The 72,089-nt window shown below is 42.6% G+C and overlaps 2 protein-coding genes and 3 pseudogenes across 7 annotated transcripts; 4 read left to right on the forward strand and 1 right to left on the reverse strand.

The window, feature by feature from the left end:
• The first annotated feature begins 3,538 nt into the window (after nucleotides 1–3,538).
• Nucleotides 3,539–6,036, forward strand: LOC133716104 (putative disease resistance RPP13-like protein 1; annotated as a pseudogene).
• An 8,178-nt stretch (nucleotides 6,037–14,214) lies between these two features.
• LOC133718912 (putative disease resistance RPP13-like protein 1) lies at nucleotides 14,215–19,807 on the forward strand. 2 transcript variants are annotated; one of them, XR_009850651.1, is made up of 3 exons: nucleotides 14,215–18,804; nucleotides 18,903–18,990; nucleotides 19,079–19,807. XR_009850651.1 is itself a non-coding variant. In XM_062145787.1 (2 exons), the coding sequence occupies exon 1, from the start codon at nucleotides 14,462–14,464 to the stop codon at nucleotides 18,764–18,766; it is 4,305 nt and encodes a 1,434-aa protein (XP_062001771.1). In that variant the 5' UTR covers nucleotides 14,216–14,461; the 3' UTR covers nucleotides 18,767–18,804; nucleotides 18,903–19,806. The 2 variants fall into 2 exon arrangements, 1 of the variants encoding a protein (XP_062001771.1); XM_062145787.1 differs by having other exon boundaries at nucleotides 14,216–18,804; nucleotides 18,903–19,806.
• A 1,708-nt stretch (nucleotides 19,808–21,515) lies between these two features.
• On the reverse strand, nucleotides 21,516–26,805 carry LOC133717070 (putative disease resistance RPP13-like protein 1; annotated as a pseudogene).
• Nucleotides 21,543–22,316, forward strand: LOC133716105 (basic leucine zipper 24-like; annotated as a pseudogene).
• A 13,963-nt stretch (nucleotides 26,806–40,768) lies between the features above and the next one.
• Nucleotides 40,769–47,138, forward strand: LOC133718916 (putative disease resistance protein At3g14460). 5 transcript variants are annotated; one of them, XM_062145794.1, is made up of 6 exons: nucleotides 40,769–45,061; nucleotides 45,501–45,584; nucleotides 45,667–45,772; nucleotides 46,363–46,430; nucleotides 46,537–46,623; nucleotides 46,725–47,138. In XM_062145794.1, the coding sequence occupies exon 1, from the start codon at nucleotides 41,654–41,656 to the stop codon at nucleotides 45,002–45,004; it is 3,351 nt and encodes a 1,116-aa protein (XP_062001778.1). In that variant the 5' UTR covers nucleotides 40,769–41,653; the 3' UTR covers nucleotides 45,005–45,061; nucleotides 45,501–45,584; nucleotides 45,667–45,772; nucleotides 46,363–46,430; nucleotides 46,537–46,623; nucleotides 46,725–47,138. The 5 variants fall into 5 exon arrangements, with proteins under 5 accessions (XP_062001778.1, XP_062001775.1, XP_062001774.1 ...); XM_062145791.1 differs by having other exon boundaries at nucleotides 45,698–45,772; nucleotides 46,522–46,623; XM_062145790.1 differs by having other exon boundaries at nucleotides 45,698–45,772.
• Nucleotides 47,139–72,089: the final 24,951 nt, after the last annotated feature.

The raw sequence follows: 72,089 nt of genomic DNA on the forward strand, positions 1-72,089 counted from the left end.
TTGGCCTATACCCATTTTCTTCCTAAAGTTGTATGACTTATACATTGCATTTAAATTGTTGAGGTCCATTCTAAAACAACCATGAAGTGGAAGATGAATTTGGAGAAACCAACCGCTCGATTGAGAGATTGTAATATTTTATGGTGGTTGTAAAAAATATAGCCAATTTGGTTTTCGTTTCGAATTCGATCAACTAGGTCAAACCTAGTTACTCTTCTAAACCTATATTTATATATCACACGCTCCAAAGAGCAACCCCTATCAATTCAAAGAAAATGGGAAAACCGAACGTTGGGTGTGATTATTACAATAAATTATGAGTGTGGTTAAAAATTTAGTCAATTTCACCATAGTTTCGAACTCGATCGGATTAGTCAACTGTAGTCACTTGCAGGTTTTCTTGGTTGACCGATGGCATGATGAATGCAAAACTTGTTTATTTTTTTACATCACGCTTGTAAATAATTCATCGATGGATGTGTGTGGACATAAGATAAAAATTTCAATTTTTAATTACAAATACGTTGGCCTATACTAATTTGTCTCCTAAAGTTGTATGACTTATACATTGCATTTAAATTGTTGAGGTCCATTCTAAAACAACCAAGAAGTGGAAAATGAATTTGGAGAAACCAACTGCTCGATTGAGATATTGTAATATTTTATGGTGGTTGTAAAAAATCTAGCAAATTTGGTTATCGTTTCGAATTCGATCAACTAGGTCAAACGTAGTTACTCTTATAAACCTATATTTATATATCATACACTCCTAAGAGCAACCCCTATCAATTCAAAGAAAATGGAAAAACCGACCGTTGGATGAGTTTATTACAATAAATTATGAGTGTGGTAAAAAATTTAGCCAATTTCACCATATTTTCGAATCCGATCGAATTGGTCAACCGATATTTAGAATATATATATATATATATATATATATATATATATATATATATATATATATATATATATATATGCACATATTTTATATAGAAGTATAAGAACTTCCACACACACACACACACACACACACACATATATATATATATATATATACATATCTCTATATATATATAAACACACACACACACATACATGATATATTGATATATATATATATATATATATATATATATATATATATATATATATATATATATATATATATATATATATATATTTATAAACACACACATATATAGATATATCTATATATAACACACACACACACACACACACACATATATATATATATAAAATATTTTACGGGCTTTTACGGGCCTGGCCTAGCGGGCTTTTACGGGCCGGGCCTAGCGGGCCTTTGGCGGGCCGGGCTTTTGCGGGCTTTTTGCGGGCCGGCCCACTACCCACCCGAGGCGGGCTTTGCGGGCTTTTTAACGGGCCGGGCCGGGCTTTTAGCCCTCAGGGCCGGCGGGCCTCCATCGGCCCACTTGATCCGCGGGCTTTTTGATGAGGCCTAGGTAAAAGGAAAAGTAAAACTTTATTTATAATTATTTACTTATTTATTTTTAATAAATAAGAAATAATAGTAAATAAAGGAATATTTAGTCAAAAGTCAGAAGTCAAAGTCAAAGGTCAAAAGTCAACTCCGAGAGCTGACCAGGGTTGACCGACCTCATAAAACGTGAGGATCGACTCGACTTTGGTCGCTCGGATTGACGATAGTTTAGCGGAGCGATAAGGACGTTTTTCCTTTTTAAGAAAGAAGTTAGTTTCCCAAATTGGTAAAGGTTGAAAGAAATAATTAATGACCTCATTGAAATAAAAAGGATTAGTATGCGCGATTACTTAAAGTTGATCATGATGTTTATCTGGATAATTACTTACAAACTAAGTAATGGTTTAGGAAACACGATCGTTAAGGAAGCTTAAGCGGGAAGCATCAGAGTGTGGAATACGCCGGCATATTCCAGGTAGGGTGAGTTGTCCCTTCCTTGTTAGAGGCTTTTCGATATATGTGGAATGCTCTAGTATAATATTATGTTGCCTGCAAGTATGTTTTTGGTTGTTCATTAGTCGATGCCTCGTGATACATGTGTTTTCAGAACTGATAATTGTTGATTGCAAAAACCGAGGCTAGACTTGCATGTTTAGATACTGTACCCTTGTATGTTTGTGTTTGTGACCTGAAAGTGAATGAGACCTAGACGTGTAGATTCCTAGGGATCCCACGGTGTCGATAACCGTGAACCTCCGGAGGGGGCTGTGCTCCTATGTTTGTCAAGGAAAGGTAAATACAAACAGTGAACCAGTCATAGGAGACTCAGAGCCAGGAAATGGACACTTTCGCTACTTGTAGTCACAAGGACTACAGAGTAGTTGGCTGGTTCTCGAATTCAGGACGAACCAGGTCGGTCACCGATTTATTTTGGTTTAGTCGGCAGGTAAGTATCTCGGAGCTCCAAATTGTGTGAAGCATGCTGCATATGATTTCCTGAAACGAAACAACTATGATTGTTTTTGTTTGCATTTGTTTTACTTGATTTTACAAATGCGCGCAACCTATATTCTAGTAGCTATGTTTTACCTATTAGATTTCAAACCTAACTAAGGTTGGGTCGGCCCCTATTGGGCTAGCGAGGACGAAATGCTCACCCCTACATTTCAGGTTACAACGATGTCATTCCGGACGATTTGGATTAGAAGTGGGTCGTTGGCCGAGTCCGTGTGTTGCTGTTCCTGTTGCTTGAAGTTCTTCCCATTTGGTACTCTATCGATCTACTAGCTTCTCTTTCCATGTTGAACTCTGTGAGGTCCACCTACCTGGGAGCGCGCCTCACCCCTTTGTTTTATTGTTATTGTTGAACTCCTTTCATTTCGGTTATGATGTAAGCCCTAAGGCATCACAGTGCACTTGCCCACTTTATTTTGTTGCATTCCAGACTTGTTGATTTAAATGTTGGGTTGTTGATTTAAAGTCTTTTCTTAAAAAATTTTCTTGGTCTCCATTTTCCCAAAATTTTCTTTTTCAACAGGCCTTGTAGTATTAAGTTGGTAGGTCTACGGTACGTCTACGACGTATCGAGCTCCTATTGGCTTAATATTACGGCGCTGTGGTATACCCATTCGGGTCGCCACAATTATGATGCTTGTTGAAATGTATAATGAATGATTTTTTTTAACTTATAAAGAAAATTTCTCATTACCACGCGCATAGTGTAGGGGCCCCAAGTATATGTCATATCAGCGAGCAAAGATGCTTTTTTTTGTGACTCAGGAGTCAGGATGCTTGGTAAAGTTGGGACAAGGACAGCTTACATGCATGGCTATACCGACTAATCAATAAAAAAAGACGCAACAACAAAATGGCAAACAATTTTTTCGTACTGTGAGACAATTTCACATGAGCAGCTTCAGAGTGAAGATAACGCGACAAAGCCGAAAAGAAAATGGAAAAATTATAATGGCAAAAAAAAAAAAAGATGAATTGTCCAAAAAAAAAAAGGAGTTTCTGAAAACGTAGCATATGAAGTTTCTTCTCATGAGTTTTACTGTCTTGTTTAACGAAGAATTGATCATGGCTCTGGCAGTAGTGGGTGGAGCTTTTCTCTCTTCGTTTCTCAATGTTTTGTTCGATCAGATGGCTTCCCATCAGTTCGTCGATTTCTTCCGCCGGGAAAAGCGCACCGAGAGTATTGAACTGTTTGAGAAGTTGACTTCAAAAAGTTGCAGTTGGTCAATTCAGTGCTCGACGATGCTGAGGAGAAGCAAATTAGAAACCCTGCAGTGAAGAAGTGGCTTGACGAGCTTAAAGATGCTATCTATGCTGTGGGGGATGTGCTGGATGAAGTCAACATCGAAGCTCTGCGGCTCAAACTAGAAGGTGAAGCGGGAAAGAAAAACTTCAGTTGGTGGGAGCTTGTCAATTCCAATTCAATCGATAAATTCGACAAAAGTTTTGAACCCAAGATAGAAGACATTCTCCATAGGTTAGAACTTGTTGCATACAAGAAAGAAGCACTTGATTTGAAAGAAGGTGTTGTTGCAAGACCACAAGTAAGATTACCTGCTACATCTCGGGGTGTACTGTAGGGATGATGACAAAGAGAAGATTATATGACTTTTGCTATCACAGGATGTGAGTGGCAGTAAGGTAAATGTTATTCCTATTGTGAGCATGGGTGGGATCGGGAAGACCACCCTTGCTCAGCTTGTCTACAATGATGATCGATAGAGTAAAGAAGACCATCCTTGATGATACAGTACAGGCTGCCCCGGCTTCCAACTTTGACATCCAAGCATGGGTTTGTGTTTCAGAAGAATTTGACATGGTTAGAATATCCCAAACAATTCATCAGACTTGTGGTGTTATAGATTTGAATTTACTTCAAGTTCAATTGAAGAATGCTTTGGCGGGGAAAATTTTTCTCATTGTTCTTAATGATGTTTGGAACGAGGATTATGCTCTGTGGGATGTCTTGAGGGGGCCATTCCAGTCTGGAGCACAAGGAAGTAAGATCATGATCACAACACGCAATCAAGGTGTTACATCTGTGATGGGTACTCGTTCTGAACATCTGTGATGGGTACTCGTTCTAAAAATACTAGGATGAAACATGTTTTCTGGGTATCGGGGATTGATAGGTATGTTGCAATTCTTACTGGACAAAAACCAAAAATAACACATAACACATAACACACAACTTTTGGTTACGCAGTGAAAACCTCAAATTTGAGATTAAAAACACTGTGAGGCTCTTACTCTTGAGAACCCAAAATCAAATCAATTCACTAATGATGAAGGATACGTTCATTTACAAACACAATTAGCACTGTCCTCGGCTACAATCACTAGACTAACTAATGAGGTGTTTGTCTTGAACCTTAACTGCCTTCTTCACTTGAATGATCTGCAACTATCGCTTTTCATGCATCAACACCTTCTTTACTGAACTCAAGAGAACCAATGCACATGTATGAATAATCAATGAAACACTTTGACACGGAACAAGTGTTTCAAGGCTCCTATGCGACTCTTACTCAACAAACAAGAAGCAACAACAATTCTTGCGTTTAAGTAGTGCACAGATGAACGCTCACTTTTTGAATATATTAAGAAGACCACAAATCCTTGATAATCATGACTTAACCCTAATTGGACTCCTAATAGGAAAGATTTTTTTAATAAAAGATATCTAATTAAAAATAAACAAATCCTAAAACCTTTAGGACTTCAATGGCATGATTTTACCAGTTGGAATATCTTTGGAAATATCTTTGTAAAGCAATATCTAAAAACTGAAAGATACTTTCCCAAATCAAACTCCCTAAAACGTAGGACTAACTCGGACTGACTCGGGGATTGCAACACATGTTGCGTGTTGCAATCCCATGCTTTTGCATGAGATGCATTTACCTGAAATTCTCCAAGATTAGTTTTGATGAACTTTGTTGGCTTCTTCAGTGCTTTGTATATGGATGCCAACATATCATGTGTAAACCTTATACCTACACGTTCAGCTCACCAACTAAGCACATTATCTGAGCAAGATTGCTAGAAACTGTTTGCTGAACATGCCTTTGAAAATGCAAAAGTTGGTGAACATCCACATCTTGAAGTAATGGGAAGAGATTGTGGGGAAGTGTAAAGATTTTCCTTTGGCTGCAAAATCACTTGGAGGTCTTTTATGCTCTGAACTGAATTTGAAACAATGGGAGATGATATTGAACAGTGACATATGGGAGTTATCAGCAAAGGAGAACAACATTATGCCTGCTCTATGGTTGAGCTATCAATATCTATTTTCAGATCTCAAGCGGTGCTTTGCCTTTTGTTCGATATTCCCCAAAGGTCACGAATTTACTAAATCGGAATTAGTATCGTTGTGGATGGCTGAAGATCTCTTACAACCTGAAAGGAGGAAAACAATGGAACAAGTTGGAGATGACTACTTCAACATTCTAATCTCAAGGTCATTTTTTCAACATTCAACTGCTTCTAATCAATCAGTTTTCACCATGCATGACCTCATCAATGATTTAGCCAAATTTGTTTTGGAAGGAAGTCATTGCTAGCTAGTAGTAACGACTTGTCACGATCCATTGGTTCATATAGAATCCATGTCCTAGGTGTATCAAAAAACAATTTTGTGTTAGTTTGGAGGATTATGACTCCCTTGAGTTTCCAAACAAAATTTGTTATTTGTCATATCTGAAAACCGGTGTTCATGAATTTGAATATCTTGGGTATTTACTTGGTACTAAGACTAAGAATCTGCACTCCTTACTAGCATTACCACTAGTCCACTACAGCTGCCGTCTCATGGAGTTTGTTATAAGACGAGCAAGTTACATCTTCTGGCATTGGGAAAGCTAAAATACTTGAGAGTGCTCAACTTATCGAATTGTGAGATCGGGCAATTTCTTCATTCAATCGACTTACTGAAACATCTAAGGTACTTGGACTTGTCTCGCACTCAAATCTCACAGCGACCCATCGACGAGCTACCCGAGACAGTGTGCAATAATTTGCAGACATTGTTGTTGTTGGATTGCAAATATCCCACTCAGTTACCAGCAAATTAATTAGGAAGTCTAATCAACTTGCGTCGTCTTGATATCAGAGGTTCAAAGATAAAGAAGATGCACACTGGTATGGGTAAATTGAAAGATCTCCAACTACTAAGTGACTTTGTCCTGGTGATAGACGATTCTGGAAAAAACATTAAAAAGTTAAAGGAGCTTTATTTGGGAAAATCACTTTGTATCTCGAATCTCACTAAAACTGCCCTTGATGGGAATGCTTTGGAGGACAATATGATCAGTGACAAGGAGTCTCTTACTCAGCTAGCTTTGACATGCAGAGGTAATACTGGTGGTTCAGGGAAAGATGAAGAAGTACTCAAGAAGCTCCAACCTCATCCAAATCTGGAGGAGCTCACAATTGAATCTTATGGGCATACAAATTTTTCAGATTGGTTAGGAAGTAATTCTTTCTTGAATCTAACTTCTATTACAGTAGCATATTGCAAATTTTGTCTCCACTTGCCACCATTTGGGCAGCTTCCCTCCCTCATACAGCTCTGTCTTACGGGGTTAGATGCAGTGGAGTCGATTGGTGCCGAGTTTTTTGGTTCTGTAACTGAGCCATTTAGATCCCTGAAAGTTCTGAGTTTCATACAGCATTATCACAAAACTCTGAAGGCCTAGACTTGCTGTCCCTCTGTACCTTGAAGATACGTGAATGCCCAAATTTTTAGTGCTTTCCCAATGAAGGGATGCATGTAAGAAACTAAAGTCATTGCCAGATGAGATGCACACCTCTCTTCCTTCTCTTCAGAATATGATCCTAGAAGATTGTCCAGAGCTAGAATCATTTCCTATAGGGGGTTTGCCGTCAAAGTTAAAAACACTTGAGTTTGATTGTAGCAAAAAGCTCTTGGAAAAGAAGCAATGGGGTCTACCAAGACTCGAACATCCTCAGAAGCTTAAAACTCAGCTTCAACGGATATGAAGGGACTTCATTTCCACTGGAGGTGGGACTGTTCCCAACCCGGCTCACTTCTCTCTCTTTCTTCAATCTAAAGAATGTCACGACGATCAAAATCAAGGAGTTTCAAAACCTCAACTCTCTTGAAAAGCTGTTTATTGGGGAATGCCCCAAGTTGAGGAACTTACCTCCAGATGGGTTACCTGCTTCTCTTTATCATCTGGGAATCGAGAATTGTCCTTTGCGAAATGGAGGGCACATGAGAATGACACGGGAGAGTTGCCCCGAGGTGATTGCTCGCATTCCACTCGTAACAAATGATGGAACAGAGATCTAATGAAAGATGCTGATATATGGCTCCCATTTCTTGTATCTGGAATTATCAAATTGTCTCGGAGGTACTTGTTAACAATATTATGCAGTCTGCTTGTGTCCGTTTCCATACTATAGTAGATTTGATAAAGGGCCTACTTGCTTTGTTCTCTGATCCATGATGTAATTGCTGCAGTATGCTTCTTTTCTTGCTTTGGCACATTGGTGTTACATGTCTATCCTTTTGTTAGCCAGGAAAAATATTTTCCCCACAATACTCCTCCCCTTTATTTATCCTTTTGGAAACGATGTCTATACCTATCCATTCTTGCTTGATTTACATTTAATATTAAACGTGCTAAGAAACTAATATTATAGTTTACTCCCGAAATAATACATGTTAAAAAGTTATGTGCACTGTTTTCTATCAGCTGCATTATTTGAAGTAGAGTAGTTTGACATTGGTAAGTTACTTGTCCTTCAATTTTGAGTTGTGACCTCTTGCTCTTTTTCTGTTTTTACAGGCTCCTCTAGTTCACTATGATTTTGGACCAAATGGCAAGTTGATGAAACTCTGCTGATTTCATTAACCAGCGGTGCTCTTGAGGTATGTTTTTTCGTCTCTCCAGTATTTCATATTTTCCTTGTCACAAATTTACTCACTTGGTTATGTTTAAAATATGTGACAGGATTTTGTTTGTTTAATTTGTTAGGAAATTCGGGTCACCTTCCGAATTCCCTAGCCCAAGACCGAAACCAAATCAAGACAATAATCACAAACTATGCAAGCAAACACAAGATTGTTGACGAGGTTCGGTCAAACAGTTGACCTACGTCCCCGGGTGATGATGATGGTGGATCCACTAAACGAGAAGAAGATTACAAACTTTTGAAGAACGTTTTGGTTCTTCCACTCAAATAACCTCTCTCCTCACGACCCAAATTCTCAATAGAGAATTCTCAAATACACCCGATCTCTCAAAGCTTGCAACTCTCTAAAATCTCTCAAATTATCAGAACTCTCAATTGATCCACACCTAAAGCTATGCCTCTAAGGTCCTATTTATTGGCTCACAATTAGTCAGACTTACAATAGGATTCAGAATCATAGAAGGTAATCCTAAACCTTTACTTCCAAGGAAAAACTCCATAAATCCTAGATACACTAGAATAGCTTACCTAAAGCCTTCCGAAGTAAAGAATCCAAAACAGACAAGGAATTTAGATATTGAGCCGCAATCCTAACAATTTCCACCTCGGCTCAAAATCTCTGAACTTTCACTGAACGCAAGCTTCCTTGGGTCTTCTCAACGAACCACGATCACCACCACACCTCAGTGCGCCTCTTGGCGCGCTTAACATTAAGATGAGTTAGTCAAGTTTGAGAAGCACTCAAACTTGACCCTTGGACAACAACTCTTTCCCTCAAACATGCACTGTGCAGCCGCTTGCATGCAATCCAAGTCTCCATCAAAGTTGCCAAACCTAATAGGAGCGATCTTTAATGGTTTGCACAGCTCACCTCGAGCAACATCCCCTTGAACGAATTCTCCACCATAAATGGTACCTTCTCTTGACGCATCATTCTCATAACACCAAGTTTGCTTCTCATTGTCCTTACTAAATCTACTCTCCAAAGTAGGTGACACCTTAATTGTGGAATATGCATGAGCTAGCATATCTCCACCACAAACTTGTGTTGGGATCCTTATGGATCTGCCTCCCTTTAAGGACTGCTGCAATGTTGGTTGCTCTTGAAATTTTACCTTCTTAGAAGCAAATTTCGTTCCTCCACATTTACTATTGCTCATCTTCCCCGAATGCCTATAGGAACCAAGATTGCCAATCTTTCCACCTTGAACAAAACTTTCAACAGAATCAACTATTCCACCTTGAACAAAGCTCCCTTCCAAACGATAGAGACCATTTACCTTCTTACCCTTTATCACTACGAGTGCTCCCTTCAAAACCTTCATATTTCCATCTTGACCCACAATCTTGTGGCCCTCCGAATCCAAAGTGCCAAGAGATATCAAATTCCTATCCAACTTAGGAACATGGCGACCATTCTCTAAAGTCCTCACCGATCCATCATGTACCTTCAATTTGATTGTTCCAACACCAGCAACTTTGTAGGTATGTGTGCACCCACCGACTTTACTAGACCTTCCTTCACATACTTGTAGGAAGAAAACCAATCCCTATTGGGACACTTGTGTTCAGAACAACCTGTATCCAAAATCCATTCATCTTGTGGCTTTCCTAAACATGATGTGACCATGAGTGCATCTCTATAAAATTCCCCATCATCTTCACTCGCCACCGTTGCAGTAGTAGCTCTCTTTGACTTCAATTTTGGAAAATTATATTTGATATGCCCAAAATCATGACAGTAATAGCACTCATTATCTTTGTCTCTATCTTGATCTCTAAAATTTCTTGACTTTGATCTACCACGACTCAAACCCTCTTTCACATTAGATCTCCCCCTTACAACCAAAGCAGATGTATTTGTAGATGTCTCTTCTTCATTTTTCTTTCTCCTAGATTCCTCACTCAAAAGGGTATCCCGAACTTCGTTGTAGACCAACTTATTTTTCCCAGCTGAACTGCAAATAGAGTTGACGGTAACATCCCAAGTATCTGGCATGGAGGTCAATAGTACCAATGCCTTGAGGTGCTATCCAATTATGATATCTACCGTGGCCAATTGTTCGACAATATCGCAAACCGCTGCTTGTTGTTTTCGCACAGTACCACCTTTGCTCATCTTCATTGAAAATAACTTCTCAATAAGTGAACTTGCTCCACGGCGCTTGGTTTCTCAAACATCTCAGACAAAGTATCCATTAACCCCTTAGTAGTTTTCTCATTAATCACATCGCGCCGAACTTCGTTTGATAGCGATAGTCGAACAGCTCCTAAAGCTTGAGTGTCAAGCTCCTCCCAATCCACCTTTTTCATGCCCTCCGGCTTAACTCCTAGCAAAGGTTGGACAGTTTCTTCAGATTCAAATAGTCAGTTATTTGAGACCTCCACATAACAAAATCATGCCCATCAAATTTATCAACTCTTGTCTCGACGTCTTCAATCCCCATCTTTCTTCTAGCTCTTGAAACCTGGCTTTGATACCACTTGTTAGGAAATTCGGGTCACCTTCCGAATTCCCTAGCCCAAGACCGAAACCGAATCAAGACAATAATCACAAACTATGCAAGCAAACATAAGATTGTTGACGAGGTTCGGTCAAAAAGTTGACCTACGTCCTCGGGTGATGATGATGGTGGATCCACTAAACGAGAAGAAGATTACAAACTTTTGAAGAACGTTTTGGTTCTTCCACTCAAATAACCTCTCTCCTCACAACCCAAATTCTCAATAGAGAATTCCCAAATACACCCGATCTCTCAAAACTTGCAACTCTCTAAAATCTCTCAAATTATCAGAACTCTCAATTGATCCACACCTAAAGCTATGCCTCTAAGGTCTTATTTATAGGCTCACAATTAGTCAGACTTACAATAGGATTCAGAATCATAGAAGGTAATCCTAAACCTTTACTTCCAAGGAAAAACTCCATAAATCCTAGATACACTAGAATAGCTTACCTAAAGCCTTCCGAAGTAAAGAATCCAAAACAGACAAGGAATTTAGATATTGAGCCGCAATCCTAACATAATTCAACATGTTACAGGTTTCTCTAAAGTTTTCCTACACAGATGTAACTGAGAAATTGTACTTGCTGATGGATTAGCTCAGCAAGCACTCCAGGTATACTGACTGGGTTTGAAATCTATTGTTTTATCAAATTTGATGCTTTTCTATGCCCCTTTCATAATTAAGTCAGGCTTTACATGATAACAGTTTGCTTCCATCCCTTTTTGATGCAATGGGATTGTTTTCTACTTATATATAGCTTCTTACTCTTGGTTCTTTCCTATGTTTCATTTTCTTTCTTGCTTGTTACCATCAGTAAATTATCAAGTTGCTGATCCTTAGCATTTTGGGTTCCTGCAAATTGTTATGGCTAACTATATATGAGAACTATCCCGCAGAAGTTAAAATTTGTGGCATTTTCTCAATAGTTTTCACATGATAAGCAGAATACTCTTTTTTCTCTTCAGACACTAGTGTCAAGTCTGAAAAAGAAAAGCAAGATGGCATCATGAACAAAGTTATAATTCGTGTCTTTTTCTGAAATTGTTTGCAGTTAAAATGGTCTCGTCACTCTGGCTTGCAGATTTAGTTACTCTTTTAACCTTCCAGATACCTGGTTATTTTCCAAATTCTAGAGAGTATTCAAGAGGTTTAATTGCTAAATGTTTCAGTTTTCAACCACATTATAAGTCTAATTGCTTAAACTTGTGTTTTGGTCCTTAAGGAGGGAGAGGAATAGTTGGATGTATTAGAAATGAATCCTTGTATCCTTCTGGTGACCGAAAAATTGTAATTGGTAATAGGTACTCTGTTGGCATTGTAAACCTCAATCTGCCTCTAAGTATCAGATATGTGTATCTAGTATGAAGTAATTCATTTTTTCCTCTATCCCCCATTTTTATGTGAAGTTGATTGGTCTTTGTTTTATAATTTCGTTAAATGAGAATTTATGCAGGTTTCTTGTGATTTCTTGTGCAGTAATCAACTATCTGCAATGCTTCTCGATGTACTTATGACGCGTTGACCTCAACAAGTTGTACAGGTATCTCAGCCTCTAGCTCATATCTCTTGCTTTTTTTTTCTTTTTTTTTTCCTTCCTGGTTTTCTGCTAGCTACTTGTTATAGCTAACATTAGAATTTGTCTTCTATTTTCAGATCCAATTGAGGTCAACACAAAAATCAGACCTACTGTTATGGTTGCCAATTGAAGTGAAATAAGCTGCTTTGTCTCCAGTTTGAACACTTATTGTTTAGGTAGCAGATATCCTCATGTTCATGCGGTGACCACCCGTCCCTTGATCTTGTTTTCGTAACAATGATGTTGACATTTATCAACTAAAAGAATTCGACATTCATGATTCATCCATCCTGCAGCTGAGCAATGTTCTTATATCTGTCTCACAAGTTTACTTAAAAAGGAAGCAATGTCCTATGTAATTTTCTTCAGTCCATTATTATGTGCTGTTTATAATGGAAAGCAGACAATGTTCCAGTCTTCGTGTATTTTGCCAAATGCATTGCAGGGGGTAACTGTTACCGTGTATACGATTGGATTTAGTGAAAGGTTTCAAATTTGCAGGAGGTACAGTATTAACAAACGAAGACTTTAAAATGAGAACTTAATGAGATTATTAATTCGCGATTGGATGAGTTGTCCAATTTTATTTTATTTTTAATATATATATATATATATATTACACATAAATATCCAACCATTGATTTTTGAGGGGAAGATAGGGGATAAATCCCTAAGTATTATTATTCAAATGAGCAGAAACATTAGACCTAAGACCTTCACTCCAGGTTACACATAAAAGCTTTAGCAACATCCTCTACAAGAATATCCTAAATAATAGAGGACTCTCGTCAGCTCAATACTCATCAACATAAAAATAATTAGCTACATGCGCTAACCTATTGGCTACACCGTTTGCTTCTCTGAAAATATAACGCAATTGAAAAGAATTGAAAACTTGAATGTATGACTCACAATCCTCTACAATGCGACCAACGTCTTCTGACAAATCGTCACTTGAACGTGCAATAGCCGCTGCAAGCACCGAGCAATCACATGAGAGAGAGAGGCCGTGCTAGGACTGCCAAGCATAATTAGTTAATTACCATAATTGCGGTCTCAGTGTCTCACTCATAATCACCAAGTAAATTGTGAGAAATTGGAGTGGATTTTGAAAGAAAAGCCCAAGGTGCAGGAAAGGAAAGAAAGATTGGCCCAAAAGTGCTCACTACAGAAAATAAAAACAGGAGGTCCAAGGCTGATCGCCAGTTTGTGTGTGCTCGCAGAGATGTGGGGGCGCCAAAAATGCCGCCGGCCACCCGAAGGAACCCCCGAAACGCCGCCGTGAATCTTCTCCAAAAAGTTAAGTGGTTTATGGGTTCCGCTTGCATGTGTTTTTGGCTTTCAATGGTTTCTCAAAAGTAGCAACCTTTCATTTCATGTTTGTGTTTGCAAATGAATTTTCTTTGTTCAGCATTAGTAGGTTGAGTTTTCTAATCTTTTGTCAGTTAAACACAGTGATATTTAGAACATGGACTCTGCAACTACTACTGCCATTGGAGAACTTGATGAGGTAGGTACATCCAATCATTTATTCATTGAAACCCACCTGAAGACAAACATTTACTTGTCTTATTTGTTAATTATTGGATTAATTTTAGGATGAAAGTTGACACATTTACTCAGAAAATACTTGACTTGCAACTTAAAGACCTGGTAACTCTGGTGAGCTAAGCTTGAGTTAGTTTTAATAGCTTGCTTTTGTCCTTAGTAATGGATGGGGTCATCAATTGTTTTCAACCCACATTTAGCACTAATATATTGAATCAAAGTTGTTAGACCTGGTCGACGATACATATTTAATCACAAGTTGAATTAATACATAAGAACCACTTGACAAACATGGTAGCTTTTGAAAGTTGAAACATTTGCCTAGTTGCTTTCTCCATTTCTGTCTCTAGCATATTATCTGATCATCTTGTCTCTTTCTCCTTATTTCCTCAGAATCAGAAACCAAGTCTTCAGCTATGCCTATTGTTCGAGCACTTGAATCTGCTTCTGTAAGCATCCTCCTTAACAAGTTGGCCACTCGAGATGTCATAGATTTCTTCCTCAAGTGGGAAATCGATGACTCCCTGCTAGTAAAGCTCAAGAGAAACCTGCTTGTCATTCATGCAGTTCTCAATCATGCTGAGGAGAAGCAAGTTCAGGACTCAAATGTCAAAGCTTGGCTCGAGGACGTCAGAGTTGCAGCTTATGATGCCGAGGACATATTGGATGAAATCGCCAATGATGCTCTGGAATCACAAAACAGCAAACATGAGGTATGGAATTCTAAGATCAAAGAAGGGATAGACTTTAAGATCAAAGACATTGCTAATACTCTTAATCCTTTTAGAGAACGTGTACAGTCGAAAATGATAAAGATTATAGATATAATGGAAGAGATTGCAAAACAGAAAGATATTCTTCATTTGAGAGGAGATTCTGGCAGTATAGAATCAGGTTTTAACAGATTGCCCACGACTCCAATGTTGGGTGATGAATCTCATGTTTATGGTAGAGAATCTGATAAGGAGGAGATAATTACTTTGCTGAATTTGGGTGGAAATGATGATGGGGTTTCTATAATCCCAATTGTAGGCATGGGAGGTATTGGGAAGACTACACTTGCTCAGCTTGTGTATAATGATGCTAATGTGAGTAGCCATTTTGATTTGAAAGCCTGGGCTTGTGTCTCTGATGTATTTGATGTGCAGAGGATAACAAAAACACTTGTTGAGTCTGCGACTAAATCAAGTTGTAGCACAAACAATTTGGAGTTACTTCAAGAACAACTGAAAATACGGTTGAAGGATAAGAAATTTCTTTTTGTTCTGGATGATGTCTGGAACGAGAAGTATGAAAGCTGGGATAAGTTAAGAGTCCCCTTCACAGTTGGTGCACCAGGAAGTAAAATCATAATCACGACACGAAACAAAACAGTTGCATCACTTATGGGGACTGTTCCTACTTACTGTTTGGAGGGGCTTTCAGACAGTGATTGTTGGTTATTATTCGAACAAATTGTGTTTCAGAACAGGAATCTAGATGCCTATCCAAAGTTGAAAGTGATTGGCAAGAAAATAGTGGACAAGTGTAAAGGGTTGCCCTTGGCTGCAAAGGCACTAGGAGGTCTCCTGCGTGCTGAACCGGAACTAGATGAGAATTACTGGAATGATATCTTGAATAGCAAACTTTGGAAACTGGCAGACAACACTATTCTACCAGCTCTAAGATTAAGCTACCATCACCTCCCTGGGCATTTGAAGCGCTGCTTTGCTTATTGCTCGATGTTTCCTAAGGACTATGAATATGAAAGAGAGATATTAATCTTGTTATGGATGGCAGAGGGTTTTGTGCCAGAGCCAGAAGGAAATCAACGAATCGAAGATGTAGCTGGAAGATATGTTTCAGATTTTTTATCAAGGTCCTTCTTCCAACACACCAGTGACAAGTCACGACTGGTAATGCATGACCTCATACATGATCTTGCACAATCTGTTTCTGGCAAAACATTTGTTAGGTTGGAGGAAAATTCAGAGAACCATAAAAAGTCTACAAAAGCTCGGCACTTGTCATATACCCGTGGATCTGAAGATGTATTTCAGAAATTTGAGGCATTCAGTGAGGTGGATTGTTTAAGAACCTTTCTACCACTAGACCCGTTGCAAGGATTCAATATGAGTAGCTTAACTGACAAGGTTCCTTGTGATATGATGCCAAAATTAAGATTCCTGCGGGTGCTATCCTTTAGCGGTTATCTCATAGAAAAGTTGCCAGATTCAATTGGCAACTTGAAGCATCTGCGATACCTCAATCTTTCTCATTGTCAAATAGAAGAGCTACCTGAGCCAACAAGCAGTCTATACAATCTGCAGACATTAATTTTATTCAGATGTCGATCACTTACCATGCTGCCTGCAGACATAGGAAACCTAAGGAATTTACGGCATCTCAATATTCAGGGAACTAGGCTGAAAAGTATGCCTTTGGGAATGGGAAGATTGGTTAACCTTCAAATACTGTCAGATTTTATTGTGGGGAAAGCCATGGGAAAAGGGATTGCAGAATTGAAGGACTTGTCACATCTTCGAGGATCAGTTTCTATTTTGTGTTTGCATGATGTCGGCAGTGTTAGGGATGCAATTGAGGCCAGATTAGAGGTTAAGAAGCACCTGGATGATTTAGTTTTGGAATGGAGCAGCAGTACTGATGGTTCGCGAAATGAAGGGATCGAGACAGAGGTACTTGATGCACTGCAGCCTCATGAAAACCTGAAGAAACTCACCATTAAGTATTATGGAGGTACAGAATTTCCATATTGGATGGGGAATCCTTTGTTCACTAACATGGCGTACTTGCATCTCTATGGTTGCATAAAATGCCCATCTTTACCACCCCTTGGCCAACTACCTTCTCTTAAAGATCTCATAATTGAAGCAATGCATGGAATACAGCGTGTAGGAATGGATTTTTTTGGGGATGATGATGGTTCCACAATTTTTTTCCCCTCTTTGGAGACTTTGAAATTTGAGGACATGAAAGAATGGGAGAAGTGGTCATCTTCAGAAGATGAAAGGCTTAAAGGATTTCCCAGCCTTCGGGAGCTTTCCATATTTAGATGTCCCAAGTTAACAAAGTTTACACATGGATTTGCTTCTCTAGAAAAGCTGCGCATCAAGAACTGCGGAGCAATAACTACCTTCTCACAGAATCCTGCACTTGGGAATTTGGAACCTGTAGAATTCCCTAGCCTGCAACTGCTTGTTCTTGTTGGTTGCAGTGAGCTTGAAAACCTTCCTTTTTCCCTCCCTTCGTTGAAAGTTCTTGAGATAGATGGTTGTGAAAAATTGGCTGCACTTCCAAGGATGGTGGAACTTAGTACATTGTACCTGATCGATTCAAATGCTGAATTACTTGAATGGATTATGGAATTTAGCTCACTGACCTCTTTGCACCTAACTCATATTCCACATGTGAAGCATCTACCTGAAGGCTTTATCCAACAGTCTGCAAAACTTGAAGAATTGAGTCTTGCAGGCTTTCCTGACCTTGAATATTTGGCAGATGACCGAGTTGGACTAGCACACCTTGTATCCCTTCAACGCTTGACAATATCCCATTGTCCTGAGTTTGTTGCTTTGCCTGATGAAGATGATCAGCTCCCACCTGTACTTAAATATTTGGATTTGAAACATTGTCCTAGCCTGATGAAGCTGCCGGGTAAACTTCACAACCTTGAGTGTCTTGCAGAGCTGCAGATTGAATGGTGTTCAAAGATTGAAGCATTTCCAGATGTGGGGTTGCCTGACAAACTGAAGCGTCTTGTAGTCCGCGAATGTGGGGCTCTGAAGACCCTTCCTCAGGAGCTTCTCTGCAATAACAATTTTCTCGAGTATTTAGAAGTTCATAAATGTCCTTCTCTTGTGTCAGTTCTTGAAGAAGGAAACTTGCCATCAACTCTAACACATATGAAATTTTACTATTGCAAAATTCTGGGATCACTGCCTGAGGGTTTGATGCACAAAGACAATATGACTCTAAAGTACTTGGAGATAGACAACTGTTCCTCTCTCATGTCCTTTCCAAATGGTGAGTTACCAACAAGTCTTGAGCGTCTTGAGATTAGTGATTGCTCTAATTTCCAGACATTGCCATTGAGCCTTCTCAACCTCACGAATCTTGAGACCTTGGAAGTAAAGAGCTGCCCCCTTCTTCAGGACTTTCCAGAGGGTAGATTGCCACCCAACATAAAGTTTGTCACAATTTCCGAATGTGAGAATCTCAAGTCTCTACCTAAATTCTTTCATAAACTCAAATGTCTTCAGAAGTTGGAGATTTCTGGCTGTCCTAGTCTCCTGTCCTTGCCAAAGCAGGGTCTGCCCAGCAGCTTAAGAGAACTTACAGTTACTGAATGTGAAAAGCTTAATCCCATACATCAGTGGAGACTTCACAAACTACCCTCTCTAGATGTTTTCACCATTGGTGGATTTCCTGGCCTGAAGTCCTTTTCAAAAGATTATCCTCTTCCTCACACTTTAACCTCTTTAAGCATTCAAAGACTCCCAGATCTTGAATCCATATCGGAGGTGCTTGAGAATCTCACCTCACTTGAAAAGCTGAGTATCAGGGAGTGTGATAAGCTCCAATCTTTGCCAGAGACGGGGCTACCAGCGACAATTTCTACCTTGACAATTCGGTATTGTTTGCTTCTAGAACATCGATGTGAAAAGAACAAAGGAGAAGATTGGTTCAAGATCAAAAACATCCCCTTCGTGAATTCACGCTAATGGCATGAAGATAATTAGAAACAGAGAAGTTGTGTCAGGTTAGCTTTCTCATTCTTTTAACAAAATAGGATTCATTTTAAAGCATCATTTGTACATCTTTTGTCCCTAACCATAGAACCTTTACCTTTCTATGCAGTTACTACATCTTTCATGATCAATCCAGAAGTACTTGCTAGATCCCATTCTGTACCAGAATCTATAGCTGGAGTGTAAAGTATCTACAGGTTTATATTTCTTACATGCACCTAGTCCATTCACTGTTTATCACTATCGAACACTCCTAAATTCCTACTCTACCAAACATATGGCAAGGTTGTCGGACATTGCAATCTCATGAAGACTCTGCTTCCAGTAGCAAGCATTGATCAATACCCTCAACTCATTGCAGGGGATGCACCTATTCAATTCTCAGAATTTGAAATTGAAGTGCTGCTTCCTAGTATGCTGAATTTCCTTTGCAAGCCATCTACTTTTGAAATCAAACTTCTGCTTCCTCATGGAGACTCAAACACAGCTGTTGATTCACGTTGAATTTTATGATTGATTGTGAAGTATATTTTTTGTTGAGCCAGAAATGATTGCTCAAGTTTTTTATTTTTTGATAGCTCAAGTATGATATTGGACATACATTTTGGGGGCCAATTTTTAGCAAAGAGAAGTATCAAAAACTGAGATTGCTGATATATGTCTGATTACCTGTACTTTGATTGTAGCTGTGGAATAGTGCAGGGCAGATAGTACATGATCACAGAATTTCTTCTACATTTGGTAATGATTTTGCCAAAATAAATTGAGGAAAAAAGGTTACATTCTAGGGAAGAAGTTTACATTCTTTTTTGTGATTGCACATCTTGGATTAGTTATCTCTATTTTCAGTTTTTCACATCAAAGACGTGTCTGGACTCTGGACCACACTCCTTGACGATTACTGAAGCAAATTTATAGAACCAAAAAATAGGATCAAATTTCCAATTTGTTAAAATTAGGATTTCTAGTAGTACCTACTCCACTAGAAAAATTTGAATAAAATAAAAAAATACGAACACACACAAGTTTTTTGAGAGAAAATAGATAATTTCATTAACTTATCCATGGCCAGAAGGCACATACATCACAAGCTGCCTCATACCAACAGTTCTAGCTGGCACGAGCTGCCAAGCAAATGACAGGGGACCCTCACTGTAGACAAATGCGCTCACTTATTACAGTACCTAGCTAAATGCCCAAACCCCAAAACTATCTAAGCTTCTTGTTATAACAACCCTAATTGCCTAGAGACCTCAATTGGTGTACAATTAGAGAAGCTAACTTACATAGCACTAGACTCTAGAAAGCAAATACTAGGCACAGAACAGGACCGGGAAATCAAGAGTTCCCATTGCCCATACCTTATCTCGAGAATCCTCTGTCGTTACCACTCTAGAGGATTTGCTAGAGGCACGAAAGTGCGTAATTCCCTAACAAACGTAGAGAGTACAAACCTAGGGTTCTAGACCAAGGTAAAAAGGAAAAAAACTAAAAAAACTAAAAGAGCCCAACTAAAGAAGACCCAGCAGATCGGCCCAACAGGCCCCGCCCCAATCCTTCGTACAGCAGCCGTACGTGCACAACCGAGCGCCGCCGCCGCCGAACCAGCACCGCCAGAACCACGTCGCACCACTCGAAACACGTCAAAGTCGATCTCAGATGCCGTCAACGGAGCGTCACCACCCACCAAGAGCCCCAAACTGGAAACCCAGCAAACTCGACAAGGGTCACCCGAACAACCAGATCGAAGCCACCAAGAAGAGGACGACAACACCGCCTGGAAGGAAAGCAGATTGGGATCCCACTGCCTCCCATCCCAATCCGTCGCCCACATCACCAAGATCGGAACACCGGCCACCGTATGTGAAAGGGAGTGGGACAGAAAAACCACCGAACCATCTGCCAAGCCTTGAGTAGCCATAGCCCCTAGGACGCTGTCCCAAGCCTTAAACTCATCACCCGTCCGGCAGCGGAACAGACGACAGGAAGGCCAGAGGCCAGTCCAGCCTCCGCGCGCCGCCGGACGAGCGCGATAGAAACAGGGGAAAAAAACCTTCTGTAGTTAGGGCGCGTGTAGCGCGTTGTAATAATATCTTCTGTTAGTTTTTCACTACGAACACACACACAAGTTGAAAAGTCTATTGAAGGAATAAAATACTAGACGTTGACATTGCTCCATTTGGCTTGAAGGCGGCAAACAATGATCACCCCTCATTCTCAATGAATCTTAGCATAACAAGTTAGGTAACTGCAATGAATATCCACAAATTTCCAAAACACAATCTGATCTATTTCATGTTCTTGCCTTCTTTTTTAGACTCTGCACAACACTGCTTTTTATGTTCTATTCTCTCATATTGACCCACTTGAAGCTTGGGTTCTCTTTCCACTAGTTGAAGGATCATTACCATAGTCTTGTCCTTATCATTGATCTGATCCTCTAGCTTCTGAGTTGAGCTTACGGTTATTTCTGCTTATGGATATAATTCATGAACTTTATTGAACTTTAGTGAAGCATTCATAATTTGGAGCAAAAAGCTGTCAGGTTTGATTCAACTATGCATGAAGTTGTTATCATTTGCATAAATTTTATAGCTTTATTGTAGGGCTAGAGTCTGATGGCCAATAATTGAGAATTGGGTATTGCAGATGAGCGCTTTTTTCTGGTGCTCGGCTCCTAATAGTTCTTGTTTCAAATAAAGAAAGAAAATAGGGATGATGGTGAGGTAGAGACTTTAGACCATGCTGAATTCCAAAACCAAATTCCTCCGGTAATTTACAAACTTCAACTTCTGTATATACATTTCGGACATGCCTTCACACTCACGCATGCAGCCTATGCCTACACACTCACGCATGCAGCCTATCTGGCCCTGATGCTATCACACACACACACTTGCTATCACACACACACACACACGCACACACACAAGTTGTTCCGGTGGAGGAAAATGATGGTGCTAAGAGTAAAGAGCATTCGGTATTAAAACCAAGATGAAGAACGCCTTCAGGAAATAGAGAAGCAGTTCGGAAGTACAGAGAAAAAAAAGAAGGCGCACACAGCTTATTTAGAAGAGTAAGTCAAGAAATTGCAAGTGTTGAACCAGCAACTTGTAGGGAAATAACAGGGGAAGGCAAATCTTGAAGCAGAGTTTTTATGGCTTAGAAGCCTTTTGCTGGACTTAAGATAAAAAAAAATTTAGTGAGTTGGGTGCTTTTCCGTTCCAAAACAGAATTATAAAACTGGTGCTATTTTCAAGGAAGGAGATTGTGAACTGCAATCTACTGTTAGGGAAACTGGCCTTCATTGTTAAACTGATTTACCATGCTTCTGTCCACCTGCTGTTGGTTTATCATTACAGGCCAGAACTGGTGCTAGTGGGAAAACAATGGTGTCATTTGGAGGAAATTGTCAGCCCCGGTAAATGATTGCCGAGAAAATCCAAATGGGATGGCAAGTGCTGAAGTTCAAAATCTGCACATAGAAGAAATCTTAGTATCATCAGCAACCCAAGAAAAGTAGCTTACTGTGGCAATTATACCATTCTAAGGTTCTTGTATACACCAGTACATATTTTTATACTAGCTTTTAGCTACATAGATTGTAGCATAGGGGGGGGCATTTTGGTACCGTGTTTAAAAGGTGCGATTACAACTGTGATGCATCCTAACTTATTTCCATTTGTAATTTTGGCATCTCTCAATAACTGGAGTCACTCGATCATGCATATAAGAGTTTCTCTCTTTGATTCCTAGTGAATGTTTTGTGTGTGTCTGTGTGTGTATTTTACTGATTTACGTCAGGGAAGAGAACTTTTCGTTATGTGGCACCTGAGTCAGATACTGAATTCTCCTTTTAGTCAATAACTTTAAAAGCACAAATCAGATATGACATGAGATCATAATATGATCAACTTTGATGTTAGATAATCATTTGCCGAAATGATACAGTGTGTCAAACTAAGAATTCTTTGTTAAATTCTTCAATTCATGGAGTGTCACAAATGAATGAGTGATTTGGAATTACTTGATTGATAGTTGCTGCAAAAAAGAACTTATTATTGCTCTATAGATAATTAGGGCTGCATCTAATTTTCCACAAAGTGATGTAATGATGCAAAATCCTTAGTTTTCACATGCAGTTTTCCATGAAGTCCTATTATTAATAAAATAACAATAAATAAAATAAAATAATAATAATAATACCCAGAGGAATTAACACTAGTGAACTTAATCAAGGGAAATAGACGAAACAAAATACTGTAAAGAAATACTATACCTGAAGGGCATGTAGAGGTTGATAGTGCCAACACGGCGGCATTCTCAGCAACTACAATGTTTACTCCTTTCAGCTTAAGTTATAATTCGGTCAAGAACCATGAAGTAAATATTAGAAGCTTGTAGAAAATCGAGAAGTAAAGCACAAAAGCCTGTTGAAATTGCATTTGAAGAAACAAAACGTCAGTATATAAGGGACAATTGACTTGGGGCAATAAAAACTGGGGAAAATCCAATAAAACAACTAACAAGATATCATGTACCTAAGTGCATCCTGACACATAGCAGATAATTGTAAGCCATTTAATCAATTAGACAAAATGGGATAAGAAATAACAAAGTCCAATTTTGCCAATACGGTATCATATGTGCTATGCCAAACTTCCAAGTAAAACAAGAATGAGGCGTAGAATAGACATAATGTTTCATTTATTTCAAGGTAACAGACATTAAAAGGAAAGAATCATGAACTTTGGCTGCCAAGACAAATTTATACATGTCACTCCTTTTGTCTTGCATAACAAAAGAAAATCTATACACTTGATCTCGTTTTCCATACTACCTCAAAGATATCTAAAGTCCAAAGATTAAACAGAGGGTTGAATCTGTAAACAGTAGTTACTATTTGATTGATACAACGGGGGGCAAATTCTTATAGTTAGCCTGTCAAAGTTACAAGCAATATAAGCTTTTAGGCGTCTATCTCAAAAGTTTCAATCAATTTAAGATATTCCTAAAGCATAGCACAGGGAGGAAAGGTCACAGCTAAAGTTATATCAAATAGGAAACAGCAATTAAATCAAAGGTAAATTCTGAAAGCAAGTTGAGAAGAAATTGGGTAATTAAAAGATAGACAAATTGCTTTATAAAGCAGGGAGTTGACACAACGAATTAGAAATTACCTCAGAGAAAACTGGGGACTGATCATAATATATAGCATATCATATCTCCTCTCCATTGATCTCTACGCAAGGGATGTGAGCAATCTTGTGCCAATCTTCCCCTCTCTCTTTCTGGACTCGTTCTTGGAGCAAAGGACAGTCCCAGATCACCAACTGAGAAAGAGAAGAAGCTAGCTTCTCTTTTGGCAAGCTCTGAAGCTTGGGCAACCTAGCAATGTATAACGACTGAAGAGAGTTGAAGTAACTCAACTCCTCCAAGGTCGTAACATTTGGAAGGTTGGAGATGGAGAGACAAGTGAGGGACAGGAATTTAGGGCATTGAGATTCTTGTGAAAATGAACCAGCAACGGACTTCAGATCCACCAACGTCACATCTTCAAGTTTTGGGAAGTTGTCTAATGGTAATATGTTTGTTAGCTTTGGACAGTTGGCCAGAGTCAGCTTACAAAGATTAGGAAAGACTCCACCATGTTCATGACTACTGTCAACATAACACCACTTCTGCCAGTTGAACATGTTGATGAAACTCAATTCTTTGAGAGATCTATATGGGCCACAAAACTCGGAGCCAATCGAAACCAGTTTCTCAAACCCATTAATAGAAAGCTTTGCGAGGGAGGGTAGCTTCCCCAGAGCGGGCAAGAAAGAACAATGCTTACAATCTACAAGTTCAATAGAAGATAGATTAGACAAATAAGGACCTCCTAACCAACCTGGAAATGTGCTACCTCCATAAGATATAATCACAAGTTCTCTTAGGTTAGCATGAGGTTGAAGCTGGTCGAGAACTGCTGTATCTTTTGGGACTCCTCAGTAACATCTCCCCATTTCAAACCTAGTTCATTGAGATATTTCTTGCCTCTCAAATTGGCCTTCAAAGCAGCCACATCATCTACATTGTGATCAAGTCCTGAGATCAAAAGACTTCTGTGCAGATGCTGAAGCTCACTTAACTCTGCAATGCCATCCCTACTGTGTTTGTCCAAAACAAAGTCAGTTAAATAATTGCAGATCCTTCAGCTTACCCATATACGGTGGCATCTTCTTTAACTTTGTCCCTCTGATATCAAGATGGCGCAAGTTGATCAGGTTCCCCAAATCAGTTGGTAACTCAACTAATTTTCCACAATAACTCAACAACAATGTTTGTAAATTATATAAAGTACAAATTGAGTTGGGCAACTTCTCAATTGAACTGCCAGACAACACCAGCTGTCTCAGATGTTTCAAGCTGCTTACTGAATCAGGCAACTCTTTGATATCATATCCTGAGAAATTGAGCACTCTCAAGCATTGTAATGTTGTCAATAGATTACGTAGTACCTTACTCGACATGCGAAAGTCTGAGGTACCGGAATTCTGTGGGATTGATAGGAAGGTGCGCAAATATCTGGCATTATATAAACCCTCAAGTTTCTCTTCTGTAACGTAACTTTTCATGTAGGAAAAATGACGAGTCTTTCTTACAATGGTGAGTGAATCACCACCCTCCTCAAGCCTAACAGAAAACTCTCCCGATAGAAACATTGCCAAATCACTAATGAGATCATGCATGGTGAACAATGATTGATTATAAGGACCTGAATGTTGAAAAAATGACCTTGAGATTAGAAGGTGGAAGTAGTCATCTCCAACTTGTTCCATCGTTTTGCTCTTACTAGGTGGTAAGAGACCTTCAGCCATCCATAACGATACCAATTCTGATTTTGTAAACTGGTAACCTGTGGGAAATATGGAACAATAGGCAAAGCAACGCTTGAGATGTGAAGGTAGATAACAATAGCTCAACCATAGCGCAGGCAGAATGTTGCTCTCCTTTGCTGATAACTCCCATATGTCACTGTTCAATATCATCTCCCATTGTTTCGGATTCATTTCAGAGCGTAAAAGACCTCCAAGTGATTTTGCAGCCAAGGGAAGACCTTTACCATTTCTCGAAATCTGTCTTCCGGTTTCTTCAAGACGTGAATGTGCACCAACTTTTTCATTTTCAAAGGCATGCTCAGCAAACAAGTTCCAGCAATCTCGCTCAGATAATTGCAGTAAATGGAGAGTTGGAAGAGTACCCATCCTAGATGCAACATCTCCATGGCGTGTTGGATTTTACTTCCTTGTGCTCCAGACTGGAATAGCCCGCTCAAGACATCCCAACCAGCATAGTTCAGCCTCCAAACATCATCAAGAACAAACAGAAATTTCTTTCCAGCCAAAGCACTTTTCAATTGATGTTGAAGTCGATCCCAATCTGTGTTAACAAAAGTTTGAGAACAAATCGACTCATACATCGACTGTGTTATTCTAACAACATCCAAATCATCCGGAAGACGAACCCAAGCTCGGAGATCAAACTCTTCCTTCACGCTGGCATCGTTGTACACAAGCTGAGCAAGGGTTGTTTTCCCGATCCCACCCATGCCCGCAATAGGAATGACACCAATCCTATTATTCGTTTCATCCCCTGACCGCAACAAGCTAATGATGGTCTTCTTGTCCTCATCCCTTCCATAGATGCCAGAGTCTTCTTTGTCTACCACCAGAGGAACTGTGGATACTCTTGCTCGTGGTCTATCTTTAACGCCACAGATTTTCAAAGCAAGTGCCGCCATTCGGTTCAAAATAAAATCTAATCTTTCAACAATCCCCACAAGCTTTCTGTCAATACCAGAAATCTCAAAAGGAGTTGCGCTGCTCTCTCCAGATAGACCTCTTTCCAGCTTGCGTCGCAGAGCCTCTGTTCAATCACTTTCCTGACTTTCAATGTGTTTGTCCATTTGCTTTAGCTCATGCGGGACAATTTCTTTTCATTCCCCACTTTTAATGTGTTGGTCCATTATCTTATATTAACTTTAGCTCACATAGGGGACACGTTTTGGTTCTAGCATGAATATATATATGTTGTTGTGGGATCCCTGTGAGGGGCATGAAATGAAAATGCAGTTTCCTTAACTTTTCCTCTGTTTTTCTTTACTTTTGGTAAACTGACTGTACCAACTGGTATCAGAGCATGGCTCGGACCGTGCAAGCTTCCGTTCCCTCCTCCACCCCAGTCTCAACCGCCTTTGTTCCACCACCACCCCCTCCACCAATTACCCACATAGCCTCTTCCTCTTTTCAACCCAATGATGCGTCAGAACCTTTACAAAGGGCCGAATTTCACAATTCCTTAGCTCTACTTCAAGAAGAATTTCACCAATCTATTGATGCAATCAACCATAACCATACCTCATTTCAAATCACATTACTGCCCAACTTGCAGCTTTGCAAAGCACTATGGTGCACGTTTTTACTAGGCAACCCCAACCCATTTGTTCTGCAACTCCCTCCACTCCCGCTTCCACCCCATCAGTTTCCATACTGCCCCCCCCCCCCCCCCTCTTACGCCGACCACCATCCCACCTATCACTTTTGGTTCCATTTCAACACCTACCACTGCCTGGCAAGATTTGAACTATTCAACTCAATTTCCACCCCTCACCTCCCCGATATCTACAATACCACAATCATCTCCACATACACATCCCCCATTACAGTCTGCACCACCACACTACTCCACCATCACAACAATCCCACAACCCTCCTGGCCACCATACACAACCAACATACCATTCTCCACGACCACTACCCTTTCCGTATCAGAGTGCGCATAGGCGAGTCTCGTTTGCGGGTACAGCAGAGACGTCGTTGACAAGTTTCCAAGTTCAGATGATGGTGAGAAGGTAAATCCTGCTAGGAAAGAGGTCGAGTCAAGGTTCCTCTTCAGAGTCAACAGGTGATCGTTGTCTCGGGGTAGTTACACATGGTATTGGCCGATTGAATCAGGGGGGAGCTAGGACCAAATGCAATTGACTCTGATTATGTGTAATTGCGCAACTAGAAGGCCAATGAATGCTTGTGGGTATAACAAGCTGTGTCTCAGATTGAGATGACTTCAAAGATTGAAGTAGTGTTGCGGAGCTCTCCATTTAAGTCGGGAGGTGGAGATTGTTGGGCAAATCCCTCCTTAATTGGAGGAGATAAAGAAAGAAGAAAGATGAATGCATGTGGAAGACAAAGTGGCTAGAAAACATGCAGAAGAAGCAAGGAAAGCATGTGTGCATGTGAAAGAGAAAAAGGTGTTTGGATTCTTCTCCATGCAAAGAAAGCATGCGGCAAACAAGGCAGCAAACAAGGCAGCAGACAAGGAAAGAAAAGGAAAGTGAAAGCAAAAAGGAAAAGTGAAAGTGAAAGAACAGGAACTATTTGCCGCATGCTTTTCTTTCACTTTCACTTTTCCTTTTTCCTTTCACTTTCCTTTTCTTTCCTTGTCTGCTGCCTTGTTTGCTGCCTTGTTTGCCGCATGCTTTCTTTGCATGGAGAAGAATCCAAACACCTTTTTCTCTTTCACATGCACACATGCTTTCCTTGCTTCTTCTGCATGTTTTCTAGCCACTTTGTCTTCCACATGCATTCATCTTTCTTCTTTCTTTATCTCCTCCAATTAAGGAGGGATTTGCCCAACAATCTCCACCTCCCGACTTAAATGGAGAGCTCCGCAACACTACTTCAATCTTTGAAGTCATCTCAATCTGAGACACAACTTGTTATACCCACAAGCATTCCATTGGCCTTCTAGTTGCGCAATTACACATAATCAGAGTCAATTGCATTTGGTCCTAGCTCCCCCCTGATTCAATCGGCCAATACCATGTGTAACTACCCCGAGACAACGATCACCTGTTGACTCTAAAGAGGAACCTTGACTCGACCTCTTCCCTAGCAGGATTTACCTTCTCACCATCATCTGAACTTGGAAACTTGTCAACGACGTCTCTGCTGTACCCGCAAACGAGACTCGCCTATGCGCACTCCTGTTTCCCATTATCCATCAAGGTCTGACATACCAGATGATACCTACCACACTGTTCTCCCTGTATGAGGACCGTACCGCCATGTGTGATTTTCATAACTCCCCCTGCTGACGAAACCCTGCAGCCTTTGGAGTCTAACTGGCTCAAGGATATTAAATTTCTCTGTAACTTTGGGACATCGTCACACCACCCAAAGTACGCCAATCCCAAATCTAATATCCAGTCAAAGAACATGTGTCACCTATGGAGATTGTGAGAGCATCTCCATATGAAAACCGGTTTCTGCTACAACAATGCCATCCAAGCCTTTTGCTTCATATGACCCTAGTCACGACGCTTGTAGCATCCCTGCCTCTGGATTTAGACCTGCTATGATCACTAAATCCCCGACAGTTTTCCTTGCATTATCCGTTGTCTTCTCCGGTTTCGCATCCTTCCCCTTCAACACTTTACTAATTAAGCCCTGTTGAACTAGGATGTCTTTCACTCTCCTTTGCCATAGAGTGAAATTTCCCTTTCCATCAAACTACTCCCCCTCAAACTATGAGGCAATACCTGAAGTCATGATGAGCAACCACGATCAACATGCAAACCTTCGGCGAACGAAAACCACGAACGACGAACAAGCACGATCGCTGACACCACGAACCACTTTAGTGAGATATACACTCTCACCAACCATCATTCCCTTGAGTCATATCTTGGTCTCTTGCAACTCCACCTTTAATTAGGATTTTTTTTCTGAGTCTGGCTCGCACCACCTAGCCTCCGAGTCACTCCACCTATCAACTGCCTTTGATTTGGACTTTCTTGAGTTTTTGACCCGCTCCACGTTGCTAGGAATTTTCCTCGAGCTGGCTCCACCTAATGCACTTTTGAGTTAATACCTTAACCATTTAACTGACTCCACCTTGAATGATGAGGTGCTAGAACTTGCCATGACAAACAACCTCACCAGCCATCATCCCCTTGAGTCATATTATGATCCCTTGCAGCTCCACTTTTGAATAGGATTTTCCCGAGTCCACCTTGCTCCCCTTAGCTCGCGAATCACTCCACCTATCGATACACCATCGATGAGGATTTCTTTGAGTCTCCGACCCGCTCTTCTTGCTAAGAACTTTTCTGAGCTGACTCCACCTATTGCACCTTCGGGCTGCCACCTTGACCATTTGCCTGACTACACCATGGATGCATGACTTGTCCCAGCCAACCATAGGCTCTGATACCATAAAGAAAACAGAAGAGAGATCTGTCTCTTGCCCAAGATTAAAATGACACACTGAAGAAGAACAAACCAGAAAGAGATACACACACACACAGCAATATGGCTGAGTGTAAACTTCACTGCTCAAAGAACAGAACTGGGAACAAGGAAGAGCTGCACAGCACGAGCTGTTATTCTGCAGTTCCTAACCAACTAAACACTTAAAATACTGACTAAAGAAAGTTCTAGACATAAAGCATGCTGAGCATGCTACAACAGCAACATTGGAAGTAATGGAAAGGTAAAAGCATGCTGAGACAACATTGGAGATAACAAAAGGTAAAAGCATGCTGAACAACATTGGGGATAGCAGAAAAGTAGAAGCATGCTGCAACACTTTTCAGTTTCCAAAAAGAACTTTAAACTTAACACTCCCCCTTAAAGTGATTTTTGGAGATCAGTCCCAGCTTGGCACGAAGGAATTCAAATGGACCTTTGGAGAGAGTCTTTGTAAAGATATCTGCAACATTTGACTCACTTCTCACCTCCTTGTTGTCAATTGTTCCATCAAGAACCTTCTCTCGAATAAAATGATGCTCAATCTCAATGCGTTTAGTTCTAGCATGGCACACCGGATTATAAGCAAGCTTGATAGCACTTTGATTATCACCAAACAGAGCAGTAGGCTCATGAATTGGATGATAAACATCCTTAATAAGTCTTCGAAGCCAAACACACTCCTGTGCAGCAAGTGTAGCAGCCTTGTACTCTGCTTCAGTTGTAGATAAAACCACTGCATCTTGTTTCTTGCTGCACCAAGAAACACTTGTATTGTTGCACAGAAAGACATAACCAGAAGTGGATCTTCTTTCGTCTAAATCTCCACCAGAATCAGCATCTGTATAGCCATTTAACAAGAAACCACCACCTCTTTTGTAAAAGAGACCCAGATCAAGAGTACAATTAACATACTTGAGAATCTTCTTTGCTGCTTCTAGATGTGGCTTCCGAGGCTCTTGCAAGTACCGGCTTATGAGCCCAACTGAAAAAGCAATGTCTGGCCTTGTGATTGTCAAATAAAGAAGACCACCAACAAGAGAACGATAAGACTTAGGATCTGGCAAGAGAGATCCTACATCTCGCCTTAATTTCTCACTTGTGTCAAGTGGAGTAGATCGTCTCTTGCTAAGTTTCAGGCCATATTTCTCAACCAACTTCTTAGCATAACCTTCTTGTGATAACATAACACCATCCTTCATATTTTTCACTTCTAAACCAAGAAAATGGCTTAGCTCACCCAAAATCTTCATATCAAACCGAGTAGATTATTCTGCCCTTAGCTTTGCAATCTCACCTTCATCACTTCCGGTTACATCATATCATCCACATATAAAAGGACCACCATATGCAAGTCTCCATCCTTCTTAATAAAAAGACTTGAATCTGCATCTGTAGAATGATAACCACAGAATTGTAGAAATTCTGCAATCTTCCCGTACCATGCTCTCGGAGCTTGCTTTAAACCATATAAAGCTTTCTTGAGTTTGCACACATAACTTGGATGAGCTTTTGATGTGTAGCCTATTGGTTGCTCCATATAGATATCCTTGTCAAGATCACCATATAGAAATGCATTTTTCACATCGAGCTGCCATAGCTTCCAACCTTGAGAGGTTGCCAAGGAAATCACAACACGAACAGATGTCATCTTTGCAACGGGACTGAAAGTCTCCTCATAATCTTCTCCATAGCTTTGAGAGAAACCACGAGCAACCAATCTAGCTTTAAATCTGTCCACACTTCCATCAGCGTACTACTAGTAGAGATGGAAAGAATAAATAAACAAACCAAGAAGACAACAAGTTTTAACGAGGTTCGGCCAAAATCCATGCCTACGTCCTCAGAGAGTTTTCATCTTCACTATGAGAGAATCACACAAGTACAAGATACACCACTCAAGTTTATACACAACTAGAGCACTCAAGTTTATACCCAACCCGAGCCTTGTATCCAATCAGATACCCCTTGTACACCCTCTCTCAATCCTAGAAGATTACTCTACCCCAAGAGCTATTCACACTCTTGAACACAACTCACTTTGCTTCTATACACGAAGACCCTTAGAGTTGTTTCTGCTCTCTCTCCTCTCTGGAGTTTGGGCTCTCTGCCCTCTCTCACCTTCTTTGTTGCCGATATGGGGAATATATATATAGGCAGTGCACTTCATGCACATACCATGCAGCACATCACATGCAAGTGGAAGCAAAGTCATAGGTGTGAACACATGAAAAACAAAGCCATGCTTTTCCCTTTCTCACGTTCCATGTTTCCATGCATGTCTCCTTCTTTTTCTTTCCCTTGCATGCTTTCTCCTTTTGCATGTTTTCTGCAACTTTTCATTTGTCTTTGTCTCCTCCAATTAAGGAGGGATCTGCCCAACAATCTCCACCTCCCGACTTAAATGGAGAGCTCCGCAACACTACTTCAATCTTTGAAGTCATCTCAATCTGAGACACAGCTTGTTATACCCTCCTACCAGTATGCATAACATCTGCCTTGATAAATTTAACATTTCGGAGAAATTTAACATCATGTGGCCCAAACAAGACACTATAACCAGCATCCACATCATTTGGAACTGAAAATAAATTCTTCTTCATGCCAGGAACATGGAAAACATTATTTAAGGTGATAGAATCGTTACCTCCATCGTTAATGACTACGGTGCCTTCATTCTTAACCTTGTGAACTGTATTATCTACTGTCACCATAGCTTCATTGCCAATGTGTGGTTGTAACTTGGAGAACTTTGATTCATCACTTGTCAAATGATGGCCACAGCCGGAGTCCACAATCCAATCATTCTGGAAATTAATAGAAGCCATGGCATTGAGAGTTGATGACTCCACCATAAAGCATTTCCCCCAACTGTCTTCATCTTCACCATGACTTGAGTCATGAAAGCCACCATTTTTCCTAGCATAATTTCCGGAGTTGAGCTTCACATTGCAGAACCTTTTGATATGACCAGGCCTACCACATCGATGACACTTGAACTTTTTCTTATGGGAAGGTTCACCAGCTCCTTCATTCACATGCCTTTTAAATTCTTTCTTCTCAAATCTGAAATTCTTCCTTCCATAAGCAGAGAGTGCCTCCCCTGTGTTGTTGGAGTTGCTTGATATTGAAATTCCAACCATTTGTCGGGCTAGAGATTCTTGAGAAGACAAGAGGTTCTCAAATTCTTCCAAGGAGGGTTGCCAATCCCACCCTTGAATTGAAGTAACAAAGGGAGTGTACTCCTTTCTCAACCCACGAATAATATGTCTTCTCACACGAGCCTCAGAGATAGGTTCATATGGATCTAAAACTGAAATCTCTGAACACAAGTTCTTGATCTTCAGGAAAAATTGAGACATAGAAAGATCACCTTGGCTTGAATTTGCCAATTCATTCTCCAACATTTGGAGACGACCGATATCTTTCTTGTTAAAGAGCCTGTTGAGAGTCTCCCAAATATCATTTGCTGAGGTGCACTTCATAATATGATCAAACAATGCATGAGAAATGGATTTCTTTAGCACGAACTCTGCCTTTGCATTCATAGTTGTCCACTTCTTCAAATCTTCAATGTTTTCTGCATTATCCTCAGGCTGAGCTGTATTTGCTCCACCAATAACAGCCCACAGTTCTTCACCAACCAAATAAGACTGAATACAAGATCTCCACATCTTATAATTTGATTGGTTGAGCAGCTCTATCCCAAGTCCGGCACTCCGACTTGAAGACTCCATCTCTTGCAGCAACACTGGTTGATCTTCTTCACCAAGGGATTGACACAGCACCTACCACCCTTGGGGCTCTGATACCATAAAGAAAACAGAAGAGAGATCTGTCTCTTGCCCAAGATTAAAATGACACACTGAAGAAGAACAAACCAGAAAGAGATACACACACACACAGCAATATGGCTGAGTGTAAACTTCACTGCTCAAAGAACAGAACTGGGAACAAGGAAGAGCTGCACAGCACGAGCTGTTATTCTGCAGTTCCTAACCAACTAAACACTTAAAATACTGACTAAAGAAAGTTCTAGACATAAAGCATGCTGAGCATGCTACAACAGCAACATTAGAAGTAATGGAAAGGTAAAAGCATGCTGAGACAACATTGGAGATAACAAAAGGTAAAAGCATGCTGAACAACATTGGGGATAGCAGAAAAGTAGAAGCATGCTGCAACACTTTTCAGTTTCCAAAAAGAACTTTAAACTTAACACTCCCCCTTAAAGTGATTTTTGGAGATCAGTCCCAGCTTGGCACGAAGGAATTCAAATGGACCTTTGGAGAGAGTCTTTGTAAAGATATCTGCAACATTTGACTCACTTCTCACCTCCTTGTTGTCAATTGTTCCATCAAGAACCTTCTCTCGAATAAAATGATGCTCAATCTCAATGCGTTTAGTTCTAGCATGGCACACCGGATTATAAGCAAGCTTGATAGCACTTTGATTATCACCAAACAGAGCAGTAGGCTCATGAATTGGATGATAAACATCCTTAATAAGTCTTCGAAGCCAAACACACTCCTGTGCAGCAAGTGTAGCAGCCTTGTACTCTGCTTCAGTTGTAGATAAAACCACTGCATCTTGTTTCTTGCTGCACCAAGAAACACTTGTATTGTTGCACAGAAAGACATAACCAGAAGTGGATCTTCTTTCGTCTAAATCTCCACCAGAATCAGCATCTGTATAGCCATTTAACAAGAAACCACCACCTCTTTTGTAAAAGAGACCCAGATCAAGAGTACAATTAACATACTTGAGAATCTTCTTTGCTGCTTCTAGATGTGGCTTCCGAGGCTCTTGCAAGTACCGGCTTATGAGCCCAACTGAAAAAGCAATGTCTGGCCTTGTGATTGTCAAATAAAGAAGACCACCAACAAGAGAACGATAAGACTTAGGATCTGGCAAGAGAGATCCTACATCTCGCCTTAATTTCTCACTTGTGTCAAGTGGAGTAGATTGTCTCTTGCTAAGTTTCAGGCCATATTTCTCAACCAACTTCTTAGCATAACCTTCTTGTGATAACATAACACCATCCTTCATATTTTTCACTTCTAAACCAAGAAAATGGCTTAGCTCACCCAAAATCTTCATATCAAACCGAGTAGATAATTCTGCCCTTAGCTTTGCAATCTCACCTTCATCACTTCCGGTTACTATCATATCATCCATGTAACGCCCCAAGCTGCACCTCACCAGCTTAAGCACGTCACAGTGCCGCGAGCCTCTAAAACATAAACCGAACGCTCGATTTACATTCTAGAGAACCGCTAGGCATTTTGGTTGAAAACTTTTCGTAAAACACAGTGAAAGCTACAAATATTTTTGAGGTGAAAATCTTTGAGTTGCCCAAAAATCATTTTGTTCGTCCAGACTGGAAATGAATGCTCACTCAGGAGACACAAGATTTAAGGACTAGGAATTTAACCACGTTTGACCCAAGAATTCCGGGACACAAAGTTCGAGAAATAGAAAGCAGAATAAAGCCCAGAAGGCCGTTTACCAAACTTGTTCCGCACACCCAGCTCCGTCCGCCATTGTCCCGTCACCAGTGCACAGTACCTGCATCCATAATGCTGTTGTAGGGGTGAGCTTTCGTCCTCGCTGCTCAACAGGAACTCTACCTCAACTAGACTTAAAACCAATAAACAAATATTTGGGCTGCCCAGTATGAAAACATATTTAAACCAAATATTTAAAAGAACGACAAACTTTATAAGAATGCTTTTTAACTTGAAAATCGATGCATGATACAAAATTGAATACGCGCGCTGAATCTTACCAGATGGCCGGTCCCATAGACCCACTACACAACCTTACCTCAATTTACTTCATCACCAGGTAAGCATAGCGAGAGCGTCCGCTACCTAGCTACGCACACGTACCGAGCCCGTCATTACGATCGGAATACCCGGACGACTGGCGTAACTAACCGTCCGGAGGTTTTGGGGATCGAACCCAAGGAAGTCAGAGCCACCCTTCGCTCTCAAGCCATCACACATTTCCTCAGGGATTGGTTAGTATGCATTGCATTTGAACTTAACCAAACCGTACCACTTAACATGCATCGCTTAAATAACAATATATAAGAAAACAACTAACCGAGGAGAGTCCTGAATCCCTACCTGGATTCCGATGCTTTCTCTCACGTACTTCGAGAGTTGCGAACCTTCTGTTCCTCGGGTAACTGGAGTCCTAGATTCCGACATTTCAACCGTTAATTATCTATTGAACAATTATATGAAATCTCGACGATTAATATATCGTCCAAACCAACTTTTCCTGGTTTGACCAGGAGTTGACCAAGGGTTTGACCGACCTTTCCTGGTTTGACAAACTTTGACCAATCGTTATTGGTTCGATAATTAACTTAAATTATCGAACATTCACTTGAAATTACGGTATCAACCAAACATATATTGAGTGCACCCGACTACTAAGGCCACCCAATATATATATACTTATATATTAACTTCTTTCACTTTAATTTACTATGGACACCCAACACTTTCCAATTTCCATATAAGGTGTACCCAAAACTACTATGGACACCCAATATGTTATTTTTCTTTCTTTACACTACCATTTCGCACAAGGTGTGCCCAAATTACTAAGGGCACCCATCATAATTCCAATTCTCTTTCTAATTCAAATCAACATAATCATTTCAATGCTAACTGCAATGGGAAACCTTGCAAAACGTCAACCATCTAAATTCACCATTCCACACATTAATTCAAATCAAGTCAAACAACATAGCCAACACAACATGATCTTCCAAACTCAACTAAACCCAGCCGGCAACAGTAACCATAATACCAAGGCAGAAATAATTCAAGAGCTCTTCAGACCACAACTTCGAATTCATCACAGAAGCAACCATTCAATTCAAGATTTGAAATTATACCTTCGGAAATCGATAAGTAAATTATCGAACTATTTCACTTAAGCTCGATAAATTTTTCCGGGGCTCACAATCCACATATAAAAGGACCACCATATGCAAGTCTCCATCCTTCTTAATAAAAAGACTTGAATCCGCATCTGTAGAATGATAACCACAGAATTGTAGAAATTCTGCAATCTTCCCGTACCATGCTCTCGGAGCTTGCTTTAAACCATATAAAGCTTTCTTGAGTTTGCACACATAACTTGGATGAGCTTTTGATGTGTAGCCTATTGGTTGCTCCATATAGATATCCTTGTCAAGATCACCATATAGAAATGCATTTTTCACATCGAGCTGCCATAGCTTCCAACCTTGAGAGGTTGCCAAGGAAATCACAACACGAACAGATGTCATCTTTGCAACGGGACTGAAAGTCTCCTCATAATCTTCTCCATAGCTTTGAGAGAAACCACGAGCAACCAATCTAGCTTTAAATCTGTCCACACTTCCATCAGCTTTTCTTTTCAACTTGTAAACCCATTTACATGTGATGAGATTCACATGATCGGGTTTTGGAACAAGATCCCAAGTCTCATTCTTAATGAGAGCCTTCATTTCCTCATCCATGGCTTGCCTCCAGTGACTACTTTCTTTAGCTTCCTCATAACCAGAAGGTTCTTCATCATCAATTGGCCCTGTAAAGAAGCAAGAATAAGTGCTTGTGAAGTTTTCGTCTCGATATCGTGCCGGCTTGGTGATATTTCTTCTTGGCCTTTGATTTGCTCCAACACTTTCATCACCATCTTCTGGAACTCTTCCATCTTCAATTTCTTCTTCATTTTCAGAATTAATGCTCCCCCTTTCACCTTGCTGCAAATCAGATGAAGGCAAGTGAATACTAGGAGCATTTGAGGATGTAGGCAATTCAACAATTTCAGATTCTTGACAATTTGTATCTCCACCACCAGCTGCACCATAATATGAAGAGATTTCATCAAATACAACATCTCTCGACACAACAAAATTGTGAGTGATAGGATCCATGCATTTCCAGCCTTTTTTCCTTTCATCGTACCCAATAAATATGCATTTTTTCGCCTTTGCATCCAGCTTCCCTCTTCTAGAGTCCGGCACATGAACATAGCAAATTGAGCCAAACACTTTGAAATGCTTTACACTAGGCTTCTCTCCAAACATCAGCTCATCAGGTGTCTTCATGTTATTTGGACTCAAAGGCAACCGATTGATTACATAGGCTGCACACATCATACCCTCTGCCCATAAGGCCTTGGGTAAATTTTTGGCATGTAACCAGCTTCTACATGTCTCCGTGAGATGCCGGATCTTCCTTTCTGCTATGCCATTTTGCTGGGGGGTTTCTGCACAAGACAACTCTCTTCTTATCCCAAACCGACGACAAAAAGAAAAAAATTCATCAGAGATGAACTCTCCCCCATTGTCGGTTTGGGATAAGAAGAGAGTTTTATTCTCCCGAGATACGGAAGCGCAGACCATCATCTCTCAGTTACAACAAGGCCTTCCCAGCAAAAAGGGGTTCACTTTGCACAACACACATCTGTTATACAAAGGCAAGTTCTTTGTTCCGTCATCCTCGGATTGGCGTACTAAGTTGTTATATGAGTTTCACTCATCTCTCCAAGCGGGTCATTCGGGTTTTTTACGCACTTACCATCGCCTTTCTCACAATTTTGCGTGGCCGGGTATGCGCAAAGCAATCAAACTGTTCATATCAGAATGTGATCAATGTCAAAGGCAAAAGTACGAGACCATCAATCCTCCAGGTATGATACAGCCCCTGCCCATTCCTGATAATACTTGGCTAGACATTTCAATGGATTTCGTGGATGGATTACCACTGTCTCAAGGTCACAATGCCGTGTTGGTTGTTGTAGACCGGTTATCCAAATATGGTCACTTTATTCCGGTGTCTCATCCCTATACAGCCACTCACATTGCAGAAGCTTTCATGAAAGAAGTGTTCAGACTTCATGGCATGCCGAAGTCAATCGTAAGTGATCGAGACCCCATATTCATTAGCCTTTTTTGGGAGGCATTCTTCAAATTGCAAGGCACCACATTATGCCGCAGCTCAGCCTATCATCCCCAAACGGATGGCCAAACCGAGGTAGTAAACCGTTCTCTCAAACACTACTTACGATGTTTCGCAACCGATAAGCCGGCTTCTTGGAGTTCATTATTACATTGGGCAGAATGGTGGTATAACTCCACCTACCACTCTACCATAAAGATGACCCCATTTCAAGCTGTGTACGGCACCCCTCCACCAGCAATTTCATCCTACCTTCCCGGTTCTACCTCCGTCAACGCTGTGGACTGTGCTCTAAAGAATCGGGATGATCTGCTCCAATTGTTGAAAGTCCACATGAATCAGGCTCAGAACCGTATGAAGCAGCAAGCGGACCGCCACCGTACTGAAAGAGAATTCGCTGCCGGTGACTGGGTATTCTTGAAGCTCCATCCTAATAGACAGCGTTCATTGCTCAAGCATCCTTCCCATAAACTCTCTCCCAGGTTTTATGGCCCTTTTCTCATTCAAAAAAGAGTTGGAAAGGTTGCTTATCGCCTGTCACTTCCCACCTCTTGCCGCCTTCATCCGGTTTTTCATGTTTCCCTTCTCAAGAAGAGAATTGGAGAAGGAACTCCTCTCACAACCACACTACCAGAATTTGATGATCAAGGGGAGCTGTTATGGCGTCCGGAGCGCGTGTTAGATATGGCTGTTATTACGAAAAAGAAACGCAACACCACGCAATGGCTAATTCAATGGCATGGCCTACCGACTGCAGATGCTACTTGGGAGGACGCACACACCATCAAGGCACGCTTCCCTACATTTGGTGCCTGAGGTCAGGCCCTTTCTCAAGGGGGGAGGAATTGATAGGATCAATCACTTTCCTGACTTTCAATGTGTTTGTCCATTTGCTTTAGCTCATGCGGGACAATTTCTTTTCATTCCCCACTTTTAATGTGTTGGTCCATTATCTTATATTAACTTTAGCTCACATAAGGGACACGTTTTGGTTCTAGCATGAATATATATATGTTGTTGTGGGATCCCTGCGAGGGGCATGAAATGAAAATGCAGTTTCCTTAACTTTTCCTCTGTTTTTCTTTACTTTTGGTAAACTGACTGTACCACATTACCACGCGCATAGTGTAGGGTGTATGTCATGTCAGTGAGCAAAGATGCATTTTTCTTTGGTCTGACTCAAGATGCTTGGTAAAGTTGGTACAAGGACTAAAGGACAGCTCACCTGCACCAACTAATCAATAAAGAAAGACGCAACAACAAAATGGCAGACAACTTTTTCGGACTGCGAGAAAATTTCACATGGGCAGTTTCAGAGTGAAGATAACGTGACAAAGTTGAAAAGAAAATGAAAAAATTATAATCGCAAAAAAAAAAAAAAAAAAAAAAAACATAAGAATTGTCAAAAAAAAAAAAAGGAGTTTCTGAAATGGTAGCATATGAAGTTTCTTCTCATCAGTTTTGCTGTCTTGTTTAATGAAGAACTGATCATGGCTCTGGCAGTAGTGGGTGGAGCTTTTCTCTCCTCGTTTCTCAATGTTTTGTTGGGTCTTTCTAAATGTACCCAATAAATTTCTAAATATACCCAGCTAATTATTTATATTAAATAATATATAGTTAAACCCAGCTAAATTCTCTAAAATACCCTCATCTTACAAAACAATGTCCCTGAAAACATACCCAGCAACATCTTCCCTTTCTTTCTCATCAGTTAGAACTTAGAAACTCAAAGTTTCGAGATAGATGTTTTGGTAGGAATGGGGAACTGGAGAAATTATATGGTGCTAATTGCTTCAATTGTAAACATACTTGAGTTATGGTTCAATTGATTCTCAATTAAATTCAATTAAAGCAAAAGAACTTCTTTCAAGACAGAAGAAAGGTGTGAATCTATATGAGAAGCCTTCATCTCATGGAGAATCAGCTGTACTGCAAGGTCACCGTTTATCTCAACTCATTGACCTCCATTGAAGACTCCGATTTGGAGTCGTTTCTCAAAGCCAAGCAATATTACAACCGACTCGGCCGCGTCTGGAAGTGAAGCTTCTTGCTTTACGGCCCCTCCGGCACCGGGAAATCCAGCTTCGTCGCCACCATGGCCAATTTCATCAGCTACTACGTCTACGATCTCGACCTCTCTAGGGTTAAAGACGACTCGGAGTTGAAGATGCTTCTTTTACAGACCACGAGCAAGTCGGTGATCCTCATCGACGACCTGGATCGGTTCTTCGCGGAGAAATCGACGGCGGTCAGCTTCTCCGGCATATCGAACTTCATGGACGGCTTGCTCAAATCGTGCTACGCCAAAGAGAGAGTCATGACGAGGTTGATGCGATTCGGAACCTCTGCACTTTCGTTGTGCTGGGTATAAGATTTTGGAAGAAAAAAAAATTCTGGGTATATGTTTAGCGATGGGGGCTTAATGGGAAAATGAGTAAAATTTATTTATATATTTTTAATATAAATAGGTTGCTGGGTGTACATAGATTTCTGCTGGGTACATTTAGAAACACCCGTTTTGTTCGATCGGATGGCTTCCCGTCAGTTTGTCGATTTCTTCCGCCGGGAAAAAGCGCACCAATAGTACTAAACTGTTTGAGAAGATGACTTCAAAGTTGCAGTCGGTCAATTCAGTGCTCGATGATGCTGAGGAGAAGCAAATCAGAAACCCTGCAGTGAAGAAGTGGCTTGACGAGCTTAAAGATGCTATCTATGCTGCGGGGGATCTGCTGGATGAAGTCAATACCGAAGCTCTGCGGCTCAAAGTAGAAGTAGAAGGTAAAGCGGAAAAGAACGACACCGGCTGGAGGGACATTGTCAATTCCAGTTCAATTGATGAATTTGACAAAAGTCTTGAACACAAGATAAAAGACATTCTCCATAGGGTAGAACTTCTTGCAAACAAGAAACAAGTACTTGATTTGAAAGAATGTGTTGTAGTAAGACCACAAGTAAGATTACCTGCTACATCTGTGGTAGAAGAGCACGCGGTGTACGGCAGGGATGATGACAAAGAGCGCATTATACAACTTCTGGGATCACAGGATGCAAGTGGCAGTACTGTGGGTGTGATTCCTATTGTGGGCATGGGTGGGATCGGGAAGACCACCCTTGCTCAGCTTGTCTACAATGATGATAGAGTAAAGAAGATCGCCCGTGATGATGCAGTACAGACCAGGGTAAAGAAGATCGCCCGTGATGATGCAGTACAGACCAGGGCTTCCAACTTTGACATCCAAGCATGGGTTTGTGTTTCAGAAGAATTTGACGTGGTTAGAATAACCCAAACAATTCATGGGTCAGTCATCACTGGTCAGACTTGTTGTGTTAAGGATTTGAATCTACTTCAAGTTCAATTGAAGGATGCTTTGGCGGGGAAGAAGTTTCTCATTGTTCTTGATGATGTTTGGAACGAGAATTATGCTCTGTGGGATGTCTTGAGGGGGCCGTTCCAGTCTGGAGCACAAGGAAGTAAGATCATTGTCACAACACGCAATCACGGTGTTGCATCTGTGATGGGTACTGTTCTGAAACCCTGCTATCTAAGGCAATTATCTGAGCAAGATTGCTGGAAACTGTTTGCTAAACATGCCTTTGAAAATGCAAAAGTTGGTGAACATCCACATCTTGAAGTAATGGGAAGAGAGATTGTGAGAAAGTGTAAAGGTCTTCCCTTGGCTGCAAAATCACTTGGAGGTCTTTTACGCTCTGAACTGGATCCGAAACAATGGGAGATGATATTGAACAGTGACATATGGGAGTTATCAGCAAAGGAGAGCAACATTCTGCCTGCTCTATGGTTGAGCTATCAATATCTATCTTCAGATCTCAAGCGGTGTTTTGCCTTTTGTTCGATATTCCCCAAAGGTTACGAATTTACTAAATCGGAATTAGTATCGTTGTGGATGGCTGAAGATCTCTTACAACCTGAAAGGAGGAAAACAATGGAACAAGTTGGAGATGACTACTTCAACATTCTAATCTCAAGGTCATTTTTTCAACATTCAACTGCTTCTAATCAATCAGTTTTCACCATGCATGACCTCATCAATGATTTAGCCAAATTTGTTTTGGGAGAATTTTGTGTTAGGTTGGAGGATTATGACTCCCTCGAGTTTCCAAACAAAATTCGTCATTTGTCATATCTGAAAACCGGTGTTCATGAATTTGAATATCTTGGGTGTTTACTTGGTACTAAGAATCTGCATACCTTACTAGCATTACCACTACAGCTGCCGTCTCATGGAGAGTGCTATAAGACGAGCAAGTTACATCTTATGGCATTGGGAAAGCTAAAATACTTGAGACTGCTCAACTTATCGAATTGTGAGGTCGGGCAGTTTCTCTATTCAATCGACTTACTGAAACATCTAAGGTACTTGGACTTGTCTCGCACTCAAATCGAAGAGCTACCCATCGAAGAGCTACCCGAGGCAGTGTGCAAGCTTTATAATTTGCAGACATTGTTGTTGTTGGATTGCAAAGACCTCACTCAGTTACCAGCAAAATTGGGAAGTCTAATCAACTTACGTCGTCTTGATATCAGAGGTTCAAAGATAAAGAGGATGCCCACTGGTATGGAAAAATTAAAAGATCTCCAACTACTACGTGACACTGTCCTGGCGGTAGACAAATCTGAAGAAAAAATTGAAAAGTTTAAGGAGCCTCATTTGGGAAAATCACTCTGTATCTCAGTACTCACTAAAACTGTCCTTGATGGGAATGCTTTGGAGGACGATATGATCAGTGACAAGGAGTTTTTTATTCAGCTAGCTTTGACATGGGAAGGTAATACTGGTGATTCAGGGAAAGATGAAGAAGTACTCAAGAAGCTCAAACCTCATTCAAATCTGAAGGAGCTCACGATTGAATCTTATGGGCATACAAGTTTTCCAGATTGGTTAGGAAGTGATTCTTTCTGTAATCTAACTTCTATTACACTAGCAGATTGCAAATCTTGTCTCCACTTGCCACCATTTGGGCAGCTTCCCTCCCTCATACAGCTCTGTCTTACAGGGTTAGATGCAGTGGAGTCGATTGGTGCTGAGTTTTTTGGTCATGTAGAAAAGCCATTTATATCCCTGAAAGTTCTGAGTTTCATAAATATGATGGGGTGGAAAGAGTGGTCATATACTGGTGGTAGCGAAGAAAGTGGAAGCTTTCCTGATCTTCGTAATCTTCATCTGAATCACTGTCCGAAGCTGACTGGGATGTTACCGCTAGATAGCATACGAAACCTTGAAAGCCTCGAGCTGCAGAAGCTGGATCTCTTTACTGCATTATCACAAAATTCTGAATGCCTAGAATTGCTGTCCCTCTGTACCTTGAAGATACGTGAATGCCCAAATTTTCAGTGCTTTCCCAATGAAGGGATGCATGCACCCAGATTAACAGAGATGTGTATCTGTGCATGTAAGAAACTAAGGTCATTGCCAGATGAAATACACACTTCTCTTCCTTCTCTTCAGAATATGATCCTAGAAGATTGTCCAGAGCTAGAATCATTTCCTATAGGGGGTTTGCCGTCAAAGTTAAAAACACTTGAGTTTGATTGTAGCAAAAAGCTCTTGGAAAATAAGCAATGGGGTCTACCAAGACTCAACTTCCTTAGAAGCTTAAAACTCAGCTTCAACGGATATGAAGGGACTTCATTTCCACTGGAGGTGGGACTGTTGCCAACTCAGCTCACTTCTCTCTATTTCTTCAATCTAAAGAATGTCACGACAATCAAAATCAAGGAGTTTCAAAACCTCAACTCTCTTGAAAAGCTGTTTATTGGGGAATGCCCCAAGTTGAGGAACTTACCTCCAGATGGGTTACCCGCTTCTCTTTATCATCTGGGAATCGAGAATTGTCCTTTGCTAAATGGAGGACACAGGACAATGACACGGGAGAATTGCCCCGAGGTGATTGCTCGCATTCCTCTCGTAACAAATGATGGAAAAGAGATCTAATGAAAGATGCTGATGGCTCCCATTTCTTGTATTTGGAATTATCAAATTGTCTCTGAGGTACTTGTTAACAGTATTATGCAGTCTGCTTGTGTCCGTTTCCATACTATAGTAGATTTGATAAATGGCCTACTTGCTTTGTTCTCTGATCCGTGTATGTAATTGCTGCATTATGCTTCTTTACTTGCTTTGGCACATTGGGTGTTACATTTGTCCTTTTTCTACCCAGGAAAAATATTTTCCCCACAATACCTCCTCCCCTTTATTTACTTTTTCGGAAACGATGTCTTTACCTATCCAATCTTGCTTAATTTACATTTATATATTAAATGTGCTAAGAAACTAATATCTAGTTTACTCCCAAAATAATACATGTTAAAATGTTCTGTGCAACTGTTTTCTATCAGCTGCATTATTTGAAGTAGAATAGTTTGACATTGGTAAGTACTTGTCCTTAAATTTTGAGTTGTGACCTCTTGCTCTTTTTCTGTTTTTACAGGCTCCTCTAGTTCACTTGTGATTTTTGACCAAATGGCAAGTAAATGAAACTCTGCTGATTTTATCAACCAGCGGTACTCTTGAGGTATGTGTTTTCAGCTTTCCAGTATTTCCTTTTTTCCTTGTCATAAATTTACTCACTTGCTTATGTTTAAAATATGTGACAGGATTTTATTTGTTCAGTTCAACATGTTACAGGTTTCTCTTTTGTTTTCCTACACATGTAACTGAGAAATTGTAGTTGCTGATGGATTAGCTCAGCAAGCCATCCAGGTATACTGACTGGGTTTGAAATCTATTGTTCCATCAAATTTCATGCTTTTCTATGCCTCATTTATTATTAAGTCAAGCTTTACATGACAACAGTTTGCTTCATCTTCGATCCCTTTTCTATGCCCCTTGTTACTCTTATTTCTTTAGTATGTTTCATATTCTTTCTTGCCTGTTACTACCATCAGTAAGCTATCACGTTGCTGATCCTTAGCATTTTGGGTTCCTGCTAATTGTTATGGTTAACTAATCATGAAAACTATCAAGCAAAAGTTAAAATTTGTGGCATTTTCTCAATAATTTTGACATCACAAGCAGAATACTCTTTTTTCTCTTCAGACGTGTGAAAGAAATGCAAGATGGCATTGTGAACTAAGTTATAATTTGTATCATTTTCCTGAAGCTGTTTGCAGTTTAAATGGTCTCATGACACTGGCGTACAGATTTTCTTACTCTTTTAACCTTTGAGATACCTGGTCATTTTCCAAATTCTAGAGAGTATTCTAGAGATTTAACTGCTAGATGGATCAGTTTTCAACCAGATTATAGGTATAATTGCTTACACTAATTTTTTTTTTTTTTTTTGGTGACAGGATTTCATAGATTGGTGGGGTCTCAACTCTGTTGGCAGTGTAAACCTCAAGCTGCCTGTAAGTATCAGGTATTTTAATCTAGTTTGAAGTAATTCATTTTTCCTCTATCCCCTGTTTCTATGTGAAGTTGATTAGTCTTTGTTTCATAATTTTGGTAAGTCACAATATATGCAGGTTTTTTGTGATTTCTTGCGCAGCAATCAGATATCTGCAATGCTGCTGGATGTACTCATGACACGTTGACCTCACCGATCTGTACAGGTATCTCAGCCTCTAGTTCATATCTCTTGCTTTTCTTTTCTTCCTGGTTTTCTGCTAGCTATTTTTTGTAGCTAACATTAGATTTTGTCTTCTATTTTCAGATCCAATTGAGGTCAACACAAAAATCAGACCTACTGTTGTGGTTGCCAATTAAAGTGAAATAAGCTGCTTTGTGTCCACTTTAAACGCTTATTGTTTAGGTAGCAGATATCCTCATTTTCATGCGGTGACTAAAGGATCTTGTTCAGCTAAACCGCCCCTCCGATGATCTTCTTTTCGAAACAAATATGTTGACATTCATCCACCCTGCAGCCATGGGCGCCAGAGTCTGAACTTCAGAGGATTAATTTGTTAATCAAATTTAACCAAGGGCACTTGCTCATAAGATGAGTTGCAACATATTTGACCTTGTACTTGTTCAGTTTCTTTTTTTCTTCCAAAGTATTCACAATATGAATTCATCTAAGATCTCCTTATTTGATACATTGCATAAAATGACCAGAGCAATATTCTTATATCTGTCTCACAAGTTCATTACATTAGATAAAAGGAAGTCAGTGTTCTATGTAATTTTCTTCGGTCCATTGTTATGTGCTGTTTATAATGGAGAGCAGACAATGTTAGTAGCAGAGCAATGTTTTAGTCCTCCTATATGCAAAGGGGAGTAAAATTCACTCTCCGTTTTACAATCCACAGTTTATGTTTCCTTTTCTAATATCTACACTACAAAAAAGACAAAATTTGAGATACTAAAAAATGAAACTTGAAGTGTGTAGATATTAAAAAAAGAAACATGAAGTGTGAATTGTAAAATGGAGAGTGTGAATTCCACTCTTTCGCAAAATAGACGGTATTGGTTTATTACATCAACAACTCTAAATACACAACAATCAGTCTTTTGTGAGTTGAACTGACAACCTTCTCCTAACAAAGGGGAGATTAATGTTACTAGATCAAATGGTGCTGGGCAAGAAATATAATATTAATAAGTGAGGACTTTAAAATGAGGATTGCATAAGCATGATTGGATTTAGTGAAAGGTTTCAAATTTGCAGCAAGTACAATATTAACAAGTGAGTACTTAAAATAAGTACTACATGAATATTTTCAAAACAACGGTCGGATGAATCATCTAAATTTTAGTTGAAAGATCTCAAAAACCCTCGTGACTCATTAAGTCGTTATACTAAAAATCCTGGTTAGAGCCGCCACAATCAACAAACTATACATATATAAAAGATAAACATTGATGGTGCTTTCAAGAGGGAGTCCCAAAGTGGGGGAGTAGGTGTGATAGTTCGGGATGAGTTTGGCTCTTTTGCAGGGGCTTGGTCGAGCTTCCTACCTCATGTTAGCTCTGCCTTGCATTGTGAGGATGAGGCTTGCAGAGCGGGGTTACTTTTGGCTATCCACCAAGGGTGGAAGGAAATTGAACTAGAATGTGATTCCTCCGTGTTGGTTACTGCTCTCACACTAGGCCAATAACCTTAATATACAACACTTTTTACACAACGAAAAAAAAAATTTCGTTGTGTGATGTGAGAAAGTGAATCACACAACATGTTTACTAAACTTACGTTGTATAAGGTGGTTAAAATTCTGAATTTTTTTTTAGAAGGTCATTGCACAACGGTTACAAGAATAATCTGTTGTGTGAATCAAAAAAAAAATGCGGCGGATTTCCCTCCTAGATGGACTCAAATTTGGCTCCAAATTGTACCCTAGATGCCACTAAATTGTACAACAGTTTAGTTACTTGTGTTGTAGGAGTGTACTTGCAAATTATCATACAATGGTTTTTAATGTGCCGTTGTGCAAGTGAGTGGCAAAATTTGGAGAAGTCTCCAAAATGACATTCATTCTCTCCCCAAAACGAGTAAATTTGGCTTCAATGGTTTGTTATGCTTGCAAGTTCCTACAACACAATGAATTATTTCTGTTGTGTGATTGAGAAATGTCTAATCTCAGCGCCAAAACTGAAATTTTGATTGCACAGGCGGGAAATTTCCATCTTTGTTCCCTCAGCTTTGCTACACTTCATACAACATATATAACTCTATATGTTGTCTGAGTAATTAAAAAAAATAAAAAAAAATTAATGCGAGGTGCCTTTATACACACTACTAGAAAAATGCCCTTAGACATCATCACTATTAAATCGGTCGGAATTGCACGCGATGTAAAAAAAGGATCTAACATCGGTTCATCAAATAATCGATTTCTATTGTCATTATAAACATCGGTTATCAAATTAGCCGATGTGTAAAGTTTCGATCGAAAATTTTGAAAAAACGCGGAGGGACCAAGTTAAAAAATTTTAGAGACGCGGGGACCAAATTTTCGTTCCCTCCAACACTTAGTACTTTTCAGACAAAAAACTCTCCAACCCTAGCTAATTATAACGACTCCCACCTTGACTTCGCGCAGCTCTTTCATCTTGCCCGACCTCACTCTCCCCAACCTCACTCTCCCCGACCTCGTTCTACGACCTGAGCCCGTTCTCGGACCCGACCTCGAGCTCCTTCAACGACCAGAGCCGCCTCAAGCTCCTTCACCGACCCAAAGTAGCCTCGACTTCCTTCTTCGACCTGACCACTAATTCATTCTCCGATCTGAACTCGTCATTGTCCAGCCTGAGCTCGTCGCTCTCCGACCTGAGCCGGCTCGAGGTACTTCTCCGACCGCCACCATCATAGGTTCGCTGTCTCTCTTCTCTTCCCCACCAATGCTGATTTTGTGGCTGGTTTTGATCTAAAGTTTCAGTCCTTTTTGTTTAATTCTTGTGTATTTGAGTTGGGTTTGCTTTCGAATGGCTTAAAGCTCTGATCTTTTGAGCTGGTACATGTCGATTCTATTTGATTTTTGAAAATTTTAGTTCTTGGTTTCGTCTCACGAACTTGGGTTTTCTATTGAAACTGTGGTGCTTAGATTGCTGTGGTGCTTAGATTGCTTGGTTTGGTCTCATGAATTTGGGTTTCTGTTGAAACTATGAACTATGGTGCTTAGATTGCTTGGTTTGGTCTCATGAATTTGGGTTTTCTGTCGAAACTATGGTGCTTAGATTCGTTAATTTGGTCTCATGAATTTGGGTTATGTTGGAACTATGGTGCTTAGATTAATCTCAGTTAATCCGTTTTTTATTCTTTGCTTTTTCCAGATCGACATCATAAAATGTCTTTGATTGTTCAATTTTTGTGGTTTTCTTTGTACTTGTTTCATTATCCAAGCTACTATTCTTATCTGTGTTATGTATTCTGCTAGCTGACTTGAGATGTAAATGTGTTATAAGGTTTGGTTAACTTTGTTTTCGTCCTTTGTTTTTGTTGTTAGTGGGGAGTTTGAAGGCTAGGACCTATTACTTTGGAATCGAAGAAGTAAAATCAAAATGCTGTGAAACAGGAACTGTGTTTGTTTGGTGGTGTTCCTCCGCGCCGTATTGTAATTGTATTCACTCGGTGAGACTACACGTACCTTCTCTGTTGTATAGCATGTTTAATGAGTTGGCTATGCCTTTGTCAATTCAGATTATAAGGTGTAGAAACTAATGTAAATATTGAAACTGCAATACCCATTTAGGTCCCTCATCTCCTTTTCCCTTTATATGCTCTGCAATATTTTTAACAGCACTGTAACTATATTTTTTTCTTTTGGTGTTTATGAAAAGTTTCTTTGTTAAGAATCAAACAAAAACTTCTCTCAAGTGCAATGGATCCTTTTAGATAAATAACCTGTTAAGTATATTTTTCCCCACAGCTTTCTTTGATCACATAGAGCAATGGAATGATGTTTGCTTTGTTTCTTGTTTCTCTTTCAATTTCTTACTGACCATTGCTATTTTGTGGGTTTAATTCTGCATGAGAAACTCTTTGGTTGTTGAAGCAATCTTTTATTTGGTGATTTTTATAGTAGGTAGAGTTGTCAGAATGTATATTGGGGTAGCCTGGCCTTAAAGAGATACAGAGCTGAGCTAGTACGTTGGGAAAGGCAGAAAATGCCACTGATCATTGCCTTCTGCCAACTTTACTAAGTTTGCCAGGTACAAACCAATATTTCATTTCCCTTCTAACATGGACATGCTGTTGTTAATCTTACACGAGCTCCATTTGGATTCTTTGACATGTCTATTGGTTTTCTAATGTTCATTAAGAAGGATAGAATAAGATAACATGATTGTGTTGATGCCCTAATATAACTTTGCTATATCCAGACTTTATAGAGGATGGTGGGCTGCCCTATATCATAGTCTGAAGTGTTATTATGAATTAACAGGTCATATAAATAGCAAGGAGAGGTACTTGCTTTCAGCAATAGAACAAGTTCACCTCTTCCTCCTCGGAAACCATAGGTAATACTAGCATCTCTATAAGCCGGCCGCATTAACTACTCTTAAGATATTGCAGATCCTACTCTGCCACATAACCCACGGAAAGCTGTCTTATATTGTCCTTCTGTTACACATTTGCTGGCAGTAAGTCTGATAGGAATTAATGGTTGCCTGTTTCCCTTATAATTACTATGTTTTATTTGGCATGTCAGGTTGTGAATAGTAAAAATTTTCCTTGCGTAGTTCCTTAAGGAATTAATGGTTCTGTTACATCTCTACTTTTGTTGAAAACTCTTGGAATAATGTTTCTTTCTTGACCAATCTAGCTAGTCATCCCTTAGTTGGACTTGGACTAATCTTAGAATTTTTTTGGCTTTCTCCATTGATGCTAGTTGTACAAAAAAATCTTGAGGTGGGCAAGGTACTATCTGTTGATGTTTCTTGTATAGCAGTTGTGACTAGCTACAACAGTCAACATCCAAATCAAATACAATGGGCCCATGAGAAGAGCAGTGTTTGGTGTAAGTTGCTTCAATTTCTGGAAATTTGCAGTCTCCTTGTGCTATTGCTGCTATATTGATTACGTACAGTCTCCTTACACATAACTCATGAGTTAGTATAAGGACATGAAAGCAAGTATTATGAGGAGATTGTATTATATCTCTGCTTGCAATATAAAGAGGTCGTTTTAGAGCCCTTTATTGTTTTCCCTTAGTGTCTTCAGCTCTAAAATGACCACATGAATTGAGTTCCACTTTAAATTGTTCCAACTTATTGTATTATGTATTCTACTTGCTGCATTTTTACATTAACATGAGTTTAGATATTTTGCAATGTGATAATCATCTGCTCACATTCTGTGAGATCTCCAATACCAGGATATAAAGGGTCAAATTTCTGGTAAGTTTTTGCAGAATGTATAAAATTTTGCTAGGATGCATCTTAAAGTTGTTTTTGGAGATTTGTATTTTCTTTTGCTTCAGCTAATAACATAGGTCGTGGACTTAACTAACATAGTAGTATCACTTTGAAAGTCCCAATTGTGCGTACATGTACAGATTAAAGTTCTATATTAATCCAGCCTATCCTCTTGCTTTTGCAGATAACTGAGATCCTCAAGCTAGTAAGAAGGCTTTACAGACTCATTCTAGATTCTGCAAAAGAGAGGGAAAATATTGATGGGCGCACCGTTTTCTGCTTCTGCTGGCATATAATATTTACATGCAGCAGCTGCTCATATTTTTGTCAATAATCATATTAATTTTTGATGGTTTATTGATATTGATAATGGCATGGCACTAGAATGCTATCTTGTTTTGGAATAATTTGTATCAGTTTTGGATATCCCAAGTAGATGGGCATGTATTGGAATACCTTTTTTTTTTTAATGTTGGCTTGGATGATTGAGAAATGCTCCCTTTTAACATTTGATGTATATAGAATGGGTTGGATTACTCATTTGATGGTTTGTAATGTGTTTTCTTTCTAATTGATTGCGTTCATTAGGTAAAATGGAGTATTATTGTGCACAAAATATAAAAAATGAAAATGATTGTACAACAGTTTTATAGTGTAGCAATTCAACATTGTTTGAATACACAAAATTAGGCCATTCACACAATGCATTCATTACAATCACACAACGGTAAAAACTAAATTCTATTGTCCAAAACCAATTCACACAACAAGCATACTGCACAACTGAAGTGTGATGGTATATCAGACGACGGTGAAATTAAAAAAATTGTTGTCTGACTAGGCTTTCCAACAACAGCTTCGGAACAAGTTCTGTTGTCTGAAGGATGCACATGCCACGCACAGCATGACTGCGCGACAACTATGGCTGCCATCTGTCGAGAGAAGGCACAACACTTTTAACCAAATAAGTGTTGTCTGTTTGTGTTTCATACAACGGGTTTCCACCGTTGTGCCATTTTTCATCACACAACGCTCCGATACACAATGGAGATCGTCCAAATCACACAACGAATTTGGTCCGTTGTCTGTTAGCTTTTTTGGCCTAGTGTCAATTGCCAAGGAGTGGATTATTCTGAGGTTAGTCGGATTACAGATGATTGCAAGGAATATTTAAGTGAGTTTGATGTTATTGTAATTCAACATATCTATAGAGAAGCAAATAGTGTGGCGGATAGATTGGCCCACTTTGCTAGTTTAGGTCATGTTATTGATCTATCTTTAGAGGAGGCGCCTGTTTTTTTACAGGATGTTCTCTATCAGGATTATTGTAATATTAACAGGAGCGCTAGGGGTACAGGTGTTATGTCCCCCCCTATGCGACGTTCTGAAATAAATAATAATATAGGCGTGGGGATGAGCCTCCCAGCTTGACTGGGTTCCAAACCCCTTTTCAAAAAAAAAAAGATGAGTTAACTGTTCATTCCTTCATTACTGTTCATTCATGAGCAAAAAGACGATTTTGCCCTCATTTGAATTTTTTTACGCCTCTGCCATTGACCTATTTTTTCCTCTCTCTTCCTCCCTTCACACAGTTTTTTGCTTTCTGGTGTTTTACAGAACCGCAGAGTCCCCTGTGCTAATACGTGTTTGCTTCTCCTTCCACCGATTAGCATTGCTTGAGTACAGAGTGACAGAGGTAGAGAGAGAGAGTGACGGTCTTCTTCTTTGTGGGTGTTTGAGCCCAAAAGTATTTTTGGCAAGATCCCTTAGGGGATTTAGCACAGCGGACCGATACCTGCGGCCCAAAAATAAGCCTACTTGGGTTTGGGTTACAGCTTCACCCATTCCGAAATCCATAAGGAAAACGAGCCCTTATTGGAGTCAAGTAGCGGAGATTGAATAGGAAACTTCAATCAATAATCCTTCTATGGCAAGGAACAGTCGAAACCCTATGTATAAATGCTAGGTTTCAAGGACGAATCAAGGACAACTCTCAAATCAACTAATCATACAGATTATCAAAGCCTCTCCGGAGCAAACCTACCTGCAACCTAGTTGTAAACCAGCGAAGCAAGGGTAACGCTCTCGCAACCCAGCGAAGCTAAATTCACGCTTTAGCAAAACCCGTGCTTTCTCCAAACTTCCCAGTGATTGCTCTGCTCAACCTACAACGTTGAGTATCGATTCGGTGACGCGAAGAGATCACAACCAAAGCCCTTATCCGTAAGGCAAGAAGTCATTTTCCGGAAGGCAGAGAAAAGAACCTGGTGACAAGGTTGGTGCTCTCCTCGTCCACATCGTTTGATCAAGAAGTCAGGTCAAGGGATTCTCCGACGACTGCGCCCCACGGTGCTGGCACGCCTGCGCACACGCTCAAAAGAGACAGTTTGCACCCATACTGGTTTTGGAGCCAAACATTTTGGCACGCCCAGTGGGACTTTACTATAGCGTTTCTTCGCGAACGTAACCATTGGGAAGTCAAGCGCAAACCCTTACCAAAAGGTTTACGCTAACTGCTCAAAGCATAAGACCTCGAGTTACAGGCCGCACTCTCGTGCAGACTGTCGTGGTCTCTCGGACGAACAGTTGATTCAACAGTTATCTCTCGATCCACCATTATCAGACATGTCAACTGAACAAGGAAAAGATCAACCGCCCGCTACTGAGGGTGAGATAATTCTGCTACTATTGAGGCAGTCAAGGCTTCCGCGACTACCGTATCCATTACGATTGGGGAAACAACTGAAGCTGAATTTGAAGCCCTCGTCATCCCAGAGGATGCTAGCCTTGACGAGCGACTCCACATCCTTACGGTCAACAGTGAGAATTATCGAAAGCATTTGGCTACTTCAATCGCAAGGACGGAACAGCGTCTGCGTGATTTTGATCAACGAATGAAGCAGAACGTCCAGGAAGCCAAAGAGCATGCACGACACCTGGCTGATGAAGCCAAGGTACATGCTGATAAGATTGCTGACAACAACCGTGCACAATATCAGGAACTTCTGAGTGCCGTTAACACTGTTAACACCCAAAGCAAGGACACTGCGGCCGACATCGCGGCCATGCGCAAGGATGGTTCCAACCTTGCGACAGCGGTCGCCATGCAAAGAACTGAGTTGACCAGGCTAAAGAGGTTATGAATAAAGCTCTAGGAGATCCTAATGCCATCCTTGGCACGCTCGGCCAACCTTCTAGATCTGGCAAATACATACCTCCCAATGCTCGGGAGAAGACTAGTGGCAACACCGGTACATCATCTGCAGCTGCCTCTGCCTCAGCAACAAAAAGCAGGGAAAAAGCCTTGGTAATTGGTGGCAACAAGGCCACTCCACCGCCCCCGCAAAAGAGTAGGACTCTGAAGACCGGTGAAGGTACTCCTCCTGATCCTATGGTGTTTTCTCAATATGACAGTGATGGAGCGGAGAATGTTTATGAAGAGCTCCCAGGGAATTATTATGGCATTGACCAGGCTAGCAATCCGGTCAAGATAACGGCTCTGGTAAAGGATGTGACCGCGCCAGCTGTGACCCTTCAACAGTCAACTATTCCCTGAACAATTCGCCTCAGGGAAGGAACGGCGGCCACTAGCCAAGCCATACCTTTGCAAACCACTCGCCAGACTATGGCGACGCCTCCTCCTCCTGGTCCAGATTATGTGAGACGCGAAGAGGTAGAGGAGATTATCAGGTTGGCTAATCCTAGGGCCCACCTTGATGGGGTTTATGAGGGACCTTTCCCACCGCACATAATGCTCGCGCCTTTTCCCAGAGGTTATAAAAACATCATATTTTCTACTTTTTCAGGAGAAGATACTGAGAACGCGGCAACTCATCTGGCCAGGTTTAGGGTACAATATATGCGGTCAATACCAGAATGATGACATCCTCAAGTGCAGGATCTTTGGCACCTCTCTTTCTGGAGCTGCCTTTAGATGGTTTTCTAAGCTCCAACTAGGATCAGTGGCGGAGTGGCCAGCAATGGAAAAGCTCTTCCGAGAAACTTTCGGGGCTGTTTCTGGTGGCTTTCCCCGGGTACCTCACACAGAATGCTATACCGTCTGGGGTACCGATGCGCCTCTTAAATCCTGTACCAAGAACACACGCTTAGAGGGGTAAACCGTACCGGACGGTTTACACCTCTCCGATGCTTGAGTGAGAAGCTAATATTGATGTATAGTAAGTAAATAGTGGACAAAGGAGTTATTACCCGTAAAAGGTGGTTGTGCTAATGCCCTTATACTCGAGCATGTGAAGGAAGTCTCCCCCATCTTCGATGTGGGACACTAGTTGTTCTTCTGATGCCATATCAGTCCTCCTGTTGTGTAAATAGTTGGGCTGTGTTGGCCTTGCCCAGGGCCCTGGGTGCCCGGGGTGGCATCCCAAATGGGCCTCGCCATGGTGGGTCGTGAACCCGGCCCATGGTATAGTACATGGGAGTACCGATGGGGCCCAGCCGATAGTGCCAAACTTAGTTGAGACTTCCCTAGTATGTACAAGTCCCCCAAGTTCCCGTTCAAGATGTTTCTTGGGTGGGGACTTATTATTGTCTCGGAAGTTTGGCACTAGTGTGCCTATAGGGAGTCCCCCAAGTTCCCGTTCAAGGGATATGTTGAGCGGGTTACGCTGTAGGTAGCTAATCTACACGCTCCGATAGGGTGAGGGTTGAGCCTCCGGTACCCAATGGGGTAGAGAGAGGACTGGGCTCTGATACCCGATGGGGTAGAGAGAGAACTTGGCTCTGATACCCGATGGGGTAGAGAGAACTTGGCTTTGATACCCGATGGGGTAAAGGAATTGACTCTCCGGTACCCAATGGGGTAGAGGATGTGAGTCTCCGGTACCCAATGGGGTAGAGAGAGGACTTGGCTCTGATACCCGATGGGGTAGAGAGAGAACTTGGCTCTGATACCCGATGGGGTAGAGGAATTGACTCTCCGGTACCCAATGGGGTAGAGAGAGAACTTGGCTCTGATACCCGATGGGGTAGAGAGAACTTGGCTTTGATACCCGATGGGGTAGAGGAATTGACTCTCCGGTACCCAATGGGGTAGAGGATGTGAGTCTCCGGTACCCAATGGGGTAGAGAGAGGACTTGGCTCTGATACCCAATGGGGTAGAGAGAGGACTTGGCTCTGATACCCGATGGGGTAGAGGAATTGACTCTCCGGTACCCAATGGGGTAGAGAGAGAACTTGGCTCTGATACCCGATGGGGTAGAGAGAACTTGGCTTTGATACCCGATGGGGTAGAGGAATTGACTCTCCGGTACCCAATGGGGTAGAGGATGTGAGTCTCAGGTACCCAATGGGGTAGAGAGAGGACTTGGCTCTGATACCCGATGGGGTAGAGAGAGAACTTGGCTCTGATACCCGATGGGGTAGAGGAATTGACTCTCCGGTACCCAATGGGGTAGAGAGAGAACTTGGCTCTGATACCCGATGGGGTAGAGAGAACTTGGCTTTGATACCCGATGGGGTAGAGAGAACTTGGCTTTGATACCCGATGGGGTAGAGGAATTGACTCTCCGGTACCCAATGGGGTAGAGGATGTGAGTCTCCGGTACCCAATGGGGTAGAGAGAGGACTTGGCTCTGATACCCGATGGGGTAGAGAGAGAACTTGGCTCTGATACCCGATGGGGTAGAGGAATTGACTCTCCGGTACCCAATGGGGTAGAGAGAGAACTTGGCTCTGATACCCGATGGGGTAGAGAGAACTTGGCTTTGATACCCGATGGGGTAGAGAGAACTTGGCTTTGATACCCGATGGGGTAGAGGAATTGACTCTCCGGTACCCAATGGGGTAGAGGATGTGAGTCTCCGGTACCCAATGGGGTAGAGAGAGGACTTGGCTCTGATACCCGATGGGGTAGAGGAATTGACTCTCTGGTACCCAATGGGGTAGAGGAATTGACTCTCCGGTACCCAATGGGGTAGAGAGAGAACTTGGCTCTGATACCCGATGGGGTAGAGAGAGTTGGAGCCTCTTGGTACCCGATGGGGTAGGCGGTGCATGTGCAATAAATGCCCGTCCCCTCAACTGACGGTTTTCGAGACGTGGGACACGTGTAGTGATCCTGTGGTTGTGGGCTTTTCGACTTCAACGGCCCTGATGCTTTGGAGATTGAATTTAAGAGGGAAACAGACTGTTTCCCCTCTCACTTTCTCCGAAATTCTGAGAACTGAGAAATCGCGTTTTGCCCTCTCACCTCTTGTGCTTCTGTTGCTGTGGCTGTGAGGAGTGAAGACGAAAGCTTTAGCCAGATTAGCGACTGCCGGAAAAGAGGTAAGAGAATGTGGTTTGGTTTTTTTTGTTTTGTGTTTCTGTTTGACGTGGGTTTTGGGCTGCTTCGATTTTGCCTGTGTTTCTGGGTTTTGCGTTGAATTTCTGGGCTTGCTTTGAATTTCTGGGTTTTCTTGAATTTCTGGGTTTTGCTTTGAATTTCTGGGTTTTCTTGAATTTCTGGGTTTTGCTTTGAATTTCTGGGTTTTGCTTGAAGTGGGGAGTGATCCGCGCTTCAACGTGGTCTTAGATCTGGTTAGGCTAACCCTTGTGCTTCTGATTCCAGATATAGCGAGTTTTGAGGTTTCCGGTATCGTGATTAGGATGGAATCAGAAACCAAGGGTGGGGATACGGGATCGTCATACCAGTCGTCTGCCAGGCAAGCTGAAGTGGATATCGATCGGTACCTAGCTTCAGTAGGTCAATTAGCAAAGAATACCGGGTCCTCGACGGGGGTGTTCTCGGAGAGCAGTGAGGAGTCCGACGAGGGTGAGAGCGAGGATGGATCTGTGGAGGCCCCCGTAGTCACGGTGGCAATCCCGGAGGGCATACCGAAGCCTAGGTATACACTTACGGACGGGACCGTATGCGACGAACCCGGGAGAAGTATGACGATGAAGGAGATCATTGCCATGCGACTGAAGTGGGGAATACCGGACGCAGTAGAGCTTAGGCCCCTTAAGGAAGGAGAGATGGCCGCGAATCCTGCCCCGGGGTGGGTGGCGCTGCACGAGAACCAGTTCCACCAAGGGTTATCTCTACCGCTGCCCCGGTGCCTACAGTATCTATTGCGGATGCTGAACCTGTCACCGGGGCAGTTGACCCCGAATGCCATTCGCCAAATATATAGTATGATGGCCATGTGGGACTTGTGCCAACAAAGGTGGCCTTCTGTAAATGAATTCCGCGCGGTACACAGGATCCTGTACTCAAGGAAGCTGTCCTGTGCGGGTACGGTGACATTTGCCGCTAGGGATTACGAACCATTAGTTACCGACATGCCCTCGTCGATGAGCAAAAGGTGGAGGAATAAAGTGTTTCTAGCTGGTGGGCGATGGCAGATTAAAAATAAGAAGTGGCATCTGACCGGTACTTTCCAAGCAATCGGGGACCAGGCTTACACTTTATCCGAGGTGGAGAGGAAGAGGATAGCCCGGGTATACGCTGTTTGGAATGAGAAAGAGAGGAGCTCTTATAGATTTATCCGGCACTCTATACTTTATAGGCTAGGGCTAGGATGGCTCCCTGGTGAGGCTTTTTAAAAAAAAAAAAAAAAACTTTTGGCTTCTTTTGTTTTGTTTTGTTTTGTTTTTTTTTTTTAACTATGGAACTGATTGCAGTGAAAGCACCGAAGAGGAAACCCCGGAAAGGCAAAGAGGAGGACAGAATGGACGATAACCAGTTGATGGATATGCTGATGAACCAGGGAGAAGACGCCCTGCACATTGAGGTCGACTTAGGGTCGAAGGCTACGGGTCGGTCCATTGAAGAGACCCTGCTAGAGATCACTGACGCGGGATATGGGGAACCTGATCCCAATGCTCCCGCGACTCAAGTCGAGCAGCCTTCTACCGCTGACATCATCACCATAGCTGATCCCGGAAGGGAGAAGGTACCGCCCGCCGTGTCCATTTCTTCTCGGTCCACTGGGAGCGACGAGGCCCTGCTTCCAGGGGAGAAGAAGAGGTCACACAGGCACCGGCACCGAGGTGATAAACAGGAAGTTACCTATACCGGCCGGGATGTTAAAGGATCCGGTGCGAAGAGGCAGAAGAAAGAACTTCCGGTACCCGACGCGTCGCCTTCACTTGGCCTACTGGCTCCTGCCATTCCGGTAATCCTTAAGAAGCCCATCAAGCAGCTGCTGAGTGAGTACGGGGTTGCTGATGAAAAATTTGTGCGGTCCATGCTTAGCGATCTGAAGGATATTGACCTCGACCGGGTGCGGGCCAAGGACAATACCCCCAAAGAGAATCGCCGTCTCGCCCGGGAATCTATGATGCGGGTATGGGTTTGCTTCATTCTTGCGACCGGTACTTACTGTATATATATTTTAACCGGTGTGTTTGCAGGCACTCTTCAATGTGTACGCGGTTGATGCCAGCGAGGAAGATACTCAACTGAAGGAGGAGGTTAGCAATCTCTCCGGGCAGGTGAAGTATCTGCATGGTGAGAAGGCCAAGCTGGAGAAGGAGCGGGACTCCTTGAGGCAAAAGATTGAGTCCTTGACTCCACTGGTTGCCGAGATGGACGCGGCAAAGCAGCGGATCGCGGAGCTTGAGGGTGAACTCACCGAGGCGCGGGATGAGGTAAAGAATGCTCGGGACTCGGAGAAGGATGCTGCAGAGTCTGCCACATCATGGAAGGAGACGGCAGACTACTTGGAGGAGCGTCTTCCCGTGGAGAAGAGCGAGGCCGTGGAGGAGTACAAGGCTTCTGAAGAGCTTATTGCGATGCTTGCTGCTGCCCAAGACAAGGCTGTTATCATGAAGTTCAAGGAGTGGGTGGCGGCCGGGTACTTGGATGAAGTCAAATTCAGGCGGGGCCTTCTCGAGAAGAAGAAAGAGAAGGAGGTGGCAACCAAGTCCGGTGCTGGTGGATCCCAAAGTACCGGTGGCAAGCAGTAGTGGAAGTTACCATTATTAACTACTTTTTTTTTTTTGAAATTATCCTTTTCTTGAACAATGGCGTGATTCCTGTGCTTGGTAGTCCAGGCCTTTTGTGAATGGAATTTTTTTTTTTGACTTGAATGGGAATTGGAAAGGGATTAAAATTTCTAGGATTTTATACCTTGCTTTAAGCGTTTACTTGCATCACTTATTACCGGAATAGAGTAATTGACAACAGCTATGTCCGGGAATGCCCGGTGTAGGTAAAAAAATGCTAGAAATGGTCTGAATAATTCATTTTTCCATTCAAGTACCACATGGTGGTTAATACAGAATGAGTACTCGATGGGTAGCTTGCCATAGCTGTATGGCCAAAAAGCAAAAGCTAGGACAAGATGCTCCGGGAGCTACTTGTAATAGTACCGCAGGCGCTGGGTATTCCATGGATGCCGGGATACGACTCCGTCCATGTCCCGGATGAAAAAGGTTGCAGGGCCTACCTCTTCAATGATCTCGTAAGGGCCTGTCCAGGATGGATCCAGTCCCCGGGGCTCTGGGTAGACCTGCTTCATGACCCAGTCCCCCAACTTCAGTGTCCGGGATTGTACCTTGGCATCGTAATAGCGAGCTATCCTCCGCTTGTTAGCCAAGTTATGCATGTGTGCCACATCCCTTCGTTCCTCTAGTAAATCGGCATCGAGTTGTAGGCCTTCCGAGTTGGTACCCGCATCAAAATATTCGATCCGGGGACTCTGGACCTGTGTTTCAATAGGGAGTACCGCTTCTGTCCCGAAAGCCATGCAGAATGGGGTCTCTCCGGTGGCCTCTGTTGCCGTGGTCCTGATAGCCCACAACACCTCCGGGAGTTTAGCAGCCCAAAGTCCCTTGGCATCGTCGAGCTTCTTTTTCAGCATCTTCTTGATGATCTTGTTGACAGCCTCGACCTGACCGTTGGTCTGGGGGTGGGCCGGGGATGCATATAAAATTCTGGTGCCCAGGTTCTCTGTGTAAGCCCTCAACTCATCATTGTCAAACTGGGTTCCATTGTCCGTGATTATGGTGTCCGGGACTCCAAACCTGCAGTAGATGTTCTTCCACAGGAAATTTTTTACCTTTTCCGTGGTGATGGCGACAAGAGGTTCTGCTTCAACCCACTTTGTTTGATAGTCCACAGCGACGATGGCGTATTTGAATTGTCCCACTGCTGTGGGAAGTTTACCAATCAAGTCCAAACCCCACTGACAGAACGGCCACGGTGCAAGGAGGATGGAGAGGGCAATGGGCGGTGCCCTTGGGATATTTGCATACATTTGGCACTTGTGGCAAGAACTGGATATTGTTTGGGCTAGGGCCGACATGGTTGGCCAGAAATATCCTGCCCTTAGGGTCTTATGCGCGAGAGACCGGACTCCGGCATGGTTACCGCATACACCAGCATGTATGTCCTTCATTATTTTGTGACCCTCCTCCGGCGTTACACACCTCAGACTGGGGAAGCAGTGGCCTCTCCGGTATAACTTGCCATTCATGATCGTGTACCGAGCTGACCTCAATTGCAGTCTTCTGGCCTCGACCTTATCATCCGGTGCTAAGCCGTCGACCATGTATTTCAAAATTGGGTCCATCCACGAAGCTGTGTTATCCACAGCGAAAATTTCTGACACAGTTTTAGAAGTGCTAGGTCGCTCGAGTATTTCGACTTTAGTGGCTCCATAGGTAGGGCTTGGGGAAGTTGATGCAAGCTTAGCAAGGGCGTCTGCCTTGTCGTTTTCTGCCCTCGGTATTTGAGTAAAAATGTAGGAAGTAAATCTCTGCACTAATGCCCGAGCCAGAGCCTGGTAAGAGGACATGTGGGGTTCCTTTACCTCGAAGTTACCGCTGACCTGGTTTACTACTAACTGGGAATCACTGAAAATACTAAGGTGCTGCACCCCTAGTTCCCGGGCGATCTGCAGGCCTGCTATGAGTGCCTCGTACTCTGCGGTGTTGTTGGATGCCTTGAAGGCAAACTTGAGGGCGTACTCGTAGACTTGATCGTCCGAGCTAATTAGCAGGATACCGGCTCCACTTGTTTTCTTGTTGGATGCGCCATCAACATATAATCGCCAAGTGCTTGGTGGAGGCGGATCCGGGGCTAGTGGTTTAGGTGGTTCCAGGGAAGGGTTATGGGAGGGAATCGCCTCAGAAATAAAATCTGCCGCTGCCTGGCCCTTGATAGCTGTCCGGGATTGGTACTTGATATCGAACTCTCCCAGCTCGATGGCCCATTTAATTAACCTGCCCGATGTCTCCGGTTTCTGCAAAACCTGCCTCAGCGGGTGATTAGTGAAAACGGTGATTGAATGTGCTTGGAAGTAATGCCTAAGCTTCCGAGCCGATACCAAGAGGGCCAGTGCTATTTTTTCAATGTCCGGGTATCTGGATTCTGCACCAGTGTACCCTTTTCCAGCATAGTACACCGGGTACTCACAATCGGAGTCCTTCCTAATCAGAGCTGAGCTTACAGCCGTTGAAGATGCCGCCAGATATATGTAGAGCATTTCTCCCGGAACAGGTTTGTAAAGTAGAGGTACCGCTGATAAGTACGCCTTCAAGCCAATAAAAGCACTCTCGTGCTCAGTTGTCCAGGCTATTACCTCGACGTGCTGGGTTTTTAGCAGTTTGAAGAAAGGAGTACACTTGTCCGTCAGCCTGGAGATGAACCTTGACAGGGCGGCCACCTTGCCTGTAAGAGATTGGACCTCGTTCCGGTAGGTTGGGGATACCATGTCTAATATAGCCTGCACCTTCTCCGGGTTGGCCTCGATCCCCCTGTGGCTAATGATGTACCTGAGAAACTTTCCTACCTCGACCCCGAAGATGCACTTCTGCGGGTTAAGCCGCATACCATTGCGTAATATGATGGTAAAGACGATTGATAAGTTGGTAACGTGGTCCTCCGGAGTTAAACTTTTTACCAGCATATCGTCCACGTAAACTTCCATGATAGTACCGATAACCTCCTCAAACATAGAGTTGACGAGTCGCTGATAAGTGGCACCTACGTTCTTTAATCCGAAAGGCATGACCTGGTAACAATAGAGACCCTTGTCTGTGGTAAAGGCAGTGTGCTCCTCGTCTGCCGGGTTCATTCGAATTTGGTTGTACCCACTGAACGCATCCATGAAACTGAGTAACCGGTACCCAGCAGTGGAGTCGATTAGTTGGTCAATTCGCGGGAGCGGGAAGCTATCCTTGGGGCATGCCCTGTTGAGATTTGTGTAGTCCACACACATGCGCCATGATCCCTGAGATTTCTTTGGCACCATGACCACGTTGGCTAACCACCGGGGATAAGTGACTTCCCTGACAAAGTTGATGGCCATCAATTTCTTTACTTCATCCTGGATAGCCCGGTACTTATCGTGTGTGAAGGCCCTCCTCTTTTGTCTTACCGGTGCTGAATAAGGGATAATACTAAGATTGTGCGTGGCTACCTCCATTGGTATACCGGGCATGTCCTCATATGACCAGGCGAATGCAGATGAGTTTGAGCGAAGGAACGAGATTAATTTTTCCCTGATAACCGGAGACAGTTTAGTACCTATCTTAACAGTCCTGTCCGGGAACTGCTCTGATAGCACCACCTCCTCAATGTCCTCTACGGCAACGGGCCGTTCTTCGTCTGAATCGGTATCGTCCCTGGGATCCTCGTACCTGTCCGTCAGAGGGTTTGTAGCCACGGGCAACATCTCAGACTTTCCCTTACCGCGAGATACGGTCAATGAATAGCATTTCCTTGCTGCGGCCTGGTCACCTCGGATCGTAGCGATGCCGACCGGGGTTGGCACTTTCATCATCAGCATGTGACCTGCAATGAAGGTTTTCAGACGCCAAAGTGCCGGTCGACCTAGGATAGCATTATAGGATGAGACGCAGTCCACCACGATGAACTCTGTTTTGATGGTTGAACAATTTGGGCTTTCGCCTAACGTGATCGATAGGTAATCTGATCCGAGTGGTTGGACGATATCCCCTGAAAAGCTAATGAGGGGCTCATTATCCTGTGATAGCTTGGCTCTTCCTCTGTTCAAAGCTTTGTACGCATCGCGAAATAATACGCTAACTGAGGCCCCGGTGTCCACCAGCACCCGGGACATTATATAATGGTCCATTTGGAGCTTGATTAAGAAGGGATCATCATGGGGCATTTTCAGATCGGCTTCCTCCTCCTGCAGGAATGTCACCGATGTCCATCCGGTACCACCGTCTTGCCGCGGGGCCTTGTGGAAGTTGAAAACTTCCGGATGACCGAAACTAGAATTTCGCCTCTTCCTCTGGGGATGTAATTCCTTCGGGCCCCCACCGTGGATCGTGAAGATTTGGCCGTACACGTCCACCGCCCCTATCTCCTTAGCAGGCAGGTACCGTTGAAGCTTGCCCCTCTGGATAAGGGACTCGATAGTATTTTTTAAAGCAACACAGAGATTGGTATTGTGTCCGGCATCCTCATGATAAGTGCAGAACTTTCCGGTATCTTGCTGGGTAAGTTTACTCTTCGGGAACTTCCTTGGGGGTGGGCCCGGTATCTCATCCTTGTTTTCGTTCCAAATAGTCTCGTATGAAGCGTTAAGGATTGTGAACACCTCATACCGGGGGGGGTGGTGGTGTTCGCGGGGCTTGTTGTACCCCTGGCTCCCGCTGGTGGTGAGTGGTCCCATAACTGTTAGTCCTGGATGAGGACTCTTTGCCTCTTTTGCTCGAGGTATGGGGTGACCTGTCATGATTATGGGCCCACTCCCTCTTTCGTGGCTCATCCCTGACAGTTGAGGCCGAGGTTGGCACCCTTAGCTCTGGTCTGGGGGTGTCCCCGTAGGTTTCGAATTCGGCCTGGGCGTGTCTGATGGCAGTGGCCATCAGCTCGTCGTAGTTGGCTGGAGGATTATGGTTAATCCCATAGAGAAATTCTCCGCGCCTTAAGCCTCTCCTGAAAGCCAGCTCGGCCAGTTCCTTATTAAGGTCCCGGCACTTGGCGGTAACCGCCTGCCACCGATTTACAAAAGACTTCAAAGTTTCATTTTCTCCCTGCTGGACCTTTAACAGGCCCTTTGGTGTGTGTATCCCATCGGTGCGTAAGATGAATCGAGCTACAAACTTGTCAGCTAACTCCTTGAAGTTCCCTACAGAACCGACCGGCAGTTCATAGAACCAACTCAAAGCTTCCCCTAACAAGGTTTCCTGGAACATATTACAACACACCTCATCCGTATATCCCTTGGCACTTGTTTGCGAGCGGAAGGCCTGTAGATGCTGGTAGGGGTCTCCAACCCCCGTGTAGTCAATCTTCAGTGGCTTCGACATATCCGCTCGAATGGCTCCTCTAACCTGTTGGGTGAAAGGACCCGGGCAATCCTCGTAGGTGGCCAGGGCCCTCCAGGTGTCCCTGTTTTCTGTGGCCTGCACCCTTGCCTGCAGAGCATGCAAAGAGTTGCTCATTTGCACAAGTAATGCCGTGTTTGCGTCGGTTACCGGGGGGATATTCGGTGCTGGCTGTGGTAACGGTGGTGGTGGTAGATGTCTCAAGCTTTCCGGGAATAATTCTACCGGTACTTGGATTACCCGCTGGGCAGCGTTCACGCCCGCCGCTGGTTGGGATGCCCTAGCCAGGGCCTGGGTGAGCGCCTCGTTGTGCTGGTGCCTCCGGTCCAGTGCTCGGGCCAGCGCTGTGTTTTCATCTTCCAGATCCTGCATCTTCTGTTGCGTAAGGCGGTTTGTTTCCCTATCAGTACTCTGTTGTTCCCGATTGATCCTGGATTGTTCCCTGAAAGCTGCTATCTCTGCCCGCATGGATTCCAATTCCGATACGGGAGACACTTGGTCCGGGACATGCGGGTCCAAGGAACCGGGACCATGAATCTCTTCCACACCTGGCGCTTCTGCTGATGAAGTACCCGGAGAGAATATCAGTGCCCGGGCGACACTTCTACCCTCTCCTGCCGTTCCTTCCGGCTCAGTCATGATAGCTCTCCCCTATCTGGCGCGCCAATGTTTCTGGTGGCTTTCCCCGGGTACCTCACACAGAATGCTATACCGTCTGGGGTACCGATGCGCCTCTTAAATCCTGTACCAAGAACACACGCTTAGAGGGGTAAACCGTACCGGACGGTTTACACCTCTCCGATGCTTGAGTGAGAAGCTAATATTGATGTATAGTAAGTAAATAGTGGACAAAGGAGTTATTACCCGTAAAAGGTGGTTGTGCTAATGCCCTTATACTCGAGCATGTGAAGGAAGTCTCCCCCATCTTCGATGTGGGACACTAGTTGTTCTTCTGATGCCATATCAGTCCTCCTGTTGTGTAAATAGTTGGGCTGTGTTGGCCTTGCCCAGGGCCCTGGGTGCCCGGGGTGGCATCCCAAATGGGCCTCGCCATGGTGGGTCGTGAACCCGGCCCATGGTATAGTACATGGGAGTACCGATGGGGCCCAGCCGATAGTGCCAAACTTAGTTGAGACTTCCCTAGTATGTACAGGGGCTATCGAGCCTGAGGTTGATTTGGCTTCGCTCACTCAAATGGCCCAACAGCCCATCTAATCTGCTGTTGCTTATCTCAAACGCTTCCAGATCCAGAAGGCCAAACTGAGCATGGTGTTGCCTGAGAAAGAACTGGTCAAGCTGGCGATCAAAGGTTTGGAGCCACGCCAAAGAAAGAAGCAACACGGCAGCATGATCCAATCAATGGGAGAACTTATCACAGAGGTAGGTAGCTTTGAGCATCTCCTCATAGAGACTGACGACAGAAAAAACGCATCCAAAGGGACATATGTGCCAGGAAAACACCGTACAATGGCTGCGTTGCACTACTAGCCGACTACATATGATTCTTACTATCATTATCAAGGGGAAGAAGTTTTCCAGGAAGAGGATGAAGAAGAGGAGAATGGTGTTTCCGCGTTTGAACTGACAGGGAGAAAGAGTCCAGCCTTGAAGCAATTGAAAATATCCAAGGAAACCTGTCAAACTCAAATCTATAGCATTCACCAAGCCTGAGTTCGCGACGTATACATATGATGCCAATAAGGCACATGAGATTTTAGATGAAATGATATCCGCGAAGATGGTGAAGACAGACTTTCGACCTTTCCCTCGACCAGATCAACTGAAAGGAAAGAAGTATTGCAAATTCCACAACTTGTGGAATCATAACAAAGCTGATTGCGTAAAGCTGAAGGATCAGATTCAGGTATGGCTCAATAATGGTAGTTTGCAGGTGGAAGCCCCGGCGACCGGGGCGGCACTAGTAGACTTGAACCCTTTCCCGGACACCGGGGTCAATATGGTTGACGTGAACTGGACCAAGAAGAACCAAAGGAAACCAACCTTAGATTTGACCACAAAGGGGCGAGAAGAGAAGACTGAAGGGGATGAAACCCCTGCAAAGAAGAGAGCTAAGCCAGTTAGCAAGGCCTCACCAGTCCTCATGTGCTCGCGATACAAAGAAGAATGTGGCATCCAAGTGTCGCATGAAGAAGTCGAGTAGACGTTTCGTTTTGGCTCTTTTCCACCAATCAAGTGGGCTTCGCCATCGTGAAATTATCAGCCTTCTAGCCCAAGAGCAAGAGACAAGATGGAGTCACCACCATCCCCAAGGGACTCCAACTTGTTCCAGAAACTGAAAGCGGCCGCGGCCGATCAGAAACAAGATGAGAGGGCTAAGAACGAATACAAAGACATCCTGACCAAGCCGTACATTCCACCTTCTTCAACATCTTCAATCAAGGAAGGCAAATGGTACACTAGAGAGAAGGGGAAAGCGGTAGAGATCAGCCCTTCAAAGAAGAGGAAGCTGCAGCGCAGGTTTGGAGAAGCCAAGCGAACACTAGAGGCTCTCGATCAGGGCCTGATCAGGCCTTCGCAATTGGTCAAATCGCCTGAACAATATCAAAGGGAGATGGAAGCCTTAGCAGCTAAGCCATTGACGACTCCCCGCAACTGTCAAAAACAAGCAGGCTCAGGGTCAGGGGCATCTAAGCCTAGTGTTTTCTGCAGGATCACTAACAAAAGGACACCTCCACCAGCTAGGAAAGAAGGATCGCCGACTAGGCCCCCGCATGTCAGGCGCAGATTTTTTCGCGAGGAACCAGAGACCAAAACCAAGTCCTCGGTGTTTGAGAGACTGGGGGGCAAGGACGATGCTCCAGAATTACAGTGGAGACATAAGAAAGTTCAAAGCTTAGTGGTTGCACCCGCGAAAGAGATCCCTGCAGAAGAGCAAACATCCAATCCACTGAAACAGGTTGCCACGACGCCGGAACACAAGCAGGATGTGAAGTTCATCCTTGAAGAAGAGTCGTTGGTGGCTAGAATGGCTAGGCAGTTCAACACTGAAATCTCCGCGGACGAACCCAAGCTCAACTTCGAAGAGGATATGGACGAAACAGAGGCGATTGATACCTCCTGCAATATGGTTTATGTGCTTCCCACAAAATTTGCTTTGCCAATCGCCGCACAGGAATGTGTGGGAACTGAAGATAGCACCGATTAGCCTTTGCAGATTACCTCAGCAGCAACAACACCTTTGGAAGATGCAGTGTTTCTTGAGATAGAAGGTGCTGACGGTAAGGGTCTCTTCATGAGTTTCACGAGACCAACTCCCGCTATGGTCCAGCACATGCGACCTCTATATATTACGGCGGAGATTGCTAGCACTAAGGTCAGCAAGATCATGGTTGACACAGGGGCCGCTGTCAATGTTATCACCACAAGAACCATGCATCTGTTGGGAATCAAAAAAGAAAAGATCCAGTCCACATCTCTCACGCTAAAGAACTTCGCGGGAACTGTAACAAAAACGCTGGGACTACTTTTCTTGCGTATTAAGGTTGGACCTGCAGAAGGGGTGTATGCTTTCTTTGTGACAGATTCTTTCGCAGCATACAGCGCCATTCTAGGCAGAGACTGGATTCACCGGAGCTATTGTGTTCTGTCCACTCTTCACCAGGAACTGATTATGTGGAACAGAGTAGCTGATAAGGCTGAGGTAATTAAGGCTGATCCTCGCCCATTCCCTGTTTTCGCGAATTACGTAGATGCCAGGTACTACTTGGAGCCAATTACTCCATTGCAGGTCAGTGGCATCGATGACAAGGGCCGCCCCACAGGGGTGACGGCCTCTGAATTGGCACAGTGGGGGCTCACACTCACAAAGGAGGGCCTGGAAAGGCCTGGCCACGTTGTGCCCAAACCCTTAAATGATTAATGGATTACGACCTGCCAGAGGAAGGAATAGAGGCCTTCCACTCGCTGTACGAAAGACTATCCTCGTACCTGGTGGAAAGAGAGGCCTATGATCGAGTCGCGACCTTAGAAATTGTCAACGAAGAGTTCTCTGACCAAGAACAAGAAGACGAGGAGATTCAGCTGGCTCCGGCAGCGCTGGATGACACACCTCCAAAGGTCAGAGACCCTACAGAAAAGGTCAATTTAGGAACAACTGATGAGCCCATGGAAGTGGCCATCAGCGCTTATTTAGAGCCTAGCGAGAAAGAGAGGCTCTTCGACTTATTACTGGAATTCAAGGATTGCTTCGCGGAAAAATAAGAAGACATGCCAGGCCTGTCACCGGACTTGGTCTGCCATCAGTTTCCAACACTCCCTGACAAGAGGCCTGTGAAGCAAGAGCCGCGAAGAATGAATTCAGAGACCCAAGTTCTAGTTAAAGAAGAAGTCGAGAAGATGCATAAATCTGGCATTATTAGGGTAGCCAAGTACAATCAGTGGTTGTCTAATATAGTGCCTGTGCGCAAGAAGAATGGCAAGATGCGGGTCTGCGTGGATTACAGAGACCTTAATGTGGCTACACCTAAAGATGTTTATCCAATGCCGGTCGCGGACATGTTGGTCGACGCAGTAGCGGGACATGAATTGTTGTCCTTCATGGATGGAATTGCAGGATACCACCAGATTCCGGCCGCGGAAGAAGATAGACACAAAACCGCGTTTCGCTGCCCAGGCTTCGTGGGAGTTTTCAAATATGTGGTCATGCCTTTTGGTCTGAAGAATGTTGGGGCCACGTATCAAAGAGCCATGAACCTGATCTTCCACGACATACTTGGGAAGATTTTAGAGGTTTACATTGATGACGTGGTTGTGAAGTCTAAGCAGCGAAGGGACCATATCGTAGATCTCAGAAAGGTCTTCGAGCGCATGCGGCTACACAAGCTCAAGATGAATCCCGCTAAGTGCGTTTTCGGAGTCCAGGCAGGTGACTTTCTAGGGTTTATAGTCCATCAGAGAGGTATCGAGGTCCCTGAGGATAAGGCAAGCACAATTATCAACGCCTCTCCCCCGCGAACGAAGAAAGAACTACAGAGACTGTTGGGTAAGATCAACTTTTTGAGACGTTTCATCTCTAACTCTGCAGGTAAGATCCAGCCCTTTTCCCCGCTACTAAAGTTGCAGGGCCAGGACGAGTTTGTATGGGAACCTAAACATCAAGAGGCGTTTGACAAGATCAAGGCCTATTTAGCGAGCCCGCCAGTGCTTGTTCCTCCTAGAGCTTGATTTCCATTGAAACTGTACATTTCAGCAGCCGAAACTTCCATTGGCAGCCTACTTGCTCAGGATGATGCAGAGGGCGTCAAACATGCCATCTTTTACCTCAGTAGGACACTCACAGATTGTGAAACGCGGTATACTCCAATGGAGAAGCTGTGTCTTACCTTATACTTCTCGGCCTGTAAGTTATGGCATTACATGCTTTCCTTTACAACTTGCATCATTGCTCAAACTGACCTAGTCAAGTATATGCTCTCGCGACCTATCTTGAGAGGTCGTATTGGCAAGTGGGTGCTCGCCTTGTCAGAATTCTCGCTACAGTATGTCCCACATAAAGCAATAAAGGGACAAGTTATCGCAGATTTTCTGGCGCATCACCCCATGCTGGACGTCCCAGCGGTGAGAGAGTTGGAGGTCGCGACTACAACAATAACTCGCCCAGATTTAGCGTGCATTCCAGAATATGCTGGGTATTATTTTTTGACGACTCCAGAACGGATACACTAGCAGGGGCAGGAGTTGTCTTAGAGAACCCAGTTGGCGATCGTTTTTCCTACTCCTTCCAGTTGGAGTTTAAGTGCACCAATAACCAGGCGGAGTATGAGGCCCTCATCATTGGCCTAGAGGTGTTGCTAGAGCTAGGCGTTCGAGGCGACTCGTTGCTCGTGATCAATCAGCTTCGCAAGAAGTACAGGTGAATAAGCTACTTGCTCGCACCCTATTTGAGTCGCGCTCTTGAACTTCTGGACCAATTTGATGACGTGGATTTAGAATACATTCCTTGCGAGCGCAACT

The sequence above is a fragment of the Rosa rugosa genome, chromosome 6 (assembly GCF_958449725.1).
Source record: "Rosa rugosa chromosome 6, drRosRugo1.1, whole genome shotgun sequence".
NCBI classification, from domain to species: Eukaryota; Viridiplantae; Streptophyta; class Magnoliopsida; order Rosales; family Rosaceae; genus Rosa; species Rosa rugosa.

Bases quoted from the DNA above. Each gene is read 5' to 3' on its own strand.
- LOC133718912 (XM_062145787.1), top strand. From the start codon at position 14,462: ATGCCTATTGTTCGAGCACTTGAATCTGCTTCTGTAAGCATCCTCCTT.
- LOC133718916 (XM_062145794.1), top strand. From the start codon at position 41,654: ATGACTTCAAAGTTGCAGTCGGTCAATTCAGTGCTCGATGATGCTGAG.